The 72,089-nt window shown below is 38.6% G+C and overlaps 2 protein-coding genes across 3 annotated transcripts in view; both read left to right on the top strand.

Moving 5' to 3' along the window:
• The window catches only part of RGS12 (regulator of G protein signaling 12), a 110,601-nt gene extending 110,494 nt beyond the window's left edge, over nucleotides 1–107 (top strand). For both annotated transcript variants that reach the window (XM_072406510.1, XM_072406511.1), the window contains one exon: nucleotides 1–107. This exon is cut by the window's left edge and continues 2,011 nt beyond it. The gene's annotated coding sequence lies outside the window, so the exon portion shown is untranslated.
• A 25,577-nt stretch (nucleotides 108–25,684) lies between these two features.
• On the top strand, nucleotides 25,685–69,396 carry HGFAC (HGF activator). The gene is made up of 14 exons (XM_072406509.1): nucleotides 25,685–25,841; nucleotides 30,382–30,466; nucleotides 35,857–35,953; nucleotides 37,126–37,199; nucleotides 46,370–46,492; nucleotides 47,965–48,099; nucleotides 49,074–49,184; nucleotides 51,232–51,409; nucleotides 53,571–53,656; nucleotides 54,918–55,164; nucleotides 61,759–61,898; nucleotides 62,534–62,674; nucleotides 67,830–67,978; nucleotides 68,830–69,396. Exons 1-14 carry the CDS (start codon nucleotides 25,770–25,772, stop codon nucleotides 69,007–69,009), a joined length of 1,818 nt encoding a protein of 605 aa, XP_072262610.1. The 5' UTR covers nucleotides 25,685–25,769; the 3' UTR covers nucleotides 69,010–69,396.
• Nucleotides 69,397–72,089: the final 2,693 nt, after the last annotated feature.

Genomic DNA, 72,089 nt, shown 5'->3' with positions numbered 1-72,089 from the left:
TGTAAATAAATATTGTGTACGTGAAATTGACGCTTCGTATTGACAATGACTGGGCCATTGTATCACACCAGAGTGGCTGGAATGAATTAAATTATTTTCAACTGAAACCTTGCTGCTATTTTTTTCACTACTAAGATATTTTTATTTCAAAATTCTAAGAGTTCTCTTTATAAAGTATTGATTCTGACATTCCCTCAAACATTCCCTGGTGGGGAATCTTCCATATCTATGTGTTTCAATAGCAGTAATTTGTTCTCCACCCGTTAATATCAGATTCCCTGCTTTATAATTAAATATATTTTTTTCTATTACACATTTGCCAAAGTTATATTGCTTACTTTTCTCTTTATTCAGAAGGAATTGATTGGCCATGGGAAAGGATGGCAAAGATAACAGTGTTAGAATTACAATAAGATCTGCTACTTTCACGCCATATAAAGATCTTTTAGAGCAGTGGTCGCCAACCTTTTCGGACCCACGGACCACTAAATTTACCAGGTGTGGAGCGCGCATGCGCGGGGAGCTGGGTGTCACTCAGAAGAAGAAACTTCCCCCATAGTGATGTCATGATGCTAGAACCTGCCCACTCTCCCATCGCAGATCTGAGTCTGCGATGGGAGAGTGGGTAAGTTGTGTCCAGGGACAACCTACCCACTTCCCTGAGCCTGCGATCCGTACAGGGGACATGGTGGGAGGCTCTGGTCCTTCTCCTGACCCCGCTCGGGGACACACCGGCCAGAGCCACGGACCACCGAAATTTTCTTGCAGACCACCGGTTGGTGATCGAGAATGGAGACCACCATTTGTATCTCTTTGAGAGAATGCTTTCATTATATTCCCATCAAGCCAGAAGCACCCAAAGTGTATTTAAGCCCATAAACAACAATGAGAGATATTGCAGCTTATTGGTCTCTATATGTAGTTGCTGGACCTTTTTCAGGGCTTTTTGACCCATATAATGCCTCTTAAGGGAAGTTGCTACATTCATTCCTCCACTGTATCTTTGAAAGGAGCCACGGTCATCACTCATGCTCAAATATGTCTTCCATTGTTCCTCTCTATTACACGGAGAATGGGAAAATACGTAGTATAAGTAGGGTAAAATTCTCTTCCCTTTACTTGCTGAAACTTGGCCTTTAAAAAAGAAAACTAATACAGCCACCACGTCTAGGGACTGGTACATAGACTGGCCATTGTGTTGTTGGTGGTCCAGAAAGAAAATAACATTTGACGTTCAGGTCAGTACACAGGAAGTGACGAAGAGGCTATATAATGAACAGATATTTGCCGTAGTATTTTTATTAAAGTGTCTCTTTTATAGTCAATAAATATTACCCAGCAGCGAAGAGGTGGTGGTTTAAAGGCCAAAGCAATAAATAGAGATACAACAAAGTATTTTGCTCAGAAAGTGTAAAGCAAACTTTTTTTTTATATAGGATACTGCAGATCAAGGCTGATAAAATTAGACTTAAATAATGTTGCCGGCGTTCCCACAGCAACCGAGTATTTATAGGCCTTAGAATTTTTTACATTTCAAACCGTCTGTAATAATCTCTATTATAGAGGAAGAAGTTAGAAACATGTTTAATATAACTCGGTGAGATTGTTAGATGAATTGCTTATTCTCCTTCTGCACATGTAATGTTTGTAGAATTATTTGTATTATTATTAATATAGGACCCTCGGCACCAATTAATTATTTAAATGCCACTGGCTTCCTTTGTATTATTGCTGACCATGTCCATCCCTTTATAACTGCAGTGTACCCATCTTCTGATTGATACTTTCAGCAAGATAATGACACAAATCACCTCAAACTGGTTTCTTGTATATAACAATGAGTTCACTGTACTCAAACGCCCTGAAAAGTCACCAGATCTCCATCTAATAGAAAACCTCAGGGATGTGGGGGAATGGGAGATTCACTTCATGGCTGTGCAGCCAACAAATTACAGCAATTGTAAGATGCTATCATGTCCATACGCACCAAAATCCCTTGTAAACGTTTACAGCACCTTGTTTAATCTATGCCAGGGGTGCCCACACTTTCTTGGCTAGCGAGCAACTTTTAAAATTACCAAGTCAAAATGATCCACCAACAATAAAAACTTGGACTTAATAACTCCTGTGCGCGGTAGAGTTTATTTTGAAAGACAGGGCTCCGCGATCTACTTGCGTTGCCTTTGCAATCTACCGGTAGATTGTGATCCACCTGTTGGGCACCCCTGATTTATGCAATAAAGAATTACATGATGAAGGCAAAGGGGGGTCCAACCCTATTTAACCTCCCTAGCGGTAATACCAAATGTGACTCGTGGTGGATTTTACTTGCAAAGAGCGGTAATCCCGAGTCACACTCGAGGTCGCTTTAAGCTAAGAAAACCCCCACTTACCTTGCTTCATTGTCGTCTCCCGTTGTCCTTCTGGTCACCTGCATTTTCTCCCTCCGATCTCCAGGAGCAAAGTGAAGAGCCGGGATCTACGAGGTTTCCTGTGACGTCGGTGCAGGCCCCGGTTCGTGCTGGCAGAGCGGTGGGAAATTCAAATTATTTTGTATTTGATTCAATACAAAATAGCTGTATTGGAGTCCAATACAAAAAAATCTTCATATAATATATATATAATTATTTATGCTACTGTACAGGTATATTACATTTTTACCTAATTTTTTTTTAAAGTTTATCATTAAATAATTAAATTTATTAACTATTTGACATATTTTGGGGAGTTATGCCTTCAATGTAAAATAAATTTCCATGCAAAAAAATTGTAACGCTTTTTGCAATTAATTTAGACAGAATTAATTTAGACAGGAAATTTAGACAGAATTAGACCGATGTGGGGGAATGGGAGATTCACTTCATGGCTGTGCAGCCAACAAATTACAGCAATTGTAAGATGCTATCATGTCCATACGCACCAAAATCCCTTATAAACGTTTCCAGCACCTTGTTTAATCTATGCCAAGGGTGCCCACACTTTCTTGGCTAGCGAGCAACTTTTAAAATGACCAAGTCAAAATGATCCACCAACAATAAAAACTTGGACTTAATAACTCCTGTGCGCAGTAGAGTTTATTTTGAAAGGCAGGGCGATCTACTTGCGTTGCCTTTGCAATCTACCGGTAGATCGTGATCCACCTGTTGGGCACCCCTGATTTATGCAATAAAGAATTACATGATAAAGGCAAAGGGGGGTCCAACCCTATTTAACCCTCCTAGCGGTAATATCAAATGTGACTTTTACTCCATACCAAAGGTGGATTTTACTTGCAAAGAGCGGTAATCCCGAGTCACACTCGAGGTCGCTTTCCTTGCTTCATTGTCGTCTCCCGTTGTCCTTCTGGTCACCTGCATTTTCTCCATCCGATCTCCAGGAGCAAAGTGAAGAGCCGGGATCTACGAGGTTTCCTGTGTCGTCGGTGCAGGCCCCGGTTCGTGCTGGCAGAGCGGTGGGAAATTCAAATTATTTTGTATTTGATTCAATACAAAATAGCTGTATTGACTCCAATACAAAAAAATCTTCATATAATATATATATAATTATATAAGCTACTGTACAGGTATATTACATTTGTACCTAATTTTTTTTTACAGATTTTTTTTTTTAGTTTATCATTAAATAATTAAATTTATTAACTATTTGACATATTTTGGGGAATTATGCCTTCAATGTAAAATAAATTTCCATGCAAAAAAATTGTAACGCTTTTTGCATGGAAATTCAGACAGGATTAGATCGCTAATTGGGGTTAATGTACAGTGCTTCATAATTTGTTGGTGCTATATAAATCCTGTTTATTAATAATAATAATAATAATAATAATAATAAAAATAATATTAATAACCCAATACCAGCAACGCAAACCCAATAAAATCAATGTAGAGTGCATTATTGTATATAATGAAGGGCACAATAAATTCCTGGCCCATAGTCCAAAATAGTTGTCACATCAACTCTTTAGGTTGTACACTTTCACTATTAACGCACACCAATGTATTCTTCACTTTTAAAAAGAATAAATAAATATGGCAGAACTTAAGAGATCTAGCTGTTTATTTAGTGGTCCTCAGATTCATTGGTAGACACTCTGCTACCCCTTCAGCTAATCTCTACAATCCTGCTCTTTTAGGTAAATATGGGGAACATTCCTAGGGTGATTGTAGAATACAATATCTACAATAGGTGTGTGCATTAAATAATGTGAAATACAATTTATCATTTAAATAATTGTTTATTCTAAATGCTGTGAAACAACTGCCCACCCATAAATTGATCATCATTACCCCCAATAAACCATGGGAAGGTGGGAAGCTCACAAATGGCAGACAAGAATGCAGATGGTCATGGTGACAGCTGTGTACGATGGTAAAAGTACTTTGTTATTGGGTGTTTTTTACTACCAAAATGTTAGCAACCATAAGGTGATCATCTGTGCTTCTCTGAACCCTGCAGCCACATCCATTCCAGCTTAACCCTAAAGAATAAAAGAAGAACAATTCACATCCTTTGAGTACTATAAAATAAATTTATATAATTTTGTAATTTTAGTAAAAAAAATCTTCATAAGAAAACTAATACATTATGCGCATTTCGCACATCACTGTTTTTTTTATATTCCAGGAAACTTTATCTTGTTGGGGCACATATACACCATCCTGCATCCTCCTTGGATATGTGACGTATGTATCCCAGGACACTGCAGGTTTCCCCTGCACCTTTTTTGGGGGGACTTCCTCAAAAAATTAAAATAAAATACTCATGATATAAAATAGATAGCTACCCTTTATATAATGTTAAAAATGTGGTGACCACTTTAAATGTTATTGAATCTGCAAAAAAATATGCTGCAGACCCCAGAGTCATGTGTTGTCTGTCTTCTTTTCTGAGGGCTCTCTACTTCTGTGTTTTGGAGGTCTATGGTGCGCCTGTATGCACACTCCTGACCAGATGTAGTACAGAGAATATGGCAGGCTTTTTTTTCCATAGCTGGTCTTTAAAGTTCATGGCATGCATGGGCTGTGTTCTGGCTCTAAGAATGCTGGGATAAAAGCAACGATAGTTGTGCGACTTTATTTTGCAGCACTTAATGCTCACTCCACCGCTGGAAATTTGGAGGAGCAATGCTAAGAGACCAGCAGCCAAAAGCATACATGAGTTTATTGTCTTGGCTGAGGATTAAAAATAATAAAAATACTTTAGGAATGTGTTAGTTCTGATTTTGACTTCTACTTTAAAGAAGGAGGGGGGTGTGTGTGTGTGTGTGTGTGTGTGTGTGTGTGTACATTTCATAGGAGTCACTTTTTTTGTGTGGCCCCAACAGTAGTAATAGTTTGCTGGGTAGAACCAGAGGGGGATCTAGGCATTTAAGCATTAGATGTATTACACCACAGTGGTCGCCAACCTTTTCGGAGCTATGGACCACTAACTGCACAAACTCCAGACTGCGCATGCGTGGGGAGCCGTGTGTCACTTAAAAGGGAAGAAACTTCCCCCAGAGTGATGTCATGATGCCAGAACCTACCCAATCTCCCATCACAGGTCTGAGCATTCAGAGACACAACCCGCCCACTGCCCTGAACCTGCCATACGTACCGGAGACATGGTCCATGGCTCTGACTGGTGTGCCCCCCAGCGTGGTCATTCTTCTGACCCTATTGGTTGGGGCACACCGGGCAGAGCGGCAGACCACCAAAAATCTTCAGTTGGTGACCTCTGTTATAACACATAATATGACAAAAATAACATGCCTTGTATGCAGACCAATAATAATAAAAAGGTTCAACTTTTATAACAAACTGCAGAAAATTGAGTTTTTTACTTTTGTCCACAGCATTTATTTTATTTTCATAATTTTAGATGGCAAAGAAAAAGAAAAGTGTAAACCCAAATATTTGACATACGAGGCAACTTCCAAACAATTTCCACCCCCTTGCTATTGTTTGGGACTACAACATACAAGCGAAAGTACTTGCCTGAAATAAGGCAAATTACCAATAATGAATCATCTGGACTTTGAATTGAGCTTCAATATAGGCAAAAGTGCAAGTGATCAGATTTTTTTTCTGCAAGTTCAAAATTCAAATTTTAATTCCATTTTCTATTAAATAATTTCTGCATTCCATAGATTTAAATTCTGGTTCTAGTTCTATGCAAAGTGTTTAAAAATGCCGGTCAGTTGCCATGTTTAAGGCCAATTTCAGCCCACCATGTGCAAAAGAAATAGTTATATTCATTTACAACTACAACAGTTCACATTAAAAAGCAAAAGGAATTCCTGTAATCACTGCAATCCTCTTACTCTGGTGCTTCGCTATAATAAATAGTAGACGTCCACATTTCTGGGGTAGGAAAATGAACACAGACATTTGGCAGTCAGTCCAGGCAATGCCACTAAGTTTTCTTTATTTTACTGTTTGAAAATAAGCTGCACAATATTTTACAAGCTGAACTCTAACATAAAGTTCAGAGCAATATAAACACTTCCAGAAGTCAGAGAAATTTACACATTGTTGTTGTCAAACAATACAAAAGTGCCAAAACTCCACCACTGTACAGTGTAAATATTGTCTACACAAATGAAATTGTAGGGAGGTCCATGAGGGGTTATACATCAGGGACATAGCTGTTGTATTTGCATGCCAGTGCCTATATTATGGTATTATGGTAAATTAAATTATGGTATGAAATACTTTATATAACTTTTTACACAATGAGATGTTTTGTTAGTTAGAGCCACCTAGCCTACAATATACAGCAAAATGTTAGGTGATGGAAGACAGCAAACTTACTCAGACTGATAGCATGAAATATTGTAATCTGGAATAACATGGAAGCATTTTTTTTTATTATTATGAGGTTTATATAGGGACTGGAAAGAAAAAGTATTTACACATGGACAGCATCAATAGGCATGGTTATTAGGTAGTTTTTCTTACAATGATAATGATCAATTTCAGACGAGCCCCCTTTTTTGGGGTAAAAAGGGTAAAGAACACAAGTAATTCAAACAAAAATGAAATAATGGCTAATGAACTAAGTGCAGTAATACTTCAACTGAGTAAATGGGCTGGTGATGCATTATTGTGGCAGCACAGCAATGCATGGACAGTTCACAGGTAGTTTGATCTGTATGTTGCGGTGAAATGCCTATCAGAATGAACAGCAATGCCACACACCATGGTTAGTTTAATTAGTCAGCATATGGAATTCTGCAATGCACAGGTATGAATTGCCAATTTTGTACAAATAGAACTTGTAGAACTTGAAAATGTAGGGAATTATAGCAACAATTGCTACTTAAGTCTCCTTAACCTAGAGAAAGAGGCCATAAAACCATTTCTGAAAAAGAATAATGGTGTAGTATGGTCCTTAGTTCAGCCAGCTGAGGACTATAAGGAAAAAGCAAAGGGACCACAAGATGCCCAGTAAACACCAAATTACCATATCTGGGGTAATGCCTCCGACAGTTTAATGCAGAACGCTAGAAAAACAAAAATGACCTTTGCAATTGTTACAGTCTTTTTATGTGCAAAGAAATAGGCAGAAATACATTGCTTATTCCTTGGTTTCCAATGTGCTGGGATGTGGGTGCAGCTCTTCAACATCCCCCAATACAGTGCAAGACCACACAGGTCCTACATCTACACAATACGATTGGAGATGCTGCTGATTAAAAAGGAAATAAAACATTTTTAACAAAATGGGAGCTAAACTTTTACTATGTATATGGGGATGGAGGAGACGGATGGATGTTGGTCTTCACCTGCAGCACTGATTCCTGCCTAGACCAATACCAACCTAGGTGAACATTGCTTTGTTTTGTTTAAAGTTTTCTACATAATATATTTTCATACAAAGATCTAAAAATCAAATTTAACAGAAAGACAGTGGCTGGGAAAAGGGGAATCAGTGCCTGAATAAAGGACAGCTGGAGTTATATATTTAATGATGGTGCTCATTCATAGGCCCTGGTTATTGATGCAGAATTCAGAATACAGAGGGTATACAGTGCATAGCTGAATGCTGCTCAGAGCACAATGATTAATAATCACTTCTGACAACGGGTTCAGTGGAGCTGGAGTGTTTGCCTGACAAAGATCCTTGGAAATAAGTACTTTGCTGTTTGAAGTTCACCTGCAAACTGCTCCTAGTCTGTAATTATCTCCGGCAAAGTTTATTTAAATAATGGAAAATATGAGGCAGCTGCGAGCTGTTTTGTATGAACATGATGACAGTAATGTGGCTGATGACGCTATTGTCCATGATAATGAATATAAAACTATTTGGGAGGAGGAACATGGTCTATCTCCCTGTGTATTCTTTCCAGATTCCCCACCATACTGACATTTTCATCTGTTTGCATCATTCCAGCACGTTCCTCCAAATTCATATAAAGTTAGGTCACAACAATATTATATCTGGGTCAGTATCTCACAGAGTGTTAAGTCAGAAAAGTGTTCATGAAGACTATTATGAGCTAACTGGAACTTTCACTAAATTGTCCCTGATGTAAATTTTCTGCAGGTAGGTGAGCCTAGCAAGGAACCAGGAAAGCCCAATGGGCGGCCATATTTAGAGATAAAAACTTTCTCATGAATTTGCAATTGATCTACGGAATATGTCCTTGTGATCCGCTTCACGTACAAGAATATTGTAGTAAGAAATCAGGTTTTGGCTCACCATGGGTTTGGTTGGTTTACAATGAATCTCCAGGGCGAGTTGAGTTTGCAAATTGGAAGCATTTGACTAGGTTTTATACCAGAAATACAGAACAACCTGTTATATAGTGATGGGTTTTGCCCCTGGATAGCTGAGCCAAAAAGCCAATAATTGTAAGTGATAGGCTAGACCCTCTCTATAAAAGGGTGGTCTCAGAGCAGCTATATTGTAGGTGTGTGTTGCAGTTGGGGAGTTATATAGGGGAGCGGTCACCAACCGGTCGTCTGCGAGAAAATTTTGGTTAAGAAGGACCCCGCTGGGGTGGGGGGCACCAGCCAGAGCCATGGACCATGTCTCCCGTATGAATGGCAGGCTCAGGGCAGTGGGCGGATTATGTCTTTGGACACAACCCAGCCACCTTCCCATCGCAGGCTCAGACCAGTGATGGGCGAGTGGGTGGGTTCTGACATCATTACGCCACTCTGGGGGAAGTTTCTTCCCCTTTAGGTGACACACAGCTCCCCGCACATGCACGGTGTGGAGACCATAAATTTAATGGTCCGTGATGTCCAAAAGGTTGCCGACCACTGATATAGGGGATAAAGCAAATATACCCTGTGGCAGTACCTGACTTCCCATTCCTTTTTTATGGTAGCTTCCTTCTTAGCCCTAATAAAGCGCCATAATTAACTAAAAAGAGCCATCCCCTCCTCCCTTAAGACTTCAAACAAAATTCACAACTACTTATGAACCAAATTCAGGCACATTTGCTCATCACTGTAACCCCCACCACAATGGAGTTTATGCATTGGATGTCAGATAGCCACTGCAAATTTGCCCAATCCGTGCTTTTTAGAAAAAAAGTCTGCGTAATACTAATTACAATAGGATGACTGGGAAAACTATCTTTCCGTTAACCCCTCATAGAAGTATTCCTGTAGAACTACATTGAACCTGGAACCTCATCCCAGTCCATCTGTTGTAGCAGTTTGTACATGCATTCCAATTTCAATATATTAGTATCTGAAAGCATTACAGAAGCCATCCTTAAAGTCAACTAATATTAACTAATATAAACTAAATTATAAGTATTATCTTTTCATTTATTTTTTTTTCATCCATTGTTTGATTTCCTGTAAACAGGCTGATATCCTACAATTACATCCAAGTCCTGCCTCCACCTAAAAAGAAACATTGTTTCAGTAGTGCAAGGATGCTGGGAAATGTAGTCTGGCATTTATTGTACATTGGGTGTCACATGATCACATATGATTGACCAACCCACCAGCTGAATTTACAGATGAGAGGAAATAAACTGTACTGCAGTGCACAAGCACATTTGGACATAAAAAAAATAAATTCTGTCCATGATTTTCCTTTTTATACATTGTTAGCAATCACTTTTGCTATTAGAATTGGCCTTGTTCAATTATAGGATTAAAAAAGGATACAGAGCTGCATGCTTCCCATAATTTCTTTTCTTCCTATTGACAAGCGTCCTGTTTAAGATAATGGAAAGTAGGGCCAAGTATTTAAATGGGTGATAAAATAAAAAAATAATAAATGAAGAAGAGGTTTTTTTCACTTAGCAGCTGAAAGTTGAAAACCAGCTAGCAGGAAGTTGGTGGATGGAGTAAAATGGTCTGGTTTGGGGGGGGTTGTATTTTTAGGGTAAGTTAATAAAACATATGGGAGATAGATTAAAATAAATGTGTACAGGTAGTCCCCGAGTACAGGACATCGGACATATGAACGACTCCTTGATCGAACAGGGATCTCTGCTCGTTTCGTGCAAGATGAGGCTTGATAGGGGGGAGGGGGCGGTCCCCATGACTTGCAAAATAAATCTTTTGCTAAACACAACTCAGACGGAGCTCTTCTGCAACCACTTGTAACTCTTTAATGACCAAGGCAAACTATATAGTTGTTTCTTTTTGCATATCAAAGCACAGCTTGCTCTAGAAGTTAATGAATGTCTAGGCTCCATAAAGTTTATGCTTTTTTTTTGCTTTATTTGTGATTAACTCATAGTGAAGATTTTATACAGTAACCATGCTAAAAATGTGTTGGGACCAACATCTGTCCTAATTGCATTTATTAAAATAATGTACCTGTTCTGACTTACATACAAACTCAACTTAAGAACGAGGCTACAATCCCTATCTCGTATGTAACCCGGGGACTACCTGTAGTAGCACAGTGTCTGTGCATGTTCTGATACAGGTGGGCAATCTCCTAAATTATGTAGTCACATAGCACAGCATTGGTGGATGACTGTAACATTGATGACATTGGGGGATGACTGTGTTGTGTTGGTATTTAGGAGCATAAATATGAAAAATGCTCCATTGCCTCTTGGTTATTAAGTTAACCCCCCCCATACACATAAACAAACACATGTACATTCCTCTAACTGCATATAATAACTTGCTTTTGCAGACACTACAAATTCTTTATCTCAAAAAGGAAACTTTTCTCCGCTTCGAAGGGAAATACTTTATCGGGAGAGCTTAGGAGGACATTGTTATGCAACAAGTAACAAAAACACTATTTCTGGAAGAGCGGGCCAGCAAATTTCCTACGTCTGTGATCTGTTCTTCTCTAACAATGTCTGAAAAACACCCACATAGAGAATCGTCATCGCAGCAGCTGCAGCTTGTTTGAGATGATGAATGGCGAGGAAAAATTAAAAGTAGGACTCTGCTTTCCTGGAACATCTTTCCAATCAACTGGGTATAGGCTCCAATTATGGTCCTTCTGAAGGGTAAATAATAATAAGTCGAGATGTGGCATCTACAAAGTAAAACAACTAAGAAGTGCAACTTTTCTTTGCTTAAAGTAGAACTTTTACTAAAATAGAGGGTCGGCTTACATTCCCTTATTACCCCCATTTTTTGCATTATTGGAAGTGATAGCAGTGTTCTGCAGAAAGATTCCTGCACAATGCTAAAATCTTACTCCAGTCCATTGCAAGAGCGTCTTCCTGCTGGATTTCATCTGCTCTGCGTTCCATGGGAATCTTCTTGGAAGAATGGTGACTTTATAACTATATGGCCAATAGGGAGGTAGGAAAAAGGTTTTTATTATATGTGATTCCATACTGTAATGGTTACAATACAATGGTTCACAGACTTGCACTAAAAGGGGTGAGATTAGTGGGGCGGTGTGGCCCCTGGCATGGTTCTGTGGGTCTAGCAATGTCAATGGAGAACATTGGTTGCTAAAGGACTGAATTAAGGTAAGGTTCTATCATCCCTAAAAAATAAAGTATTAGTGGGTGGAGAAAAATTTGAATTAATACCAGGGGATAGTCCCACTACAAGCAGTAAAGTGGAACTATGGCATGGTAGCTCAGTGGTTAGCACTTTGGCCTTTGCAGCACTGGGTTCCAGGTTTTAATCTCAGCCAGGACACTATCTGAAAAGAGTTTGTTTGCTCTCCCCGTGTTTGAGTGGGTTTTATCTGGGCACTCCAGGTCTTCCCACATCCCAAAAACATGCAGTTTAGTTAACGTAGCACTTTGACCGTGATAATGACATATGAGTATGGTAGGGACCCTTTGAGGGACATGGCTGGGGACTTTGTACAGCGATGCATATTATGTTGGTGCTTTATAAATACCAGTTAATAATAATAAAAACATAGTTACACTTTGAAACTTTGTAATGTACATTGTTCTTTGTATGGTTCTCTTTCCACTGTTTTGTATCTTTTATGCATGCAGAAAACCCAATAAACTACTTAAAAGAATGTTCTACAAAAATGTGAAATAAAAAATAGCGGCTCCCCATTGTAAACTTCAGCTTCTGTTTTCTCTGACTCTGCCAAAGTTCTAGTAGTTATGTTTCTTTTACCGCTTGGCAGCGTAAGTCGGACCTGTCAGAAACTTTCAGATGACTGATATAAAATGTCATTGCTGGACTCTGGATTTTCAGACACAGACTGGAATGCTGGTCCTTTATTAGAAATGATGGACGTCATACCCTGCACTGTATATAGTGTGAAAGCCAAAAGTAAGACAATGAATTACACTACTGTATAACTTTCCTGGTGTTTTTTTATTTTTTTTTTACATCTGTTTTGTCATTTATGGTTACTGAGTTATATCTCTCTTTTGTGTTTGGAAACGTCTTAATATAGACAAGAAGGACAAGACCAGCTTCCCAAACATGGCCAGAAATTAATCAAAATACGTGCATACAGAAATAACACAATACACCTCTAACATAACCTGATCACTAGAACAATCATGGTACAATTCTACCTCAATCTCAGGGATGTGCCTGGACGACCAGGACCTGTACATATTTTTAGTATTTCTATAACGGAAAACAGTAAATTTAGTGGGGTTGTAAGGTTATGGTTGCTGTTTAGTAAGGATATGGTTTACAAAATGTAAAAAAATTATTGTGTAGAGTGATTGATTCTCCACCAGGGAATGTCAGATTCACTGCTTTATAAATGGACCAGCTATATTTATATACCCCCCAACATTTCCCAACCACTAGACATAAATAAACTACAGCCCCAGGAACATTAATGTGGGAAATCTAAAATATTTGATACCTATAGAAAAATCAAGATCAAAATAACTTTCAGTAGAAGAAAAATAAGAATTATTGTAATAATATTAAAAAATGAATCAATGAATGTTGATGTCAAGGGGGGGGCACAATTTTTTATTGATGTTAGAATCTAGTCGGAAGACCCTGTTTTTAATCAATTTAGATTTTTGGAGACAATCTCAAGGTCCCTAAATTTAATTTTGTCTTCAAAATTGCTATAGGGTCAGGACCTGTGGAAACGAAAAAATAAATCAAAGGTTAAATAGAAATGTGGAGGACAGCAGAGTATTGCTTATTTGAGGGGGCCCAGTAGAATGAACACAGGGGTAAATATAATAGTACATAGTAAATATAAAAATCCTACAAATAATTGACTAGAGATAATACGTTTCATGCTCCTATATTTGACAAAGAGGGATGCAGGGTTTCTTGTAAAAAAGTAGAAAAGTCATATTAGGATCAATAGCCAGTAAAGTATGGGCCAAGTGTTATACTTTACCATGGGGTTAACCTCAGCAAGATGAACACTTCCTGCAGACGTTGGTTTATGTGGGGATACAACACCAATTCGTCTTGATGGTTCTCTCAAGCAAGACTTGCTGCACCCCTCAACATGAATTACTTGTCATACTGAAAACTAGTGTTGGTGTTCCAATTCGGAACAATGTCCAATGTCCCTCTTTTTGACCCAAATAAGGCTGTTTAAATTCGGATAGACCTGACCCGAAAAACACGGGATCCGACTTTGCAAATTCGTGTGTAAAAAATGTGTTAAAAAAAGTGAATGTTAAAGTAATTTATTGAATATGTGTGATTTGTGTAACTAACTTTAATTTTTTTACAGGTTACCCCACAATGACAGGATGTTTCCCACGGTTGCACAGCCGTGGGAATCCTCCTATCAGTGTAGGATCCCCAGGCACTAGAGGCTAAATGGCGACATTCATTACCTCTAGTGCACTGTGATTGGCTGAGGAAAGGTAAACCCTGATGACAACTCAAGCATCATCAGGATTTTCCTTTCCCCAGCCAATCACAGAGCACTACAGGTGAATGAATGGGGAGACTTGTCCCCATTTAGCCTCCAGTGCCCGGGAATACCGTCAGACTCCTGTGTTCTTGGATAGAGAATCTCAATCCAAGAACACATACTATAGTTGCGCTAGGGCTGCAAGAGCAATTAGGGAAGCTGTCAGCTCTGCTCCCCTGATTGCTCTTGCAGTCCCAAAAAAATTACCAGAATTTTCCCCCCATTGTCTTTAATGGTGTTCGAATTCAACTTCGATCACCCGAACAATATCCCCTTATTCGTTCAAATAACACTACTGAAAACGTATGATATTAAAGTTTAATGGGGCCCCATAGCAAATTCATTAGGGGACCCTTTGTCTCTTTATTATCCATCTTTTAGTGATACAGAATATTAATTTTATCAAATTTGCATCCATTTTATACTAATAGTGAAATCATAGACCGGTCTGTTGGCTGGTCTGCTATGGCTCTAGTTATTTCTTTGTATGGCTCTGTATTTCAAGAATATTACAAAAAATTATAGATCTGTGCATATTCCAACTTGATTACTAAGAATAATTAAGTTATTTATTTCATTCTGCATATCGATATAGAACATTAAAGAACCTGACATGAATGTCCCCCCATCTATAACACACTGATGTCTATGCCCCCCATATGTTATGATTTGTCCCAGGACACAGAAATAGTACAATTCTATGAGATTTAACACAGAATTTGGAATGATTTATTCTACTAATTTATATTTATAATCTACTGAACATTAGCATGATCTGTACATCTGTGTACTATGGGAAACATCACACACAATATATTGAATTATATTCCTGCAGACAGGACAAATATGAATGAATATATATTAGAGAATAAAAATGCTTGTGATGTATCCGTCAGCCTTGTTGTAAAGCTGAATACTTATCATACAACATTCCTGACTGCTTGATGTGATCCGTTTTATTATATTCTATATTTACATGGATTACTGAACCCAAGACTTGGCCATAGAAGATTCTATTATATTCTGTATTACCATTGTTCCTATTAAGAATGTGGTCATAATACAATTCTTTTATTATTTCTCTACCATGCTTAGACTCTATAACTCAGCTCAGCATATTTTGTATTCAATGTGATTTCTCTTATATCCTGGAATGACAAATCATCATAACCCAACATTTCCTTTACTGCTGTACGGATCATCATGGCTTAGTAATTGTCTGTGAAATATAAATAACATTTGTGCGGTCATCTTTAGGATAAACACAGCTGGCCTCTTTCAGATCTACCATCCCCATAAAGCTTGATTCACACATTGCAATTCTGAATAAATTTACACAAACAATACCCAATTATATGAAAATCCGGGCACTGCATCTAAGGTCAGAGATTGACTTGTTTGGGCAAAGAAAGCTTTTTCTATATGTATAATAAACAGAGATAAGGATCGCCCTAGCTTTCAATAGATTTTTATTGAATCTATGGTCTATCCATATCTAATTAAATATATATAGGCCTGATTTCTTAAAGCTTTCCAAGGCTGGGGAGGATACACTTTCATCAATGTAGCTGGGTGATCCAGCAAACCTGGAATGGATCTGGTCCAGGATTCAAAACATTTGCTAGCAAATAGCAAATGACTTTGAAGAAATCCATTCCAGGTTTGCTGGATCACCTAGCTTCACTGATGAAAGTGTATCCTCTCCAACCTTGGAGAGCTTTAATAAATCAGGCTCATTGCATCATGTAAGGCCATTTTTTTTAAGGTACTGTGTAGATGCAGCAAATATGTCGGAGTGCTTTTGGCTGCACTCAGCTTGTATGTGAAATGTGTTTAATATGCTTCTGATATTCTGACCTCAAACTTCTCTCTGACTTGCATTCATTGAATTACATTTCCATTGCATTGCACATTGACTTGAATGGGCAGTTCTGACATAGTGAATGCCAATGGACACATCCTCACCTGTAAAGTATTACTTTACTAAAAAGTAATTAAAGGCCAAGGAAGAACTATTCTGTACCCTATATAGTAATAACAATTGTATGTTTCAAATGTACCAGCCAAGTTTCAGAGGAAACAATTGGTCCAAATAACTACTATAGGACCTAAAAAAAAATTATTTTTTTGCTTATATATTTAAAGTACAGGCATATTTTAGCAGGTTTTATCCTTTTCAACAAACTGCAAGTATAGAAAATTAACTGTTAATGTGCTAGATGTATATGGTGTTCTATCCTTTCTGTATGAGATGACAACACAGCTCTGAATTTCTAAGCTTGTGGTGTCAGCCTTGTCTTTTTTATTTCTTTATTTCTAGCAAAGAGACACCTTCTTCCTAACCTTCATAACCCCTCCATGTGCACAGGGAGTAAAAGTAAATTTAAAATTTAGCTTTTTGCTTTTTTGTTCCACAGTCATACTGTGCCCAGCAGCTTGTGCACATGGACCAAGGATAATTAACCTAACTGCGTGTTTTTAAAGCTGTGGTTGAAATTGAAGAGCCCAGAAGAAACCCTCACATACATAGGGAGAATATATGCAAACTCTGCAAATTATGTCCTAGCCAGGATTTGAACCCAGGACCCAGCTCTGCAGAGACGAAAGCTAGACCATCTGCACTGCCCATGGCAAACATTTTTGCATTTATTAAACAGATATAATAAAAAAACATTAATTTGCACATTTAGAAAATCAAGAAAGATTCACTTTCCCCACTATTTCTAAAACAAAAACTTTTTAATTTTAGTGACACACTCAGGGCAGGGAATTCTGCAATCCCATAGAGGAGTCTGCATCATCACCAAAGTGCTGCCATCTACTGGATAAATGATTCGGTGCATTTGTAAATGATTGCAAAATATAAAGTTAATCTGGTCAAACTAGTATATGTGATTTTTGTTTATTAACATTTTGCCAATATTACAGTTTATATTTACATTTAGATGTATGTGATCAATTATGTCATCAATGAATGTTAATGTTTATGTTATATATCATTTTTACTTATCTGTATACTGAAGTCAGCCGTATTATATCTGCATGCTCCCTGTATAATAATTCTACGTGTTGATTGTGGTTTGTTGTGTATTAAGTCTTAAATATGTGGCCGAGCAATTACATTAATACTAAAATCCATTTGAAAAATAATACTATTATAATAATAAATAAGTGCAATTTACAAGTATACCTCCACAGTGTGTCCCTAATAAACTTCCTCCAGAGTGACGTCATGATGCCAGAACCCAATCTCTCTCCCATCTAAGGTCTGAGCCCCCGACACAACCTGCCCACCACCCTGAACCCGCGGCGCATACGGGAGACATGGTCTGCGGCTCTGGCCGGTGCTCCCCTCCCCTACAAGCGGGGTCCTTCTCCTTACCCCACCAGCGGTGTGCACCGGTCAGAGCCGCGGCCCACCTGTCAGACCCCTGATCCACCCACCTGGGGACCCCTGGTCTATAGACTCAGATGATCTGAGATGTAAGGGTAGCTGACCAGAGACCCAAGAAATTATAAAAGTGGTTCCCTGAAGACCAGAGCATTTTCCCAAGAGCTCCCTGTGTTAAAAAAGGCTGAGAAAAGCTGTCTTATCTCTTCAGATCCCCTGCTCTATTGTATAACTGTGAACAATCTGTACACTCTATATTCTTCTACTTCCTCATATAGCCCCGAGATGAACTGTACTGTTCTCTATGTGTATAAAGGTGAGTATTATCTCCCTTTTCTCTGCAAACAGCTACAGTCTCTGTTATTCATGAAATGTAGAGCACATTATGAAGCCTCCGATATCCTGTGGTGTGTATTCTGCAGGACTCAATAGAGAATATTTGTTTAAATTGTGATTTCCAGATTGTTCTAAGGTATAATGGAATAATAATAGTCTGCCTTGTGCATCGCAGCTGCCATGCATTTTACTGGCTGGCACAATTGTAGTTCAATCCTCCTCTCCTGCGCCAGAACTGAAGAGTGCCAGGCTCGGTGGTATGAATAGACAGTAAATAGTTTGCAATATTCCCCGCGAATGTAAAAGTGACCACTTGGCTCAGGCCTCATAACAAATGCTATGGTAGTCCCTATTGTTCGAAATTTTACTTGACACATTTTTATCGGTCAAAATGGCTAGCTTAACCAGGTATGCAGAGAGCTTAACCAGCTTCCGGCTACCGGCCATAGGAGCAGAATTTTATACAGAATACAGGGTGAGATAGAGCAACATACTAACTCAGCAGTTGCCACCGGCGGTCCACGGTGCACCTCCTCCAGCAAGGTCACGAGAGGGACCGGCTGGGGGCCACACTGGCCGGAGCTGCGGACCACGTCTCATGTACGGATTGTAGGCTCAGGGCGGTGGGCAGGTTGTGTCTCAGACCTGCAATGGGGGAATGAGTGGGTTCTGGCATCATGGTGTTACTCAGGGGGAAGTTTCTTCTTCCGCACACGCGGTCCAGAGTCCATGCATTTAGTGGTCCGTAGGTCTGAAAAGGTTGGTGACCACTGTACTGGCTAAACTAGGAAGCTCAAATGAGGCACAACATAAATCATTGGCATCGATTTATGAAAGGAGTTCAAGTTGTTTACTTAGCAAATTATCTTTCTGTAGAGGATATTTTCCTTAGCTTGTGAATGTGGTGAAATTCACTGTGCAAAGAAGAATTAACTACCTGCAATAAAATGTAAAAATATCAAATTGGATGGCTGAATTCAGCACAGCACTAAACTGAATGACTAACCCTTACCAAGAGAACAACCCAAACTTCTTTAGCCCTTATCCTTTCTTCTTGGTACAATGTTTTCCCATTCATTAGAATGAATAGAGTGTCACTTGCTTGAATCAAATGTGTGGTATATGAATACGTCGCCTTCTATCCTCTTTAACTAACTGCTGGCAAAACTATAGTCAGGTGATGCTCCAGTCCATCTTTTATCTGATGGGGTCAGTCCTTTAGTTTGAATGTCAGAAAGTCAGCTTTATGATTGTAGTTAGGCCATACTGCTTCTTTATAAATGGGCTCCTAAATGTAAAATGTCTTATATACCTTCCTACCTGCAGCTCTGAGATTCTTTTAGCTGCTAGTAACTGATCACAGCCATATGTGGACATCACTGAAGCAAAGTCAGTCTTTGGATTTGCTTAAACACCATGGCTGGTTTTAGGGTAGAGCAATTGCCCATGGCTCCCATAGACATGCAGGTAGTTAAAAAAAAGTTTGCATTTGAGCCCCTTCAACCCTTTATATTTGCATTGAGCTCTCAAAATGTCTACAATTGTCCTTGTTATCACCCTGTCCTTAACGGTAGAGTCTGGACCTGGAGGCACCATAGGTGAGAGCTAGGCGGTAAAAAAGCAATGGGATTTTATATGCCAAACCTCCAAAAGTAATTTTATTATTTAGGACAAAGAACTCTTTTTAATTTTTTCTTCATTTTAGGATCATTCTTTGATCTGTTGGAAACCTAAAGGCTCCATATATTGAAAAAAAATCCTTATTGCCGTCTGACCTTTTACTATTTGTTTGTTCATATGCTTGATTCTTCCTAGCCATGCAATAAAAAGCAATGTATGGCGGCCCTACAGTTCCTTGTATACTCACAATGACCATGCTGGGAATAATTGGTCGACATTTACTGCGGCTTCAGAAAATGAAAAGTTTCCTCGGCCCACTGTGAAAACCGAATCAATACAGCTCAGTCATTATTTGCTGCTACAGTCTAACAATACCACACTTTTCTATGAATCCTAATGATGTGACCTTGTCCAGGTCATTGACTTTTTATGCTATCTGATGGTGTGTTAAAATATCTTTGTGCTGTTAAGGGTCACTCTGATACCCATTGTGTGTGGGAGTAAGAGTTCCAAAATTCTGGTATTAATGTCATTATTGATTACTGCTGTAATTATATATATGCAATTTAATGGTATACTTTACATACAGAGTACAACCTTGAAAAAAAACACAAAATTTGCTTTATTTATGAACTGTAGATAAGCTCTATGAAATTCGTTAAGGCCCCGTGCACCCAGCGGCTGCAGATTTATAGCAGGGGCATAGGCTAAAAAAAGAGCAAGCTGTCCAACCTGCACAGAGTTTTTTCATGCTTGTTAGCGTTCATCAGAGCAGGAACCGTGGCTGCTGAGATGTAAGGCTTGAAGAAAAAGTACAGAAGTTACTAGTAAGGTGAGGTAAAAAAGGAAATCGTTTAACAAAAATTGTTAAGTACAATACTATCATCTGAAAAGAAAAAAAAAAAGAAATAATTTTTGAGAGGTTTATTCTTCACTGTCTTCAGTGTACGTCGGACATGGTCATAGAAAGATTGATTGCATAAAAAAACCAAAAACAATGTAAAATTGTCTGTAAATCGTTCTAACTATAAATTTCTTACACTAAGCGGCGATAAAGCATGTTCATGTTATTCCTGATTTGCATAACTGCTCTGGGGCAGTGACTTATTCAGTAGTCAGAGGAGCAGGACATCAACCCATCAACTAATATTTTCTTAAAAAAATACTGGAACTGTTAACCTCCGACAACTTCACATTAGGACTTCACATACAGAAGAACAAAGTGTATGTCCAACTAAAATGTTTTTCATAGTATTAGATGTAGCGGTAAAGAATTTGAATATCTAGTAAATGCTAATCTGGGTTTTTACCTTTTTCACACGCAGTCACCTCATTGGACTGCGTGTGAATTATGCTCATTGAATTATGCTTCGTACCGTCCAATGGTTCTCGCCCGATAATTGGCTCAGGGCCGATATCGGACGAGTATCCGGCGTGTGTACAGCGCCCGTCACCCATCGTCTGAACGACTGTCCTGGCGGATCCATGGACGATGGACGACGAACAATCCTAATGCAAGGGAAGGGGGAGAGTGCACAGCAGGGTGCCGCTCCATCAATCTCCCCTCTCCATAGAGCAGAATGGTGCTGTATGTACAGAGCTCATTCATGCATCGTGCAGTCCTTAGTCGTTGAAAAGGATCGTGAAAGATCCTTTCCAATGACAATAATTGCACGTGTGTATGCAGCTTAATGCTACACAACCTAATTGTGTTACCAAAATTGCTATTGCAATTTTTTCTTTTTGTTCAGGAACCAAAATGGGGTTGAGGGTTTGATTATGGTGGGTCATTATTTAACTGTGTAGTTTTCCCAACAAAGATATCAGGCTTCCTCCTTTCTGAATGGCCGGTACCCCAAACCTGCTTCCCATAGGTGGTCAATCCATTGAAGACCTCTGGCATCATTATGTACAATACAGGATCCGCTGTCCTGCAATATAAGTGAGGACGACAAGGCCCCACCGACAACCCAGGGCATCGGAGGGAAAACCGGTACCAATAGCCTGGGGGGTAAAGGGATACAGAGAGCAAAACTGATTTGTAATGATACCCTAGACGAAAAACAACAGGGGTATTTTTGATATTTTCCTTCAGCTTTAGATAGTTTGTGTATCTGTATGAACATTTTATTGGAAAAAATTCTACAGAATTTATTGTCTGATCTAAATTATAACTGTGGTTTATTAATATTAATATTTTCACTTTTCTTCTTTACAATGGGAAAACAATAAGAACTAAACAAATACATTTATTGTTTGTGTGTTCATTTTAATATTAGACAGTTATTATATTTGTCTCTGTATAACTATTTGGTTATGATTCTTGTGTTGGGTCCCAGTATGATAACAATCTGCTTATTTGTGTCTTTGGATTAAATGATTAAGAAACCTCTTCACTTGGGATTAGTAATTGATGTCTAAATGTTAGAAAAATGACTACCTATGTAATTTCCTGCAGGAGCGTCTTGTAGAAATCAATAGAACATTATTAGAGAATTGTCAATGATGTATGATTGATCACTGCTATGTGTTATTTGTGTAACTTCCTCTACAGGGAGCCATGTGTTACATCAGATTAGTGATCCGCTGCTACGGCTCAAGTTTTAGTAGCCAATCTGAAATCCTAAAGAGCTTGAAATTATTAAAAGTATTCTTTTCAAATCCCCTATGCATTGCTTGTTCTGCAATCTTCTATGTGCACCAATAACGTCATGGAAGGTTCCTCTTTTACCATTAGTTGTGGTGGCCATTCTTCCAGGATTGAATGGTGCTCCGGTACCAATGTTTAAGCACTGCTCAGTCCTGGAATAAGGTGAGCCCAGCTTGCGTGATGATGACATGCTTTTATATAAATGACACCCTGGGCAAGAAAAAAGCAGAATGTCATGGAGAGGGTAAGTATAAATTTGGGATAATTTCTTCTAAACAGGTAGTGACGATGTTTATTGATAATGAAAAGCTAATATTGCTGCATGTTACACATTGGAACCCATCTCATAAAAGTCGGGGCCCTGTAGATGACAAAGCCACATGAACCAAAACTGGGGAATGAAAGCCCAAAGATTGGAGGAGAGCAAGTCTTGTGACTTTGACTAGGCTCCCTTTCCAGCTTTTCAGCAGTGTTGCTTTCAGCATCCTGAAATTGGTGGAACACAGAACACATTTGGAAAATATATAACTGTGCTTTCAGCTATGGGGTGCCAGAGATGCAGCAACACCACGAATTTTCAATAAACTGCCAATAGTACATTTTTGGGAGTACCTCTTGGGGACAAATAGTATTTCTAGATGTTCCCTGTATCATAGCAAATGTTCACATTTTGTGTTCCAGTACAATCAAAAAGAAAACTTGTACTGAGTTACAAAGCTTTCATGGCCGGCCTCCTAATAGAGGGCTACCTGTGGCATTAGTACTTTCAGAGGCCAACCCAGAACAAGCATTTACATCACATCAGGAGATTATCAGAACTCCTAATCTCCTTATTAGTTCTGAGCTAAAAATCTAGGAAATGCTGAAATCTCCCAATCAGCAGCTGGAGAACTAGTAAATTATGGAGGAGATGTTGGAAAATAAAACCTCTGTACTTCTCTTATAAACTTCTCTTTGACTTTGTATGCTGCTCAGCAAAAACCAGCTGTTGTAATGTAATGCCATTAATAGTCTAGTGTGCAGAGATTATAGAGGTAATATACTGCTAGAAAGGGAAAAAACTAGTTCTGCATAGCATCCCATAAAATATATTTTTCAATTGCTCAGTTATGCTTTTTGGAAGAGATTGTGTGAATGATGTTATTCAATTTGTTTCCCCAGCATGTTGCTGTAAGTCATTGTACAGGAAAAGCATGCCATTGCAGAAACTGATGCCGTTGTTTGCAATGAGAGCTGAAACAGGAGATGTGCTGCACACTGTGCTTGGGTGCACACAAGGACACTAATTGGTGGCCACCTCTTAACTCTAACCAGTCTTAATGGAAAGTTTTTTACACCCCTACCTTACCCCAGGGTAAAGAGCTGAACCCAATGAATAAATTGGAACATATTCTCTAACCACTCCTTGTAAACCCAGGCTAAACCTTGCACCTACAAAAATGCAGAAAGAAGGTTGGTATGTAAGTAGGGTCAGCATCACATTTTGTTTTAAAAGACCAATCCATCCAACAGCAAGAATTTAGGTATAGGTGAAGCCTGGTGGGCTGGTACAGCTCCTAGATTCTAATGTGGCGTAGATATTCCGTAAGCATAAGGGAGCCTAGTCCTATGCATGTCAAAGTCACATGACCTATTCTCCTCCGATCTTTGGGCTCTCATTCCTCAGTTTTGGCCCATGGGGCTTTGTCATCTCCAGGGCCCTGTTTTTTATGAGATAGGTTCTAGTGTGTAACATGCAACAATATTAGATTTTCATTATAAATAAACTACTTCACCACCTGTTTAGAAGAAAATATCCTAAAATTTATACTTACCCGCTCCAAAATTGCCTTAATCAATTGGAACAATGCAGAAGCACAACAGGAACCTCCATAGTGGGATCCTCAAGTCCTTTTTTGCCACACTTGTTTGACCTTTATTATTCTACATAAGCCCCATAAAATCTGTTACAACAAGAAAATACACACAAAAATCAATATTTTTTTTTCTTGTACTTTTCTTTATGCCATTATGCAATGATGATGAGAATAGTAATTGGCATATTTGTGAATTGTCTATATTTACTAACCTGGTGCAAACTGAATCAAAATGCAGCAAAGGATTAATAACCAATAAGTTACTAGCCTAAACATCTGTGTTGATCAGACACATGTAAGCTAATTGATCAGTTATTGAAAACAATAGCACACTATATTTCTGTGTTATGACAATAGTAAATGGTAATATATTTATATATATATATATATATATATATATATATATGGTACCTCCGCCCTGAGGCTGATCATAGTATACTCACCTGACCATATCTACATGGAAAAACCTCCCTGGGGGTGCTGTGAATGGCGGCAGAGTTCTTGTAAATCCATATACCAAGGTTGGAAGTTTTATTCTATCCAGGACTGGATGGACCACGGGCGCTGTACACACGCCAGATTGGCCCTGAGCCAATTATTGGATGAGAACCATTGGACAGTATTTAGCCTTACCTTTTGCTCTGAAGCCAAATTTGAGAGGACGCCTTTGGTATGCAATATTATAGGGGGCAGTAAGACAAACAAAATATAGACTTCTAGATCTCCTGATGAAGCTGATTGAATCGCATAGAGAATAACAACATCTATAGAGTTGTGTTTGTATGTCAAGTCATACTGAAGCTGGTTATCCCCCTTTTTATGGTTTTTAAATATGTATAATAAAAGTTCATCTTTTAATAATTCATTTTAATAAAGTGGTTGATGCCTCAAGTACAGTGATTTGCTGCCTGAAAAGTCCCTTACAGGTTTTTTTGTTGACATATCCACATGGAATCTTGTAGTTGGATAATAATGGACAATTACATACTGTAACTCCCAATTTTTGTAGATGGGAAGAGAGACACTTTTTAGCTCACAGTATGTACGAAAATGACACCTCCCTGCTACACTTTCAATTTGCAGACTATAAAAATTAAGCAAAAAACAATTGGTTAAACTGACAACTTTATATTTTATATTAAAAAATAACAAATTATAAAATCAAGAAGCTGGTTAAACACTTAGTGCAATATACCCCTAAATTTAATAGTTAAATAAGTTTTATAGAGATGTATATATCCAACCAAATAGAGTGACCACTGAGGAGGAAAGAAGGATTTGGGTTTAAAAGACATACAGACCCTCCAAATTAGGGACAGTTGGGAGATATGTAATTTTGGCACAAAAAAAGACTTAACAACTATCGTGTGACCTATTTAGATGTTACAGCAGCTTGGTGCGATCTTCCATAAAATGCAGTAATTGCAGACAACTCTCATCTGCCAGCTAAACTCCCAATTTCGCCCACAGGATCATTTTTTGAGAAACAGTTAATAATTAAATGCTCATTCACTGAAGTGTGGAGGGAGGCAGTGACAGCAGCACAGGAAGTCATGGCTGCTTGCAAAACACTAGACTGACCATTTGACCATCAGGGTTTTATTGACATAAGCTGAGCTCTTCAGCAAACCTTGTCACATGTGGGAGGTGAGGACACAGCATGGCCACTGCACAACTTTTTGCTTTTTGCTTTCTTTTGTTTATCAACTGTTTGCAAATCTCAGGAAGATTGGTGAGTTGGCTATAGTTTATTATACTTACTTTGCTATTGTGTGTTGTTTTATTGGATGCTAGCAAGTAAATGTATTGTATGCCTAGTAGAGTCAGACGTAGACTGAAATACATAGGAGACTTGAATCTCTGATTACAGAGATATTCAACCTCTGCATAGCAGGAACTTTATTAGGGTTGAGCTACTGGATAAGATTATATATATATATATATATATATATATATATATATATATAAATAAACACACACATACATATATATATATATATATCAAGAAAATTAAATAACAGGACTATGCAAAAATGTTCTTTCTTTCAATCCTGCAGGCAAGTGTTACATGTTACGGTTAGGTTTCATTGCTTACTCTATATCCCCACTCCAGAGTTTTCCCACCTGGAGACAAAACAGAAAACGAGGGAAAATCTGCACCCACAGTAAGGAGTGATCCCTTCCTTTGCAGTTGTCAACAGAATTTACTTTCCCAATGGGACAGGTCCCCTCCTTTTCAATATTTAACATTTTAACTGTATTAAAGTTTTTTCTAAAGTTTCACTTCAAAGTGACAGTAAATCTAACCCTCTCCCCATGTTATGGAGATGAGAGGGGGGATATTCTGTTGTCATAACGCATTTAATGTCCTTGAGTGACAACACTGTTTCTCCAAAGCGTTGTCATTCATACCCCGTAGTGTATAACTGGTGAGATCACATGTTGTATTTGGGTTTACATACACTTTAGGCAAGTAGCTGAAAAAGTACAGCTCACTTTCAGGTGCATTCTAAATGCATCTGACATCAGCTTAAAAAGCATCTTAGATCATTTAGAGTTTTTTCAGGATTGCCACTGGATGGGTTATATATATATATATATATATATATATATATACACACACTACTATACTACCTTGTGTATTATCACCGTAAAGAAGCTTTCTCACTTTCTATAAAACTTTTTTTTTTAACGTTTGGCTTATTGCTAGTCTTGAACTTCTGGGCAGTTACAATGATGTGCCCTGCTATTTATGATGCTACATCTCCCAAGATCACGTATGCTGGCATTCATATGCGGAGCATGCTGCTACTTCCCACAAATGTCAACCCCAGAGAAACAGAAGAAAATGTGAGCATCAGATTATAGGATGGGTGGTTGGCTCTGCATGGGTGGGACATTTATAAATGGGCCAATGAGAGGATTTTACATGCAGGTGCTGAATGCATTGGCTGGTAGGAATATAATCCATAACTCATAAAGGAAGTGACATTTGCTGAATAATAATAATAATTTTAAATCTGTATATCTCTATCTTTTATTGGTATTAGAGGGTAAAGACATAAGCATTTAAGATAATAAGTCATAATATTTTGCATTTCATTGTTTGGGTTCAACGACAATTGATCTAAATCACTACAATGCTGCAGAGTGAGTTATGGAGTATTTACCCTTTCCATGGGCCATAGCAATACATACCAGCTTTTATTTCTTAGTGCAGCAGTAACAAACCATTACCAGGCCAAATTCTAGAAATATGGTAAATATTTCACAGCATGATAGTGCATTATGGTAAAAGACCCTTTTGTCACAGTGATTAAATTACAACAATTTGGCTACAACAACAATTTGGCTACTTTCTGTTCAGGACAGGTACACTTATATGTAGAGACAACATGTGTCTGCAGAATCTGTAATATCAGTAACAAGGTGCCACAGGGACAACATTTTATTCCAAACTTATGTATGTGTGACGCACTCGTGTTGTGAGGAACAATGCTGCAGCTGTACAGTCCTACATGTCCTTGCTTTATTCTACATCATCCACTCCGCTGTATAGCCGGCCTTTGTGTGTCTCAATAATTATTCCATTACGTAATGTTTATAGGTGAAAATATTTATTGTTCTTCTCTTATAAAAGTAACAAGAATGCTTAACCTAATGAAGGTTGATTTATCTTTGTGCATGTAACAAATCCTTTTAGGTGACAGTCTAAAAAGTTTTTTTTTTTCACTCTTCACCTTGCGGTCCGGTCCAGAGATCTAAATGATTTTCTAGACTTCAGTAGAACCTGAAACAGAACTCTAGTCATAAATAAAAATGAATAGCTTTTAAAAAGATAAAATACCCAATCCAAACCAGGGTTGTAACACTTACGTTCAATCCAGAGATTGCTGCTGCAGTATTTATTTGCTGATGTCAAACATGCCAAACATCAACCCAATTCCTCAGAGTCCCGGTTGTCTTGGTCCAACCCCAGCACAGTGATAAGGAATGTTGATTGTTGGATGGAGTAAGTCATCCTCCAGTCTTTTGTAGTGCAGGGTCATGTCATCCTCTAGACATTGCCATGCTTGAAAATGGCAAGCACTCTAAAGCTACGTACACAGGTCCAATGGTTTTCATCCGATAATCGGCTCAGGGTCGATGTCGGGCGAGACTCTGGGGTGTGTACAGCACCAGTCATCCATCGTCCGAATGGCCGTCCTGGCCGATCTACGGAGGATGGATGACTAACGATCTTAATGGAAGTGAAGGGGGAGAGCGCACAGCAGGGTGCCACTCTGTCGTTCACCCTCTCCATAGAGCAGAACGGTGCTGTATGTACAGAACTCGTTCATGCATCATCCAGTGCTAGTCGTTGGAAAGGATCGTGAAAGATCTATTGCAGTGACTAATAATGCACGTGTGTATGCGGCTTAAGGCCCCTTTCAGTTGTGTTGTCAACAAATGTGTAGTTAACCACTTCTGGGTACAGAGCAAACTGCTGTCCTGTGCCCAAGAGGAATATACTGCACTGCACGCCAACACGCTTGCACATGTTGCCCTTTCAGGTACAGTATGGTTCTTCCTCTAGACCAGGGGTGTCAAACTCAATACACAGAGAGCCAAAGTTAAAAACTTAGACAAAGTCACAGGCCAACATTGAAATTTATTGAAAAAATTGAAGTTTCCCTTCTCATTAGATATAAAACCTTTCATATTGAAACAAAAAAGGTTTGCTTCACATTCAATCTGGAACAAGCCTATAAAAGAGAGAGGCATACGACTTTTGTTTTAATTTTTTTTAGGAAAAATCTTCTGCCACTTTCTATATTTGTAGCCTTCTGAGTTAAATTTCAATGGTAACTTTTTTGCACAGGCTAACAATAATAATAACAATATTCTTCTATGAAAATGCAACCATTCAAGTCCATGGCTTGGAGTAGCAAAGAAAAGTAGCAAAGAGTGCTGGAAATGCTAGAAATAGTGCCACTATGAAAATTCTCAGCATTAGTTGCATCTATAGAACAGTCCAATGCGGGGCCACACTTAGGCAGAGAGTTCCCTGGTCTATAGACGTGAGTGATGCCAGGAATTGTAGTAGCGGCGATATTTCAATGTAGCGGCAGGGCAGCTGCAGTTCATATTTAGGATTCCATTGGGGGCCGAAAAAAAGGACGTTGAGGGCCAGAGATTGACACTCCTGCTCTAGAGGAACCCAGAAGCAAGATTTTGTGTCCGATAACTGCAGCGCAACCCAAAAGAGCCAATAATGCAACCGCATGCTCAGTATGCTTCTCATCCACTGTAGAATGAAAGCGGTTGGGAGTGTTGATGAACATGCTACAAACCACTATGATTTACCACATGTCTAAAAGTATCCTAAAACTCTATATATCCTAAAAAGAAGATTCTGCAACACAATGCTAGAAGCATCCTCGCAATAAGGTCTGAAGAATTGTGCATCTTCCTGGATCAAGATAGCATAAAGTTGACTTCCACCTTGCTTAGGGGTTGCAGGCAGAAGGTGGAGGTAAGGTAAATAATTTATAAAATTCCCTCACAGGTCTTACATAGTTACATAGTAGGTTAGGATGAAAAAAATACAAAAGTCCATCAAGTTCAACCACTAGGGAAATAAACATATCCCAGATATAAAACCCTATAATACATAGTTGGTCCAGAGGAAGGCAAAGAAAAACCCTGCTACAATTTACTCCAACAGGGGAAAAAATTCCTTCCTGATTCCATTAGACAATCGGATGTTCCCTGGATCAACGATCACTGTTATCTTTACTTGAAATCCCTAATACCCAGTTATATTCTGTGCTTCTAGAAATCATCCAGCTTTTTCTTAAAGCAATCTATAGTAGTTGCTGAAACTACTTCCTGAGGGAGCCGATTCCACAATTTCACAGACCTTACAGTGAAGAATCCCTTCCTTATCCAGAGCTTAAACTTCTTTTCCTCCAGATGCAAAGAGCGCCCCCTTGTTCTTTGTAATGATCTCAAAGTGAATATATAAATGGACCATTTATATATTTATACAGGGTGATCATATCCCCCCTTAAACGTCTCTTCTCAAGGGAGAATCATACACATCTATCAGGCTACTTTTTGGATGGAGTTACTTATATTGACAGGAAATGAGCTGGGACTGAAAAATGCTTCTGTATAGTGCTGTCTTTATAACCTGTGGCTATGATTGATTTTCCTTTAAAAAAGAGAAGGATGTTTGTTTACATTGCATTATGTCTAAGAAATATATTTACATTTATGCTTTATTTTAGCACCAACCAGCAAACTATAACCCCAGACACCTTGGGATGATCACTGTTTCTAATGGACTGCAAAGATTTGGAAACCGAAAAATAGGTACAGCAACTTTTATTCTACTGGTAGACTCACATACAGGCCAGTATAAGTAAATAGCAAAAAAAAACGTGCATTTTATTCCAGGTTCCATTTGATCATTTCTATCCATGGGCATATCAATATAGATGTAATATTCACTGTGGTATTGAGCTGATTGCACTCTAGCAAAGCTTAAGTACAAATACTAGTAAACGGAAGACACTTACTTTTCTTATACTGAAAGGTAAGTATTCATTGGTTGCTATTGCATTCGTTGGCTTGTAAAATAGGCCTTTTATATATTTCATGTTCAATAGCTTTTTAAGCCCCAAGGTACCTTTTACCTGAAAAAAAAAATATAAACTAACTGAATCGAGTATAAACCTAGGGCACAAATGCGCCTGATTTATTAAAGCTCCCCGAGACTGGGGAAGATAGACTATCATGGGTCAACTTGGGTGATCCAGCAAACCTTGTCCAGAATTAAAAACATTATTATCATTATTGTTACACAGTATTTATATAGCGCTGACATATTACACAAAGTCCAAAGTCATGTCACTGGTTATACTGGTTACCATAGTCATATGTCATTAGCACAATCTAAGGTCAATTTTAGGGGGAAGCCAATTTACCTAACTGTCTAATTTGGGTGGAAACCGGAGGAAACCCACAAGGAGAACCTGCAAACTCTCGCAGCAAAGGCCAGAGTGGTAACCTCTGAGCCAATGTGCCGCCCGGCAAATAAAAGTAAACGATTTGAAGAAATCTATTCCAGGGTTACTGGATCACCCAGGTTTACGCATATTAGTCTATCTTCTCCAGCTTCGGAAGGCAAAAGATGAAGAAAAATGAAGTCCCAAATATAGTGTTATTTTTAATACATGTATTTAAAATGGGGGAAAAAAATCACATGGGCTCAGTCTGTTTATCGTTATTTTCCCTTTTTTTCAAAGTATTTTAAACTGTTGAGTTAGTTATGATGGGTCACTTATTTCTAAATAATCTTTTGTGCATTATTGTTGGTCACCAGTAGATGATACTGTGCACTCAAGTATAGTGTGTAACAAACTAATAATGATCTCAGACAGAATTAGACAATTTACATTGGGACACATCACTATCTAGTGGCTTGAGATGATCATAAATAGATTATCTAATAGCATTTTCAGGTCAACAAATACATAGAATAGTTTATCCTTTGCACTCCAATGGTGATCCACCAGATTTGACCCCAAGGATCAACAAGGTTTCACTTTTCCATATTCACTAGTAGTAGATTGAAGATGAAAAATTAATTCATATTTGAGGTAGGGAAGAAGTTGGATCTAAAGTAGAAGATACCCCCAGTGGAGTTCTTGGAAAGGTAAACTAGTTTCTGAGTGGCAAGACTTTCAGAGTCTACCCAAAACTCATTGCAAAATGGTTAGATAAAAATATGGAGTTAACGTTAAAATCAAAAGGAAAACAAGAAAACCTATTATGATGGACAGCTAAGTAAAAGACTTCTGAGACATTTCTGTTTATACAATTGCAGACCACCATGATAAAAAAACTAATACTGGAGACATGGGCCTGGTGCACCGTATGGCTATTAAACAGTGACATGAAACTGATGGAATAGCCACTTGCATGATCTGCCATTTTGCAGATCATTAGCAAGTTATCATATTCTGATTATGATTGACAACACTGATGTGTAGAACATGTGAGGTGGGGAAGGCACAATTATCCAAACAATCCTAACATGAGTTCAGCATGTTGACCACTAAAACAACCGATCCGTGCTCCCGCGAGCAGGGTCAGGTGAAGGACCCCGCTGGGGGGGTTGGGGGCGCACCTGCTAACTATGTACACCGTAGGGATCACAGGCTTAGGGTGGTGGGCGGGTTGTGTCACAGGACACAACTGGCCCACTCTCTCATCATAGGCTCAGACCTTTGGGAGAGTGGGTTGGTTCTGGCATCATGACATCACTATGGGGGAAGTTACTTCCTCTTCAAGTGACACCTGGATACCCGCGTATACACAGCCTGGAGCTAGTAAACTTAGTGGCCCGTGCGTCCGAAACAGTTAGCAATCACTGCACTATAAGACAAAGCAATTTTTTTTCCTTGGCATCTAAAAATAGAAAAAAAATTCTCTGTAACAGGAGCCTTACATTTTTCAAGCTATAAAAACTTTAAAAGGCAACAAAATGTTAAGAGACACATTGAGAACTCCTTGACGAAAAAGCATCAAACTTCAAAAAACAGTGTTTTACTAATGGAAGCGTAAGTCTTTAAGGCAGAATGGGCTTTCAATAGGTAGTAGCTAGCTAGTTCTGCAGTGGTACAAAGCTACATTAGCTATTGTTTTTTTATTATACGGTCATAAAAAGTATGGCAAACAATCCAATTTTGGCTCCTAGTATGAAAAACTTGTGAGGCTAAAATCAACTCAGCCATTAGCTAAAACGTGGGGGGCCCGTGCTCTATACATGGAAGCAATGGCCTTTTTGGAAAGGTCTCACATGCCCCCTACGGAATCAGACCTTTAGTTCTGCAATTAGCTCCCTGTTGACTAGTGCAGTGTTTCTTAACCTTTCTAACATGGGAGTAGCCCTTGAATAAACTTTCATGTCCTCAGGTAACCCCTTCTATAATTGCTAAATGGACAACTCCAAAAACATTAGCATTGGTGATCAGAAAGAAGAATGCTTTATACATTGCTGGCCAATTGGAAGAATGTCACCCTTACAGGGTAATACCAAAAAGACCATTAATATTATTATTAAACAGGATTTATATAGCGCCAACATATTACGCAGCGCTGTACATTAAATAGGGACCATTGGTTTCTGAGAATCACAAATTTCTCATGGAACCGGTAGCAACCACTGGAGGAACCTTGAGGTTCCACATGACCCTGAATGCCAGTCAATACCACAATGTTGTCTCCCTGCCACCTTTTGTCATCTTCCAGTTAGCAAAAACTTTACTATGTCCCAGAGATGAACTCTGTTCAATGTCTTATCTGAAATACCTCTTTTGTTAGTCATATAATATAGTTTGCTAGCAAAAATAAAGCCAACAATGCACACCATGAATTTTTGAACAGTTTGTGTTTATTGTGAGAAAATATTGAATTGCTTTCAGGTTTAAACAAAGACCTGACAGTCTGAGATTGTATCTTTATATTGCAGTTATTTTCTATTCTCTGTTTACACTGTTAGATAAGCCCATTGTGTCTTTCTATTTCCTAAAAACACATCAAAATTTATAAATTGATAACACAGCCTTGTCAACAAATAATGTCTGCTGCATGGAGAATCAGAGGATTGATAGATTCCACCAAGGTGTCCTTGCTTCACATTCATCCCCAATGTCTGGACTTTTCCAGAACTAAAGATTTACTGCACACCTAAAGCTTCTTTAGGTAAACTAATACTTTGTAAATTTGTATATTTGAGAACTTTCACAGTGAAAAATTTGAAGTCAAGCACAAAATGTAGTAATTTCGGTGAATCCATTCTCCTAAACATATCTGGATAAACATGCAATTCGCAATAAAAGGAATCACTGCACCACTGAATTGCAAGCAAGTTTTTCTAATTCTTTATTTATGGAAAATGATATTCCAAAACATGATTTCCACTTACTAGTGGTATAGTGATACCTTTTATTTCACAAAAGTTTAAGAATATTTAAAACATCGTCCCCAGTGAAGTGTATTCTCTCTTGATGTATTTAAAGTTTTTAATCAATGTTTTTCAACCAGGAACCCTAAGTTTTCCTCCAATGGTTGCTAGGGGTTCCTAGAACAATAAGCAATTTGTGCCTCTCAGGTAAGTTACCAACGACGCCAATGATCTATCTGTAAGGTTGGCATTCTTCCCAATGGCCAGTAATGTATCATTCGTTCTACTGATCACCACACTGATGTACTGTGAACTGTGGCTAAATTAATTAATTCAGGGGTTCCCTGAAGACCTGAAAGTTATGTCATGGGCTCCCCCATGTTTAATGTGTGTTTAATGGGTTGAGGTCTCTGGTCCTTGGCTTGGACTAAGACCTATGCAATTACTTTCCAACGTAACAAACATTCCAAACATATCCTATCCATGAAAAAAAATAAATTTAAAAATATGCTTTAACTTTATGGTCAAATCATACTTAACAAAATAGCTGCAAACATACTTCATAAAAGATTCTGATGGAAAGAATAAAAAAGGTGTCATAACAGAGCTGTGTAGAGGAAAGTAAAATAAATTACCCAACACTACAGAGGGAAATCCATGGAATACTGATGTGTTGTAATGGTAAGAGACACCTCGGTAATGGAACAGGAGTACGCTGTAATAGAGGCCACATTTTACAAGATAAAAAGTTACCATTTGAGGAATTCGGAGAATAGTCCGCTAAGCTTTGATTCACAATGGCCTCAGACTCTTTTAAGTCCTGAATGACATCCACAAAGAGGAGAAAGTTCTCTTGGCAGACTGTATTTTCACCTAGCTGCCATAAACTACATGTAATAGTGAATAAATATGATACTCTGCTGAGAAACTGCTTGTGTATGCTTAAAGTGGACCCCTAAAAAACATCTAAATGAAGAAAGTCCTGACATATAGCAATGCATAATGCCTTTCTTAATGTACTTTTTATCATTGAAGAACATTTTTTTTCGGTTTGGCTCATTGACTCCTAAGATAGCTCCCAACTATCTCAATGTTCAGCCAATGAGAGGTATGGATCAAAGTAATGCGGAGGTGATGGGAATTCTCTCTGCTTGACGTCCAAGAAGCATGGAAGATTCAGTAAAGCCTTGAACCCTGCTTCTAGTATTGATCCTAAAAAATACAGTTGTTATGGGGAAGAGCCAATGACCTATTAAATATGAAGATCAGGAGCTCTAACATTACTATGACTGACTGAATTGTTGTTCTGGCTGAGCCATTCAAAGTATGGGAGCCAAAGGCATTTTCAGAAGGGGATCAACAATGAAGGAGCCTCGTATAATACTATGAAATGTCTTTCCTAAGTTAGGTGTACACTAAAAACACAAAAGAATTGCAGTAGGCCGATATAGGCTGCTCCATTGGCATTGTCTACACTAGCATGGTCTGTCCTTGAACCAAGGTTTTTGCCAAGATTGTGTTAGGGATGATCCAGCTATCCGTCTATCGACACCTCTTAATGGTTCATCCATTTTAAACAAAATATAGGATCCTCCTGTGGGTAGCTGTAATATAATACAACACCGGCAAATGTAAAATGTAGCTTGGTTATGGAAACAAATATAGGGAACACAGAAACATTAGTTTATTGTTTTTTATTTGTTGGATAGGTCTTTTGTATGGATTTAAACTTTTTATGAAATCTGCAGTCTATCTATCCAGTATTTTATTTTATTGTATTCTTTCTTTCTAGTCTTCACAGAAGAAGGAAAATCATGCAAGTTTCCTTTTAGGCTTGGAGGACGTCTGCATTTTTCTTGCATTTCAGGAATTATCTTCAAGAGAACGTGGTGAGTAAAACTCAGGATTTGGAGTTAAATATAAGTCAGGTTCAATTGTTATGTACTCCACTGTGACAGCCAAGTTCATTTTTTAGCTGAATAAATGAAGTGTTAGCATGCACACAGAGAGCACTGTCAATCTCATCTAGGCTTCCAGTGATCTGCGATTACCTTTTTGTTAAGAGATGTTATCATGTTGCTCATTCAAGGTAAAAACATAACCCAGTCTTCTTATAATCTCATTACCTGCACTTGATATGTAGCTCCTTGCTCCTCAGTGGCTGTAGCCAAATGGAGGATCATAACTCCTTGTGATCATGTAATAAAGATCAGGCCCAGCAATGGCTTTCTAGGTCCTGGCACCATCCCATGGAAGTAGGTTGCATGCTTCTTCATACCTGAAATTGCTGTCGGCTGTGGAAGTAAGGTGGGAAGGGTGGGGGGCATGGCCAATAAAAAGCCATGGAGATCCATGGGCATATTGAAAGGTACACTGTTCAACTATTCAAATACCAGTACTCTGCAAGAGAAACTGTTATACTCCACTCTTTGGCAGATCATTCATGGAATGGACCCATGAATGATATTGGGCGACCTCTGTACACATGTCAGATTCACATCCAAGAGGAGCCTGACCATTTGTATCGGGCGAAAATGATCTGACGTGTGTACATACAATACCAAGGTCTAAAGAGATGACCCTTTCATTGTGAGTAATGTGTTAAGGACCGGCAATGAGAAATGGTTAAAATATAAAAACCCAGATGTTATCTTCCACTTCCAAAAAGAAAAAAGCAAAGTCCAAGAGCTATATACACATAATAGGCAAACTTGTCTGTTTGCTAATGTAAATGTAATTTTTAAAAGACCCAAAAGGTACCTAATGCTTGCGTTCAGCTTTAGTTTTGTTTAGGTATTAGTGTCTATTTAGACGTACCCTTGCCAAACAGAAAAAAAAAAACTCCAGTATTTGGACTTTATATGGGCTCATTGTTATCTTATATGATAACAGAACATGCTCTTTTTTAACATGTGGAGTGCAGATTAGGGCAAAATAAAGCATTGCTTTTGCAGCGCATGCTCTTATGAACTCTTTATAAATTACATGATACACAAGTGTGTACAAACAAAAGTCAAATTCCACTAAGATATATTTATAATGTGTATAAACTGTATTTCAGGTGTGCTACAACACATAACTATGACCGGGACAAAGAGTGGGGATTTTGTGTTACAAACACAAGTCTGGATCCAGGTAAGGAAATTCCAAGTTGGAAATTGACAGTAGAAGAACACATGTAAAATGGGATTAAAGTATCTATTGGCAAGTGTAAATGGTTTCTGGACTGCTCAGTATCACTATTCTGATTTGCAGAATATACTGTATATTGTGCTATCAATGCAACATACAGGACACAGCTTTACATTTCAAAAGCTTGCTTAAACAAAGTCCCAACCTGGCAAGAAGGCACTTACATTAACAATCCCCAATTTGGGGTTTGTTGCCCTTTGTTACAGGGGTGCTTTCTACTGTGCCCTCTGAGTCATGACTCCAAAACCCTTCACTGGCATCACTGAGTACTTACATTCACGCATCTCCCGGAGCCACACATTGCTTCAGGCTCAAACTCCATTCCCCAGTCTTCATTGGCAATTGTCTTTTATTTGGACTTGGCAGATGTCAAGTTAGGGGGATCAGTTCATTGCAAGACACTGTAATTCTTTCGAAAAGTCCATTTATTTACACTAAGGCACAAATTAGGTAGCTTCCGATGCAGCATAACAAAACAGAAAATGTCAAAAATAGCTTACATCAATCCCACAGGTAAGTAAAGCCCTGCTGTCCACGCGGCTACTCCATGATTCAGCCTGGTACTCACTGGTAACATGTGTTGCAATTTCAAAGTCTGTAGTCCCACAACATGGGCTGCCCAGTCCTGCTCCCACCAGCATGACACCTAGCACTCTTTGGGAGACCTCATAACCTTTCCCAGCACACAGCCTCACCAACTGGCCTGAGGCGACCACTTCCCCCTGACACCAAGACAGGTGCATTTTTACTTATGGCCAGGTGCACCAGAGCCATCCCTAATTTCTGGTTTAGAAAAAGGGAGGAGTGTCTGGCCCACCTATTCCTTCCAGGACACCTTGGGCCTGGATCCCCAAAAAAAAAAAATTCAACTCTGCAGCAATACAAATTTTAATTGTCTTTTTCAGGTGTCCAGGACATTTAATCCCTTTTCCAATAGACATCGGGATAGATGATTGCAAATATCCTTCAAATTTGGCAACATATATTTCATCCTGTTACAATCAATTCAATCAATTCATCCTGTCCGTCAATCAATTTCCAATCAGCTGGTTGGGTAAAGGTGCGTACACACTTCCAATTTTTATCGTTCCAATCGAACGACGAACGATCGATTGGGCAAAAAATTGTTCGTAAAAAAGTAACCAACGACGCCGACGAACGAGGAAAGTCGCTGGAAACGAACGACCGGACCGACGGATCGGATTGGACGACGATCGTTGAACATCGTTCGTGTGTACGGTCGTTCGTTGATCGTCCATGTTCAGAGCATGCGTGATGAACGAACGTCCGTTCACTTTCCTGTCGTGCACATAGTTCCTCTATCGTTCAAACGATCGTATCTATTGTGTGTACAATATCTACGAACGATCGTGTCGTTAACTCTATGTGCAGGATCGGTGCTATACGATCGTTCATATATATCGTGCATGAACGTTCGTCGTTCGTTTTCCAACGATAATAATTGGAAGTGTGTATGTAGCTTTAGAGTGTGGTTACCAAGCTGTGTTGATTTAAGATTATTACATCTCCCTTGTCTAGGAATATGTGTCCATGTGCCATCATTGTTTTTCAATGGTGTATTTTGCTACCTTCCTCACTAATAGGTGCTGTCAGCACCAATTAAGAATTTTGAGCTCTGCGGGAGGGAAAATGTAACTTTGTGTATTGTTAGTGATTAGAGGAATAGTTGTACTCATGATACTTTGCTACGTCTTCTTTTACAAAATCTGCTCTGTGTGGTTTATATCCCATGGCTGCTTTTCCATGAAGTCTAATGTAGGAGCCAAGTTCATTTAATCACATGAATAAATATTAACTGTATTTCCTAGAAGTCAAAGAATCCTTGTAATTGATGAATCTCACCTCCCGTATACAGAAACATCTAATTTTATTACAGAAAGCCAATTATGTTATTAAAACTGTGGATTCCATCCAACTCAGGTGACGTGAAGTGTTAAACTGCTTCTTGTGTGTGTTTAGAGCTGGATGTGAATGAGGGTCATTACACTCCAATAGGGCAACCATATACCTGGGATCCCACTGGCTGCATTGGGCATGCTGGCATTATTGGCTGACTGTTTTGGAGCTTGCACACAGTAGTGGTAAAGCCCAGACAGGAATTTCCTCAATTAACCAAAACTGAGGTGTAAATCCAGAATTCCACAGCCTGGGCATTGGCAAAGAATGTGTGTCTGGGGTCTTTCTGTGGAGGAAAGCTTTTTCTTCCACTCGTACTAAACCCAGATCGAGTACTGCACCAAAGTAATGAGAAATTACTTTTACTATAGTTCCGCAATAAAAAATTGCAAGCACACAGGTGATGTCTCTTCTGTAATAAAACATACTTACCTGCCTGTTTCCATTTTTTTTAAAGTTTACCAAGCTGCACAATTATAGATCAGTGTAGTATGCCAGGCACCACGGCATCCCCTGCCACCGCATGAACTCCTGCACACATGCCAAGCAAGATGACTATAGATCTTGCACATTGAAGAAGAGTGGAGGAAAATGGCCCACAATATATATATATATATATATATATATATATATAGGGACATTGCCTGTTCCTCTGGAAATAAGGAGCCGTCTGGTTGCCTTAATTTTGTTTTTAATAGTGTAATTCCACCATTGTACACAGTGCATGGCATTATATATAGATTTTTATGAATAAAATTAAATAACTAAAGGTCAGTCAATTTCAGCACATGCTCACGAATATTGATCGTTTCCAGCAATAGCAATGATTGAGCACTGTTCTGCTCCTATTGATTTGAGTGGAGCTGCAATCCTCCCTAATAGCAAACAAAGGTAGTTGTTGGTGGCTGGTTGTTTAGTGATTGGCACAGTGAATCGCAAACAGTGGTTGGGACAGGTGTACCAAAATCTAGATTTATACCTGAGCTACCATTTAGGTAATCAGACCAAAAATCCTAGAGGCTGTGATTTCATCATGTCACCATGCTGTGCTCCGTGATGTTACCTGTTCTTATATAAGTTGAAGCTCTACTGCTTGGTATTGATAACCAATGAACGTTCCATTAACCCACTTCACAGCTGGGAATCCTACACATAGAAATATCATGATCTGCTCCTTTGGCACAGCCAAAGTGGACAACAAACTAATAGAAAAAATTGCAAAATAATAAATACAATCACAGCCTATTGAAAATTCTTTTAGCTGTAGGGTAAAAATGACCGACTAACATGGATGAGTTCTATTAGACCTAGGTACTGACCAAAATATAAGAAAGTCCCCACGGTGAGAAAAGTCCTTTGAACATCCTCAATATACTTTCGTAAAGCAGCATGTAATTTCCTGTTTTAGAGGTAACTGAATGCCAGTAAACCTCTTTGCCATACTCATCACTTCTTGTAGTTGTCATGCAGCCCTGTCTGGCTCTTGCTGGTCTCTCTAATGTTTTACAATATTCACAGCTATTGACCATCCCATTTATGCTGGCCATATGTGACAATAAATGATTGATCACAGATCTGACTGTTTCAAGCAACCTTTACTTTAACCTTCTTTGAAATTGATTAGGTTTACCACTATGTCCGATCACTCTTTTTAATTGAGAATGACCAATTTTTAATCAAATTGCCAATTTAGAGCAGTTGATTTTTGAGTAATACAATCTTCTCATGGAAATATTAGTTTAAATAATTGTATTCTTATATGCATAGGATAACAGTCAGCAATGGCCCTTATTCATGGGTTAGATAGATGGAGGTAAAGAGATGCCATGTTGTGCTCATTGGCCAACAAAAAATCTTGGATAATTCTGATCAGTAAAACAGTTTGGGCTTATTTAGGAACGTCTCCTGGTTCTTCTTTGCCAGGTCTATGTGAAAGTGTGAGGTTGTGCCAGGTTTCAGAAATATTCTTCATCTACTACAATTACCTAATGGGCCATAAGGAATAGACAAGGTCACTATCATTTGGTCCAGGTTATAAAATGTCCTTCCCTCCCCAACTTCACCAATGCTATCACATCCGCACCACAATGTCCTAAAAAGACTGACATTTGTACAATAGATGTAGCCCATTGCCACCTGATTTGCTAGTCCCTAGATCATTCTGCTATCTTATAGTTGAACAGACCCTGGGATCTTCTGGATGCATTGGAAAGCTGCAGCAAATTAAAGCCTGCCTAGTTTTCTGACTGATGCATCCAGCATCATCTAGAACAGAGGCCGCCAACCGGTGGTCTGTGTAGGAGCAGGACCCCGCTGGGTGGTGCACGGACCAGAGCCGCGGACCATGTCCCTTGTTTGGACACAACCCGTCCACTTTGCTATCGCAGGTCTGAGTTGGTGGGTTCTGGCATCATGACGTCACTCTGGGGGAAGTTTCCGAAGTCCATAAATTAAGTGGTCTGTGAGGTCCAAAAAGTTGATGACAACTGATCTAGCACTTTTCTCCCCAGCCTGGCTATCCATGTCCTGTCTCGTTTATTCATTGGATTTCTGTTCTTTCAATCATGGAGACTCGGCATTAGAGTATTGTGGGTGTTCTCTAGTGTGGTCAGCAAGCAAATGCCATATGATAAGGAACATTCACACCTCGAGACAGACATCCACCCTCCAAAGCATTTCGATACTTGGAAATCTTCTCCCAAAAGCCATCCCACATGAGAGATCCAGATAGGGTTTAGGGTAATGTTGGGTTGCTGTAATGTTACCTGAAAGCTGGGTATAGCACCCCAATGCCCCCTCTTACCAGCCATGGTCTGCCAGAGAAGCACAGAGACAGAGATGGCATCACAGGGTCTATCATAAGTTATGTAATGAAAAGAGTTATGAACTTAAATTAATATAAACAGTAAGTACATACAGTATATACAGTATTCATAATACATTTCCTAAATATTAAAGCTGAAACAAACCTAAAAGTAAAAAAAAATATGAGCAGACAGGTTCTTTATTTTAGAAGGGACCAACAATGTCCTTTCTCTAGTAACACAAACTCATCTGCGTTTTTGCAATGATTTAACTACTCGCCTCTCCCTGTTGGGTCACCCCATATTTCTTCTATACGTTGAAATATACTCTAGATTTCTTTTAATCACACTAATAGTATTACACATCGATATGTTCTATATGAGGCAGTGTTTCCATTTCCCCTGGGGGAATGCTCTGCAGTCCTTTATATCAATCACACGTCACAAGCTATGATAAATCTGCTCTGTCTATATCACAGAGAACTCCATTACACCGCCTTGTGACTTGTATCACTAGAAGAATCGCTCCACAATCACCTTTTAATGAAGTCATTTGTCATTATCGAAGTTGCAGTGCTCTGCACTTAGGTCGCTATAATTGCACTTTTTGGCTGGTGTACCACCACAATGTGACATAAACATTTTACCGGAACTGTATTTGTAAAACTGAAGTCTCTACGGAGAAATTACAAGGAGGGGTACCATATGAACCAGGGGTATGAAAATACACTGGGGGAGCAGAAACTTCTTGTACAACAGCAATGTTGTTTCCTTTACAGAGAAAATCACTTAAACAAGTGATAATGGTAATAAATTAGGCTAGTATATGGTTCAGATATTTGGGGTGTAAGGTTATGTGTGGTAATGGGTAATAGGTAAAGCAGAACTCCAGAATAAGCAAATACCATCATGCATACTAGTTGTATGTATGTTCTCACTTGATAGTAGAAGTGAATCAGGAATCTTTTCCTTTGTGCTGGGGCTTCCTGTAAATAAGACCGCACTCCACCACCCTCTCTCCTTGTGCAGAGTGATTGGTCTTGTATCTGCCCTTCCTCTAATTTTCTGCAGGCCTCTTGTACTGGGTGGACCCTTTGGGTTCCTCTTACACCTCTGTTCTCTGCACAGGGTATGTGCAGCACAATGAAAATGTCGCTGTCTTTTTACAAAGTAATATCTGATATTGCAAAATCATTTGGTGCAGACAACGTGGACTTTTCTGGCATTTGGAATTTGGAATCATGCACTTGATGCATCACACATGATGGCAATCTCCCTGTTTTTTGAATTACATGCACTGGTCTAGAACAACGATTTTCTATGGTCAAATAGATTCTTGAATGGCAATTTTTTGAAAACTTCAAGGAACAGGCACTACAAATTGAATATTATGTTGGATTAATTATTTGGGATACCGCAGTCTCTATTGTTGTGGTGCCTCCACACCAGGTGACAAAGTGCACTTGTAGTTGAATAGCCTTTTGTGCTGATACATCTATTGTCTGTACTAATTACATCCCTGAGGAAGCGGACCTAGTCTGCGAAACGTGTTGGATGATCCCTACATATATAATGTGTACAATGTATTCAGTCCATGTGTGTTATGATGTTATTTAACTTCCTCTGAATCATTATATGGGGAGAGACATGTACAAACTTCTTATAAAATGATGTAAATAACATATGACAATTTTATATTATTTAACTGCCGTTAAAGTCCCATACTTTGATATTTTTGGATACCATAATTGAATTCTTTTAGGGATGGTGGCAGTATTAAATAGAAATGAAATTGGGCAAAACAATATATAGATGGCATTTGGAATTTATTTAAAAGAAAGGTATTGTGTACAGAGTTTAGTTTTAAATGCCAGCTCCTTGGATGGCATAGGAATGGGTTAAACTGTCAGTCCATATGAAAATTTTGTCCTAATTTGGGAGATTTTTCTTGTTGTATCTTTATTGAAGGATTTTCCTTCATTTCCTTTATCTGTCAAACCTGTCACCCTGACCAGAAAAGAAGGATAGTTAAACTTCTCTTATGGGAACTTCCTGTTCTATCTCTCCTGTCAAATGGATGGAAAGTGTAATGGTACCATGACATCGGCACAATTCTTGTCCATATGGGTTAGGACAGCCTATTAAATGTTCTGCGTGAATTCTTCTGAAGTGTTCTGATAGGGATTACTTAGTAAGGTTTAGGTGTCAAATAAATAGGTTGCCTTATTCCATGGAGCAAGAACATTAAAATGTGCATGAATCCACAGGTCTTCTGTTCTAAGTCAGGGGTGTCAAATCTGGCCCCCAACGTCCTTTTTTGTGGCCCCCAAAGGAATCCTAAGTATGAACTGCAGCTGGCCCGCTGTTGCATTGAATTAGCGCCGCTACTACAATTCCTGGCATCACTTGCGTCTATAGACCAGCAGGCCCTCTGTCTATGTGTGGCCCTGCATTGGACTGTTTTATAGACACAAATCAAGCCGGGAATTGTAGTAGTGGCATCACTCGTGTCTATAGACCAGCGGGCTCTCTGCCTATGTGGCCTTGCATTGGACAGTTGTAGTTGGAATTGTAGTAGCAGTTCCAGCATCGGGCCACTCAAAAGATTTAGCCCGCTCTAATTTTTTCAAAAAAGTTCAAGGTTGGCCCGTGACTTTGTCCAAGTTTTTAATTTTGACCCTCTGAGTATTGGAGTTTGACACTCCTGCTCTAAGTGAATGGTGCAATGTTGATGGACACCAATGTTTTATAAAAAAAAACATCTTAGTCTGGTGACATCAACAACTTGCCTGCCGAGTAAGAAACAATAGTGATGTTGTTGCTCATTAAAAGAGACCCTGTAACCAACATAAAAATAAAGGTAAAAACATATACAATCAAGTATCTAAAATGCTGGGGGACAACTATAAAATGTTATATTACATCTAAAATGACAGCTTCAGTCTCAATGCTTTTGGATGTCTACACAAGGGAGGTGTTTGCAGAAAGTGCATCATAGCACAAATAACATCATAGGAAGTTTCTTTCTGTATCAGAAACAAAAATGACAACCCCCTCTTCCCATTCAGATCATATTCTGTATCAAAACTACAGCAACAAACCTTTTTTTTCTATATGTTATTCACAGAAACAAACATTGTGTCTCCATGCCTTTGTGTCTATATCAGGCACCATTAATAATGAGCAGAGCTGGATTTTGGACACATTCTCCATGGGAATTGGCCCTTGATTCATTTCACAGAGGATTCAGAGTTTGCAAAACTCATTCAGACTGCCTTTAATATTATATTTATGTATGTTTATGTATAGCTGTGTAAACACCAAATCTTCCAGGATCCCAGTGCATGGCAGCCCCTAAGGGGTTAAACTTTTCATCATGCGGCAGAACAATTTTGTGGTTTTGAAGCATTGATTCACTATGAAATGATTTTTTATTTATGTTTTAATAGATGCTGGGGAGATAAACCAACTGACAACTCCCAGGGACTTAGGAAGAGATCTGTCCTTAAAACAGGAATAAAACCCTAAATAACAGTCAAAAAGCCAAAAAGTCACTAGGACTTACAGGACTTACCTATGCTAAGTTTTTTTTGCCAGAAAAACTTTCCCTCTGAACCTGGTGGCCTTTTTTTTTTTTTTTGCATGCACTGTGCGGTGTCCTGGTAGGTTTTATATGTGGCAGACCAGTGGCCGGAGGACAACAATCAGTCATTAGCAGGGGCCATCTTATGGCTGAAAAAGATTGCTTGAACTGCTGTGGAGTGATAGAGACTTCGAGGGATGCAGCAATGGATCACTGCAAAGTTCATACAAAAGGTAAGTGTGTGCCATAATTGGTAAGTATTCTGTACATATAATAATGGAAAAAGCTCACTGATATCACTGCGCTGGAAGGGATCACCTTGCAAGGTAAGTGTACCATGTGTACAGTGTGTTAAAATACGCTGTGCAAACTTGCACACTATGGCAAACGCTTCTTTGTGACCTATAACTTCTGGCAGTACAGGTAGTCCCTGAGTTAAGGACAATCGACATACGTACGACTCCTAGATACCAATGGGGCTTCCCTGCTCCCTCATGTGCAGGACAGAGGCTTGATAGGGGGAGGGGGCAGTTTGCATGACTTGCAGAAGTCTTTTGCTAAACACAGCTGAGGAAGAACTCGTTAATGACCAAGACAAACTCTGCAGTTGTTTTTTTTTGCATATCAAAGCACAGTTTGCTCCAGAAGTTTATAAATGCTTAAGAAATTCAATTCTGACCCCACCAGGTTTTACTTGCATCCAACAATCTAAAATATCTTCTAACTAATTGTTTTCTGTTAACCTGAATAATGCAAATCTATAACAAAAATGCAATATATTTGACATATTTTCTTCTTGTTTCCTACAGTTTTTGAGCATCATTGTGCCAGTAATCCTTGCCAAAACGGAGGCACCTGTACCAATATGCCATTTCTGAACTCGTACTACTGTGTGTGCCCAGAAGAGTTTTCAGGACACAGCTGTGAAATTGGTTAGTCACCTAATGTGTCACCTTATGTATAATACATGGGGTAACAGAACTGTGCTTGAGATGTGTGTGTGGTATATATAGTGAGATGGACTCTTCTGCTCCTTCACTGTTTAGTAGGAGGCAGAGGTGGGTCTTTGACCATGCTTTATTATTTAAATGTAGTTGGGAAAGGGGGGGTTTACAAACTTGGCCATGCTATGCATTATGGGGAAACTTACAAATCTGTGATTGGCAAAAAAAAAATTACAAATTAAATAATGTTTATAATTAGAGGATTAAAGGGTAGAGGAAAAGACTGTCTGCTTTACAGTGTCTTTGTGTGATTGAAACCTTGGACTGGCAACCTCATATGAGGTAAGTCACTAAACAGGTATACAGCTGGACCCCGAGTTAAGGACTTCCGACATTCGAACGACTCCTAGATAAGAAGAGGGCTTCCCTGCTCGTTGGTGTGTAGGACAGTGGCTTGATGGTGGCGGTTTGCATGACCTGCAGAAGAAATCTTTTGCTAAACACAGTTGAGACTGAGCTCTTCTGCAACATCTTGTAACTAATGACCAAGAAAAACTCTGCAGTTGTTTCTTTTTGCATATCACAGCTTGCTCCAAAAGTTATTGAATCTCTAAAAAGTTTTTTCTTTGTTTTTTTGCTTTGTGTGTGATGACCTCACAGTAAGGATTTTATACAGTAACTGACACCTCGCTGCCTAATAATATGTTAAGACAAACTTCTGTCCTAATTGCTTTTTTTTTAAAGAATGTACATGTTCCAACTTACTTAAGAACAAACCAACAGTCTCTATCTCATATGTAACCCAATTTAAACAAATTTATGAGTCACACCGGTGACCTATTACAGGTACTTCCCTGTAATAGGTCACTGGTGTGACTCATATATTTGTTTAAATTGCAGCTTGAACTATGGAGCCTGTAAACCAATTTTTTTTAAAGAATGCGAATGGATAAAAGTAAAAAGCCCTAAAACATGTCTCCTGCTCTCTTACATTAAATATTCACAGTGGGGTGCTGCACACTTTCTTACATTCTGCCAGTTAAGCACACACAGCAGATGATTGTCCCCAAGAGGAATTGTCATACTTGTCTCAGGCAAAAATGTCCCTTACATTGTAAATGTAGTGTTGCTCCCTCTAGTGGCCAGTGTAGAAACCTCTATATTTAATGCAATACTAAAAATATGGAAGTCCCAAAAACAAATTGCAGTAATACCTCAATATATGCATTGACTATATTTTCTATTTAGGAAACTAAACGAAGAGCAGGCAGACTTCAGATGTGTTGGATAGCAGTGAAAGACGGTCTCATGATTTAGAGTAAAATAAGCATAGTGAGTAAATTAGGCAAGGACTGGTAAAGGATAGATTTTTGTAAGCAGGTAGGTAACCTTATAGAAATGATCTTTGAAATGCGTGGGTCATTACATTTTCTTCAACTGCTTTCCTTCTCCTTTTTTAGCCAAGTGCTTTGATGAAGCCCACTACCAGTATTATGATAATGGAGACAGCTGGGCCAGGATTTACAATGGAAGAGTGGAGAGATGTACCTGTCAGAACAGCCAGATTGAGTGCCACACTGGGGAGAGATACACAGGTAATACTGATCCTTACCAAGGTTCTGCTAAGTGGGTTTTGTGCAATTCATATGGACAACTGCACTTTAATGTTAAAGTGAACCAGAGCTTTGTCTATGAAGGGCAAGTTTGCATAGTTGTGCCCCTTCTCCCTGCTTGTTCACTTCCATGCTGTTCTATTCACTCTTCTGGAACAAAGTGAAGGGAAAATAAACATAACTGGTTAGCTCCAAGTTTGTTGGGTTGGAGCCTTCATAAGACTAAGGTAATCTTACTATGTGCAGTGAGACAAGGCCATAGTAAGAGGAGGCAAAAGAGTATAGGAAGGGTAAAAGTTGTACCTTAAAAATATATTTATAGGTATCATGATCACCTTAGACCCCATTTTTTGGAGGCCTTCCCTTGGCTGTCATCATTGCATTCTGTACTTTTACCTAGTTATTCATAATACAGTAAAATGTCCTGTTCTTTTATATTCCTGGTTCCTATGCTGGTTCTGGTTCAGCTGGGTCAGCAATCTTATTTGCTAAATCACTACTCAGGTATACTATGTGGGCCATTTGTCTATCCTTCTGTATACCGGGTGGTAGTAGTTTCTAAGTCAGAAGAATGGGCAGTGACAGCAATTGTTAGAATGGACCTAGAATTGTTAGACCTAATGAAAATTGTTCATTAGGGAAATTAGGGAAAACAACAAGGAAACGTAAACCTGCTATTTTTAAAGTCGTAAATCAAAATATCTCTTTTTTTTGTTTTATTTTTTGCCAAGTTAAATAAAGAGAACACTGTTCACTGTCCTTGATATTTTACTGCCTTTCCTTACTGCTTTATGATCCAAAATCTATTTGGCCTTTTCATATGTATTCTCTTTTTTAATGGTACACCTATGTAGAAGTTGAAATTAAAATGAGATCTCAGAGTTATGTCATAAAATTTGTGGAAATCTGTAAAAGACAAATTATTTAAACTAATAGTAAACTTTCTACCCTCCTAGCTTGCCTAATAAACCCGTGCCAGAATGGAGGGGCCTGTCGTTTGATGATCTCGACTGGTAGACCAGTGTGTGGATGCAGAGGAAAATATGTAGGAAAACACTGCAATATTGGTAAGTCTTAGCATCTGATTCAATACAGATCTGTTCAAATCCTGAATAGAGGGTAAGTGGGCACTGGAAGGAAGAAAAATGATGAAGAATGGACCACTGTTACCTTAAACATGTTGAGAGTTGTGCAACTTCCCTTTTCTTTGTAGGGTAACGTGTCTGGAATAAGGTTCTGCGGAACATCTCTGATCAGAACATCTCATCTGATCGAACTGATGCAAGTGAAAATATTACAATTAGAGAGGGGTGTACTGTCCTTAATATCCTGTGGTGGAGGAGCCTTGTCTAGAATTGACTTCCCCCTTCATATCTTTCCATTGAAGCTTTAAGAAGTCCACTAGGTTGGGTTAACCATCATCCAACACCTGTTTAATTCTGCAGAATGCAGGGATGTGCAGGTCTATTCGATTGATGGGTGTCTGATTAAAAATATAAAGAAAAGAAATTCCCTCTTTTGGGACACAGATAACCTATAACATATGATGTATTCTCTGTCCCCAGAGGGGAGACTCCATAGGGACAGAGAAGACATCATTTAAGGTGCAACTGAACTAAAAAAGTGAAGGCTTGCTATGTTTTAGGAAACATTTAGAATCTATAAGTGTGCCAAAGAGTACCAAAAAAAAACTTGTCTTAAATGCCTACATAGATTGGCAGTGCACTTCTTGACTTTGGAAGGTGCCTAGGCACTCCTCTAGCTACATCCTCATAGCTGTATGTCTCTGGAGATTTGGAGAGCAATTTGTCAGAGAGCAAGTCACTACTGGGCTGTTCACGGTTCTCATTGCTCTGACTCAGACATGAGAAAGCAAAGTCCTGCCTCTACCACTATGGCCACCTCCATACGGAGACACAGTGCAAATTTAGGCATAGAGGGGCAGAAGGGTGGGAAAGATCAGCTGCGTTGAGACCATAGACAAGAGTGGTGGCAAGTCTTTTGTCCTCTGACTGCCTTTTCGGCCAACGTTTTCAGAGTTCAGTCTATAAATCCTAAGGGGTAAACTGCTAAAAATTTGAGCTATCATCTGGAAGTATGCAGAACATATCTGGACATTTGGCAGAATTACCTACTAAAAAGAACCTGTCTAGCACTGCAATTTCCACTTTCAATTTTTACTTTCCAAGTCTTTGGCCATGGGCAGCACGGTGGCTCAAAGGTTAGCATTCTGGCCTTGGCAGCCTCAGGTCCCAGGTTGGAATCCCGGCCAGGACACTATCTATCTGAGTTTGCAGGTTCTCCCTGTGTCTGCGTGGGTTTCCTCCAGGTACTCCGGTTTCCTCCCACATTTCAAAAACATGCAGTTAGATTAATTGACTTCCCCCCAAAAAATGGCCTTGGACTGTATTAAAAACATATGACTGAGGTCAGGGCATTAGATTGTGAGCCCCTTTGAGGGACACCTAGTGACATGACTATGGACTTTGTAAGGCACTACGCAACTAAAACTTAGTTACTTTGCTTTGGCACAGAATGGAACCGACACTTTATATTGTGGTGCAGATGGTTTTGCACAGACACCACAATTCTGCTTCAACTGTTAATCTATCAAAGGCTGTTCTTTTTTTGACTATTTGAGAATTCTATGAGATGCAAGAAAAATGGCACATCATTCCCTAAATGTCTTCCTTTAGTACTGACTGCTAAGTATATTGTCAGGTAAGATTCAGAAAAAAAAAATGTTTTGACATTGGTCCTCTCCATGGTCACTTTTTATCTACTACTTAAAGCCAGGTTCAGAAATGGGTGTCCCAAAAACCTGAAGGGACTGATTTTCAGCTCTTGTTTGGAATCTTCTCATGAGATGCCAGCTTTTGCCCGAATCACATGTCTTTGTCATTTTAAAAGCATCCTCTGGCACATAAATTCCATAATAGGCACACCTCTGAGCTCCTGGCGAATAACTTCAGCAGAAATCTGAGTTTTAATAAGCAGTGGAGAGCTGACACATACAGTATTTCCTATTTAATTAAATATAACTCAATTTTATGCAGCCATGGGACTATAAAAAAAGGACAATAATTTGTGACTGTTGCTTGGTTTTGCCTTTAGATATCAAACAGAATTGCTATAATTATGATAACGCCACTGAATATCGAGGAGTTGTGAAGAAAAGCCTTTCGGGCCACAGCTGCCTGCGGTGGAACTCAGACTTGCTTCATCATGAAATTCACATCGGCATGTTGGTTGATTATATCCACAAAGGTTTAGGATCGCATCCATACTGCAGGCTAGTGCTCTAATTACTTGTTAATTGACCTCCATAAAAAATTGTGCATCTATTATTCTCATATAATCTGCTGATTGTAAATATGATCATATACATAGCTTTGCAAACCTGCTGATTATATTTAGAGAAACAGATTTAGGTTGTTTGAGATTTATATGTAGATAAAATATCATCAGCATGGCCAGAAGATGGCATTATTAATCAACGCAAATGTCTTGTGAGCATGCCGTATGCTCATCATGTATATTAACTGCGTGGGCCAGAGGGGCCCTATAATTATTTGCAAGTATTAATTCAGATCAGTGTTTTAAAATGCTAATTTAGGCACCACAACCAAACCCTACAGTGTTAACCTATGACCCAGCCAGAGTGGTGTGCATTTAACACTGAGTTGTGTATTGACGCAAGTTAATAATACACTGAAATTTCAATTGGCTTTTTGTTGGTAATTTTACATTTCAACAATGTTTTTTTCATTTATATTATTTATCAATGTCTTTATGGAGTTTTATTGTTAGACAGGACAGTGATTAGGCTGTGGAGGTTTCCTCTTTCCTTGAGTATTCAAATAAATATAATAGTATTTAACCCCTAAAGCCACATAAATGTATGAAAAAAAGAAAGGATAGCAGCAGGGATTTTGTGTTGCCGAAATGAAAATTGCTATACACTAATACCAATACATGATTAAAACAATCATACAAATATATGGCCCATAGCCCACTTTGTTTGGTGGGGTCTAGGACCTAGTGCTATACACATTACTCCTAGGATGAAGTTAACAGTTGACCCCATAAAGGGGTGAAGCATTTTAGAAAAGGGAGAAGAAAAGTTGATCTCAATCCCTAACGTGTTTTGTTAGGATGAAGTTCATAGTTGGCCATATAAGAGGGTGAAGCATGTTAGAGACAAGGGAAGAAAAGTTTATCTCAGTCCCTGCCAAGTTTCATTAGAATGAAGTTAATAGTTGGCCCTATAAAGGGGGGAAGCATGTTAGAGAAGGAATATGAAAAGCTGATCTCTATCCCTGATACATTTCGTTAGGATGAAGTTGTTAGTTGACCCCATAAGGGGGTGAAGCATGTTAAAGAAGGGGAAGACAGGACAGTCCTTTGGATAAAGGATTTGTAGCTCTTAGCAATGAAAAGCACCAAAACACGGCTTGATCACTAAATTATTATTTTTATTTAAATATATCCATTAGTAGAAAACCCAGTTAAAACTGAGTTTCCTTTATTTTCATCCTGGAATTTTCTGTTAGGGATGTCAGCGGTAATGTTACCGCTAGCCAGGAAGCACTAAAGCTGTGCCAAAATTGAAGTTAATTTTTCTCAATTATATTATTCCAAGCTAAACTCTAGTTGAAAGATATGGATACTGTAGGCCTATGTAGATTAAAGAAATGGTGTAGTATGATGGAGTCGGTGAGTGGCTGGATGAACATCATGGCACTCAACAGATCTGCAAGACTTTTGCTAAAGTACAGGTGGATCTAAAAGAAAAAGAAAAGTGACTTTACAGATAAAAATACATCTTTAGTTTTTTATAATGTGAGCAGTGCAACTACCTGGATTTGATTTTGTATTAGACTTTTGAAGCCTACTGTAAACGAGAGGAAAGTCAAAGGAGTGGGAAGAGATGTATCTGTAAAGTAGGACTGAGCTGTTTATAGATAACTGGATAGAAAACCCTCATATGTAATTTATCTGTGTATTTAGCTGTTTGCCCAGACCTCAGCTTTAAATACAAATCCGTGCTGTGCTTAGCAGAACAAGCAGCACGACATGTAAGAGTATTTAAGCTTTACTGTTCTTCTTACCTTAGGTCAGGCCTGTAGATAAACATCTGCTGTAGCATTAGCTGTAAATGATAATTACCTGCATTGTTCATAATCTTAAACATTGGTGAACACTTTCAGGCCATGTCTGAAGGACTAGGAGGTGACGTCAAGCACCTTCAATGGTCAAAAGAACTTGTTTACACTTAGGGAGATCCTCTCTATTGCAAAGTCAATTCCATCCCTTCCATTCTGTGGTGCAGAGGAAAGGATAGAAGCGCAGTTCATGGCCAGGGTAATCCTCTATGCTTACTAACTGATGACATTTCCATTTAACAATAAGTCTGTGTAATTAGTGTTTCTTTTGATGTCTTCGAAATGTAGGAGTCCTGATGGAGATGGGACCCCATGGTGTTATGTGATGAAGGATAACCATTTGTCCTGGGAGCACTGTGATATCCGTATATGTAGTAAGTATACACATTGTAGTTTTTTCTCCAGGATACAAATCTTAAATAATGTTCATATTATATGTACCGGATATAAAACATACAAACATGTAGAGAGATGAGCAATAACCATCTCTATGTTTTATTCTAATAAAAGGGTTTGTTTAATAAGTAGGGTTTGTTTTACTTTCGTTTCACAAAACAGGCAGATTGTTATCTATCAGTTATTACACAACTGGAAGAAGAGAAGAGCAGCTCCGAAAACTATAGTCCACAGAATTACTAAATTAAATTGCAGAAATACACTAAAAAACATTTGTTAAGGCGAGGCATGAAAGAGCTGTCTGCCCAAATCAATCCCTACCCATTTCTTTTACTTAATTTGGCCAGCAGCTGAAAATCCCACCTTCGTAAAACGTGCCAGTCCTTTTGAGTACGTGCAGCAATGGGGGAATGAACAATCTGGTATCTGTCATCCTAGCTTCACTTAATCTTGTAACAAACTGATAAAAAAACATTTATTCATCATATAATAGACACATATTCAGTGGCACTTTCTAGAAGACAATGCATTCCAGGGCAGAGGAACATATTTTTCTTCATGGGAGTAGGGGAGCCCACTAGGAACTTTCTGTTGGGCCAGTCTATGTCTGACTAGATTTATGAAATGCCCTGATAATAAAGTCCACACAGAGTATGATAAATTGTTTTTTGATACTAACATTTGGAGAGGCACCAACAATTAACTACAACTCATTACAGCCACAGAAAAATATACACTCCTGAAAAAGTCATATAATAGAAGACTTCCCCAAATAGATTCTTACCCTTCTCCAGTCCGGACTGCATAACCCCTACCTTTCCATATGTACTCTTTCTATTGATGCCCAGACCTAACCACCGGTAGTAAGCTGCCTTACAATCGGAAGGCACTGCCCACAAAAAGGAGCATGAAAAGGTGTACAAGAGGTAAAAGTGTAAAGGAGGTACTGACCATGTTTTTTTCTACCCCCCTTTGGGATATAGCAGAAAAGGTTACAACAATTAGATTAATGTTTGTTAACCAATAAGCAGTTTTTATGATTGCTGTATGTACATGAAAAGTTCATTAGGAAATATTGATGAATACAGTAAATGGTTATTGATTAAAGTTTTTCATTGTTGGAAATAAACATTTCATTAATGTTATATTTTTCATCTTATATAGTATATATATATACTTATATACATAGTATGTGCTTTCATATAAACACTCAGATGTTCCCGGTTTGGTATTTTACAGCTGATAAGTCTCGGAGAATTGTCCTGGATGATGAATTTGCAGTGAACACATTTGCTGTAACTAAACCAAAGTGCGGGAAAAGACATGAGAAGCGGGTTATGCTGCGAGGGCGAATCCTGGGCGGTCTTTCAGCACTTCCGGGCGCTCATCCTTGGTTGGCGGCAATATACATTGGCAAAAATTTCTGTTCCGGCAGCCTTTTAATGCCATGCTGGGTGGTCTCAGCTGCTCACTGCTTTGCAGACAGGTACATTAAATATCTAGTAGGGTTATACAAGTTTGAAAGAAACTCTCAGTAAAGTTAGGTATATTACCAAGTCAGGTTTTAACTTGAACCACAAACCAAAATATTTGATTATTGCAACGTGTCCCAATTGGATAGGGTTCACCTCGTTAGCTGTTCTAGGTCATGTGAGAGAAAGTTCAGTTTCCTCTTTCCAAGATGCATTCTTTTAGATACAATGCAGATAAAACAGGAGCCACAATGAAAGATTAGCTGATTCAGTACTCATCTTTAATACTTGAACCAAGACCTTGTAAAGGTGTCAAATATTTTTTATTGTTTGGAAGTATTCCCTTATGATCCTGATAGATTGGAGTTACATGAATATTGATAAAAATTTTATAAAATATGGAAGAGGAAAGTTGCTTCTTTTTCTTGGTTTTACAATGAATGGAGATTATACCGCTGGGATAGGAATTTCTTTAGAGCAGCTATTATCAAGCTATGAATTGCTTTTTCTAGTGCTGCACTCCAAGAGGGTCAGCTGGCACCTCACTTACTGAAAATCCAGCTACTAATTAAAGGTTGGATAGGCTGGTGCCCTCACGGAGCACACAGGCCACCATTGATGGATCAATAAGGGGGGTGCTCACTAGGACATTACTTTTGGGTTCTTATGTGTGTTATGCAAAGATGGTAGATGTGGATAAAAAAAGATATGACCTGTCACTAGGATATGACCTGATTATTAAGTGATCATATTATTAATCAGGAATTACATTTACTGATTGGGATATGGACTAGAGATAACAAATATAAACTATAGGAAGAAGTGGAATCCCACGCTGGAGATTTTAAACAATGGTGACTATAATTAGATGTGGTTAAGGATAAAGATTAATGATTGTTGTATTGATTGCATATTCTGGGGGAATAATGGAAAGGGAAAAGACTTACAAAGTTCCTGCTGAGATAAAGGATTTTAACTATTTCTGCTGCCAGGTTTTACCGAAGGGTGCTGTGCAATAGGTACCCCAAGATCTGAAGAGGTTATTTTTTTGCAGTACATGTTGGTTTCCATCATGATGCACATTAGGATAGCTTTACTTATAGATTTTTCTCATGGTGGAATAATAAAAGCTTACCCGCCTAGTCCGCATGATCTCATCACTTCATCTCTTACTCCCCTCTCAAACTGTACCCAAACTGTACTGCCAGTCTCATTTCCTTTCCAACAATTTAAAGTTTTCCTCCTCCACTTAAGCTACGTACACACTTCCAATTATTATCGTTGGTAAACGAACGACGAACGATCCTGCACGATATCTGCGAACGATCGTATAGCACCGATCCTGTACATACAGATAACGACACGATCGTTCGTAGATATTGTACACACAATAGATGCGATCGTTTGAACGATACAGGAAGTTATGTGCACCACAGGAACGTTCGTTCATCACGCATGCTCAGACCATGGACGATCAATGAACGATCGTACACACGAACGATGGTCAACGATCGTCGTCCAATCCGATCCGCCGGTCCGGTCGTTCATTTCCAACGACTTTCCTCGTTCGTCGGCGTCGTTGGTTACTTTTTTTACGAACGATTTTTGCCCAATCGATCGTTCGTCGTTCGTTCGAAGTGTGTACGCAGCTTTAGTCATGCAGATCCTTTGCCTAACTTCAGTTCTAGGACTTGCTTTACTGGGAAACTTTTGGCATCAGAGTAAACACTGCTTCCAGGACTCAGAATGTTTCCAGATAAGAATGGATAATATTGGTTTCAGATAAGTTTCCAGATAAGAAGTTGGATAAGAGCTAAGACTGGAAATGAACATGTGAAGATAGAAATACCATTGCTGTTACCCTTGATGAACTATGTAATCAATTATTTTTCATGGAATTTTTCAGGAATACAATGGCTGCACGCTTTTTCCAATTCAGTGACTCGCTTAATAGTCAAGAAAGGTTGAGCTTGATAGCCCTAGAGCCCGGATCTTAAAACAATAAGCAATGGCAGTGGATTGGTATTAGATTTTCATTAGCTCACGTTAAATGCTTTTCGACTCATCACCGCTGGCTCGAGAGCAAAGTTTATACCCTTCACTAACAATCACCTTAATGTAAAGCTGGCCCCTCACTCCTGTTGTAGAAGCTCTGGCTAACCCGCAGAGCCTTTCATTGTTCAATAGGTTGTGGGGACATTTGCCAGCAGATTAAACACAGCCAGTGATGTTCTTTTTGCTGTAACACATGGCCGAATCATAGCTCTGATAATTGAAAGTAACTCCACAAGACCAACTGTGTAAAGAAGAAAAGGTAAAATGAGTGTAGCTGGAAACTCTGATGTCTTTATCTGCCTTGATTCAGGCACAAACACAGCTTTCCCCGTAAACCTTCAGATAATTAGCTATATTTGCATTTATCCTTTGCTTCTTGTGGCTCTAAGTGGCTTACTTTTTTGTAAGGCAAATCCATTGGAAAATAGGTTACAAAGCACAAGCAAAACTACATTCATTTCACTCTGCACTGCTTTATTCATCAGAGCTTTTCAGATTTGGGGCTGATTTAGAGATACTATAATGAAAGAAAATAGCAAGATAGTTCATTACAATCAAAGGTTCGCTTTCATGCTGTAATCTGGCTGATTGCCAATGGAGACCGGGTGTCAGCATCTATACCAGGGGTACCCACACTTTTTTGGCTTGCGAGCCAGCATCTATACCATATAGACATCTTGCGTGTCAGCATCTATACCAGGGGTACCCACACTTTTTTGGCTTGCGAGCTACTTTTAAAATGACCAAAGTCAAAATGATCTGCCAACAATAAAAAGTTGGACTTAATAACTCCTGTGCGTGGTAGAGTTTATTTTGAAAGGAAGGGCTCCCCGATCTACTTGCGTTGCCTTTGTTTTCTACTGGTAGACCTGATCCACCTGTTGGGCACCCCTGATCTACACTAACATGCTGGAAAAGTCAAAATGATCTGCCAACAATAAAAAGTTGGACTTAATAACTCCTGTGCGTGGTAGAGTTTATTTTGAAAGGAAGGGCTCCCCGATCTACTTGCGTTGCCTTTGTTTTCTACTGGTAGACCTGATCCACCTGTTGGGCACCCCTGATCTACACTAACATGCTGGAAAAGAAAGGTAACTAATAAGTTATTATACTTTACTTTTATATTAGTATAAAAAGGTCTCTGTAAGGTATAAGGGATTCATTTTAGTATGTGTTGGACAGTTCTAGAATCTGTTTTCCCTAGGGAGTGCTGCTAACGTCTGTTGCACGGGAGGAACCTGGCCTTAGCAAGGTAGGAACCAATAACTAACCTGATGAATTACACGTTGGGCCTGTTGTGCCCTTTTGTGCTTTTTTGATGGGCTCTAAAACAGAATAAATTGGTAGGGAACTGAGTTCTGGGGGCCTCTCACCATAGATGATTAGAAGACACTAGGGTGGACAGGGCTAGGCCTGAGTCTAAAGGCTGAACCACTGAGGGGATAAGCCTGGTTACCACTGGTAAACAAGAAGGCACCTAGAAGAGATTTACTTTAGCACAAGATCTCATTGGTGCTAGGCATGGGGCTGTTTCTTCAATCGAGCGATCTACTTCAGAGAAGATATGTTACTCTTACTGCTTGTTATATTCAGAGTTCCTTGGGGACTCTAGAGGTCAGCTGTCAGTGTTGACTGTCAATAATTGCTACTGGATGTGACATGCCACTGTATGACATTCTGCCACCCTGGCCCTCTCTGTTATTTGTATTGGGTTGGAATTCTCCTTAAACTAGGATCTATGAACCCTTACAGGGTGAGTTTTATGGTTTGCTTCTTTTGAGACTTTGCACCCTGCCCCCTCATCAAAATATACAACCTCCTATATGTCTGAACTGAACCCCCCATTTCCCTAATCTTGTACCTGTCATGGGGAGCAGCACCATGTTCTTACCTCATAATGAAAGCTCTCCCTTCACTGGGGAAGAAGACCTCCAGAACAATAACCACTGCAGGTTAAATTATGTCGCTAGACAGAAAGGGAGGTCCAAAAGAGTTGTTAGTAGAGTTGTTTTCAGTACTAGAGGTACTAGACAGATTTCAATGGGAAAGCAGAGAATTCTCTAACATCTTTAGATATTACCTGCCACTTAGACCAAATATTGCCCTGGGTTATTGAAGAGCACAAACTATTCTTCACTTTGTGTCCTAAGGTGAGCTTAATAATGAAAATTCACTTACTATTGTTCTTAATAATCTATGGACATCACAACCTGAAATAATGGGTTATATTGGGCAGGGGTTGCAAAGAGGGCCAGATTTCGTGAAGCGAAAATGTGTGGAGGCTGACCACTAACCGGGGTTGGTGTGGGCGTAATCTGTATGGGTCCCGCACAGCACGCGCCTACCAGGGTGACGTGAGGGATTCCCTGTGCACGGAGTCTGCTGTCAGTGCAGGCTCCGTACAGACCACATTTTGGAATCAGAGTGGGTGTGGTTTGTGCCGGTTCTGCACAGCACACACCCACTATAATGATGTAGGGGATTCCCTGTGAACACATGGGGACTCCTGTCTTGCTGATTATGCCGCCGAGTAGCGGGCCGATAATTGCAAGGCGGTTGATCAACTAATGAAATATAAAATAGCTTTTTTATACGCGTGTATTTTATACTGTGGTCAACAGTGCTAGCGGGCTGCATTTTATTGATTTTATGACAGAGGCTACGGGCCGGTGCAAATCTGAACACCGGCCCCAGGCCGAACATTGAACGTGTCTAATATAGAGTATGTGAAATGGTGTTTTGCTTTGTGCCATCTTACTCTTAGTCAAATAATAGTGAATCTGAAGGCTGCCTTGTTGTCAATCCTTTCTCCAGCTTTAGGAGTTTTGGTGAAGACCAAACAAGTCATTAGATGTTAGATCAATGAAAGTATTTTGTAAGTCACTGGTGATGCAAAAGATCTACCTATATCTTATCTATCTATATATATATATATATATATATATATATATCTATATCTATCCTATATCTATACAACACTTTTTATATACTTTATATAGATCTATATTACAACCTCTGTTCCTGGGTATTACTTGAGCCCCGGTTGGCTGCTGAACTGAAAGTCACTGTAGCCTTTGCTTCTGTGTGAAAATAATTCATCTAAAACAAAGGTGTGGCTTTTTCGAAGTGCCCTTCATATTTATCTAGCCTTGCTTGCAGCAATAATTACTGAAAAGACAACAGAATGTTACAGTCTCCATCAGAAATACACTAAATATTTGCAAGGGAAAAATAAAATCTTCATTTATGTTGTAAGAGCTCTGGGTTTTATAAAACCTACAGACCTAAGTATATCAGATCATTTATGCCCACAGTGTTGTGAGATTCCTGGGGATTGGCACTGAAAGCGATTTAGAGCTTGGTAATTGGGACACCAAACACAACAGAATACATACATATTTTCTTCAACTGGTATTAGATCTGTTGAAAGTCTCAAAACACTGCACACACAATATTTTGCTGTTTTTTCTCATCGAGAAAGTGATTGAAGTTTAATCCAAATTGATCAATGATTTCTACACGAGACTCATTGGGTCTAATTTAATAAAGCTTTCTAAGCCTGGAGAGGATAGACTATGGGAGAACCAGGGGGATCCAGCTGGAACCTGGAATGGATTTCCTAAAAATCATATTCTATTAATTGGCAAATGTTTTCAATCCCAGCGGTTCTCCCATGATAGTCTATCTTCTCCAGTCTTGGAGACCCTTAATAAATCTGCCCCATTGTGTACTTTCAGTTGCTATTAAGCAACATATCCAATTGCTCAACATCTGATTGAGGATTAAGTGATTGCTTATGCTTGGTTGACTGATTTTGTATCACAACCAATAGTAAAGGGATCCATGACCCCTGCGCAACCCACCTATTCAGATATGGATGGCTGAGATGCCATAAATCCTCATTATTTTTCTACTCTAGGTTCTTCATGCATAAACCCAACTTTGTTTCCAAGGTTCAGAAAGCCATGCTGCCTTGAGACACATAATAGGGACAGATAAAACACATGGCATATCTGCTTTTTGGAGACAGAAAGGGATCTTTGACAAGAAAATGCTGCATTTGAGCTGCTTTGACTGCAGTTTGAATGAAACCTATTTAAATGCAACGTCTACACAAAGCATTTAAACGCAGCATCTGAAATGCAATGTGTACTATTCAATGCACCTTGTGTGTTCCAAACCCTGGTCAAATGTAGAAAAACAGCCATCGTATAAACCCTACAGAATAGTTTTACTTTTTACTCCAGTGGGCCCAATTTATTAAAGTGTATAATATTTACAGACTTGTCCATAGCAAACAAATTTGTCTTCTGCATGTTTGAACTTGCACTGAAAGGTGAAATTAGGAATTGATTGCAACAATAAAAGTCATATTATTTATTGTAATTGAATTTGATGGATGTATCTTTTTTTCAACCTAGCTAACTGTCCAATGCATTATCTTCATTCCTGCAAATAGCAATTAGGACAAAATGAGAATGTTGAGAAAGATGATCCCCTGCCCTGAGTAATAACATTGACTGTTTTCTTTCAAATATTTATTCTTCCTACAGCCCGAGAAAAACAACGGTGAGAGTGGTCTTGGGGCAACACTTCTACAATGTAACCACAGACGTCACACAGACCTTTGAAATAGATAGATATATATTTTATGACAAGTACTCTGTGTTTAAGCCCAACGAACATGATATTGGTGAGTAATGTTGGGAAGAAGAAACATAGTGGATAAATTAGTTATTTTGTGGCAGTTGATTAGGGAGATTATATGATCCATACAAATTGGCAGTTAAAGAGAGATTGCAAAACCCATTACTGGGGTGATACACATTTATATATGATCTTTAGGCAACGGCAGTTGATTAGACTGACTGCCTACATGGTAAGAAATCACATGACTCAATACAACTGACTGTGTCTGTGAATGGGATACAACAATAACATATAAAACCAGTTTATTCTGCTTGTATTTTGCCTTCTCCTGGTCCTCTTGACCTTCATTACTAATAATAAATAAAGCCTTTGTTTCCATTCCATACCACATTGTATACCCAGTGATATCATCTTTATGTGCTTTAGGATTTGTATGAATTTCAATTAGACATTTAATGGCTAAAGTCCTCTTTTCTGTTCCCTATCTTTCTGCATTACATATTGCCCTAGGCTTTAGTTAACCAAATACGGTATTTGAAATATCTGTTTATTGTCCAATATCAACCAGTCTGACTTAATATTCTTTTCTTTTAAAAACATTTTTACAGTGCATTATATTGGTGTTCATATTTAAATTTTCTACAGGCATTTCAAAAAAGTTTTGTTCTTTCATTTTAGTGTTAATCAGATTGAAAAAAAAGGATGGCCAGTGTGCGAAGAAGACTCAGTTTGTGCAGACAATCTGCCTGCCAGATGGTGGCATCACCTTTGAAGATGGTCATGAGTGCCAAGTGTCTGGATGGGGACGGACCAGAGAAGGTTTGAGTCTTAGTTATTACCATAAAAACTTTTACTTCTGCTTTATATTTATACGCAATCAGTTAGTATTTGGTATGAAGATGAATTAAAGAAACTGATGCACATATTCTACAGGCAGACATTAATCATGGACTGGGCATCTTGGTATGAACTAGTTATCTAGGTTATAAATAAATGTAGGCAGGTGCCAGTGACACTACATTAAATGGGGGTACCTGGGTCTTTTTAGAGTACTTCTGAACTATAACTTGCACATAAAGCTCTCGTCTCAGCATGTTGGTGGTCTTTAGTCATCTCTTGCAGCATTGCAGTGGTCTATAAATTAAACATACAGCTCTTGTCCCAGCCAGGTTGACATTGTTAATGTAGCTCCAAGTACATTGCAGGATATAGATCCAATGACAATGGTGATCAAAACCCAGCAGAGGACCTACAAACCATAACATAGCAGATGTAGAGATAGAACAATAGAAATAGGGTTTTATAGTGAGAAATACATTTTTAATTTTTTTTTAAAGGCATAGGCTTTTTTATTAATAAATTATAAAACCAAAGTTGAATCCCAGAGTTGAGTTCTATCACCCCAGAAGCTTGCAAAAGGTCATAACGTCTACAAATTCCTAGTTTTCAAATAGAACTTCAATGGCAACCAAAGCAGATCATATAATCACCATGAGACTCAATACACAGAAAAGATCTAAAAGAGACCAAAAATAATACATACATTTATTGTGGAAAAATAGGGAAAGGTAAATTCAGTTTCTTGTGGGTGTCATTTATGTAACAGGTTTTCCTTGTACTGTATGACTACAGACCTTGACGTTCACCACTCTTGGTACACATGTCAAATAATACATCGTAACAAGCATTGAAAGCTTTCACAATGGTTGAAATAGGCAGTGACAAAAGGTTAAAATCTTAATGTGTTTCCATGAAAACTCTGCTTCATCAGTTAGATCAAAGAATATAATCCTAGAGCAATAATACCTTAAATTATATGCATATAAACACAATATAGTGTATACAAAATATACAAATAAATCAATATTAGTACAGTGTTATCTGTTATTACTATAATTAATACATGGGTTAGGCACAATGAGCCCTCAACTTTCTCCAGGGGGGCCACAGGCACAAGAGCTTGCAACTTCCTCCATTGGGCCAAAGACACAATGCACCCACATTTACCATAGAGGGCCACAGGCACAATCCACCCACATTTACACTAGGGGCCACAGACACAATGCACCCACATTTACCCTAGGGGGGCCCAGGCATAATGCACCCACATTTACCCCAGGGGTCACAGACACAATGTACGCACAATTACCTTAAGGGGCCACAGACACAATGCACCCACATTTACCCTAGAGGGCCACAGTCACATTCATCCACATTTACCCTAGGGGGCCACAGACACAATGCACCCACATTTACCCCAGAGGGCCACAGACACAATGCACTCACAATTACTCCAAAGGACACAGGTAAAGTTTAAAAATTTCTGAAGCCGCAATCTCCCCATATGGATTAGAGCTATTGACTTCTCATGATTTGATTTTCAGCTTCCCTATCCTGCAACTTTCTACAGAATACTACATTTATTCCTGACCAAAAGGGATGCACGGTTTCTCTTGGCCACTACTATGCATGCTGGGTATAGCCAACATCAATCTAACAGCTCCTTATCTTGGCTCATTGCCTAACAAACTATGACCATTATAATGGTATATACTCTCGGTTACCCCTCTACCCTGGATATTGATGATAAATTGCTAAATTTTGTCACTGTATCTTTACCCTACAAGAAACTGATATACTGCCACACAGATTACCTGGCAAAAATTGGTAGGAGATATTTGGGTTAGGTTGAATAAAGTCGGTTGTACCAGGAATCAGTTTGCTGAATACCTCCTTATAACACACTGGGTACACCTATTTAGTTGAGTATCCTTCTTTTCTACATAATAACATGAAATAACTGGTGTTAACCAGATAGCCAGTGTAAATCCTAACTTATGAGTGCTATTACACTTCTGGCCCCATGTTTATTATGTTGAAACAATCATATGATAAACTGATTTGAATATAACTATGTGCATATTGATGCTCTGGCACAACTCAAATGTGTTTAAAGCTTCATAACCATATAAACAAATTTTAAAAATAAAATAAATTCTTAACGTTAGCTATACCTTTGCTGTAAAATTATCAGGTCCAAGCGGATTTAAAAACAAAAAACACCAACGCTTTGTCACCTATAAATCCTGATGTAGTGCAGTCTAGCATGTAATACAGTTTAGTGCAATGTATTACCCATTTAAGACTTTAGCTATAGTCAGGTAATCATAATAAATCCATTATTCTTCCCCCCCTGCTACATTCACATGTTGAATGTACTTTACACTGCGCTAAAAATACAGATTATAGTCACTCAGAGGAAATCAGTGGCAATAATCAAGGCTCTGTTACATAAAGGACCTTCAGCACTGTTTGTTCTATTCTGGTTCTTTCATTTGTTACTTAAAAATACCCCGAGAACTGTTAACGTGCTCTGCAGCAAAGACCTATGACCATTATTATTAGATGTGTTCAAGAATCCTTCATCATTTATGATTGAACAAAACCTTATATTCAGGTGCTTGCTCATGTGTAATATTACCTTGGGAGAAGAATAAGATATGTATATTTTAGGAAAATGGTACTTACTATCCAACACCATCATGCCCGGGATAAGAAATGATAGTTGACACCAAAGACCTCCAGAATTCTGAAAAACAGGATATTGAAAGGCAAGGTGGCAAAATAATAACCTTTGTAAATACTGCTGGACAGTTCTCGTGTTTCATTACATTTTGTACTTTCTTTGTATTTATCTATTATATTCAGAGCAAAATGTCCAGATTTAACTGGTTGCCAATGCAGAGTTGCAGCGCACGCATTGCAATAGCTTATCTAAAAAAAATCTATACTTCCTGTCTCCTGCAATACTTGGTCTTATCCTGACATTTTAGTGTTAGTTCCCGGGGGATACGGGTCAAGTGAAGTCTGATGTTTACTTCTGGTCAATTACTTAATATCAATTTTCAGATGTTAGGTGACCTTTGCAATGGCAGCGCGCATATTTCTATCCAGACAGGTCTATGCATAAATATGATACACTCAATGTGCATTGATATATGTGTTAGTAGAGCAAATAATTGCATGTTCCTATTTCTTCAACAAACTGCTTACAGTATTTGTTTATTGCTTAAAATAAACCTAGAGCTAAATAAAACCTTTTTCAATCTTTATGCCTAATTATAAATGATAAAAAACTAATTCCTGCACTATTCTGCCCTAAAGCAGAAGCTGTACCAGGATCTCACCATGACATATCTTTTTGACCTTTGGCATTACAGTGGAACTAAATGTAAAAAATAAAAAAAATTACCAAGCTGGTCCTTTAATCCAGAGGGGATAGGTGATTTTTCTGCAATAAAATAAACTCACCTGCCTGATGCATAGGACACTCCCCTGTCCTAACTCCTTGCCATCTTTTTCTGCAGCACATTCGGCTGTTGGATCTTTATTGGTCAGGCCAAGATGACATTACCTTTTTCTTGTGCAAAAAAATACTGCCAGACCATGTTTTGTAATGCTGAACTATTATTATTACACAGTAATTATATAGTGCCATCATATTACACAGCACTGTACAAAGTCCTCAGTCATGTCACTGTCCCTCAAAGGAGCTCACAATCTAATGTGCCTACTATAGTTATATGTCATTATTGTAGTCTAAGGTCAATTTTTGGGGGGAAGCCAATTAACCTAACTGCATGTTTATGAGATGTGGGAGGAAACCAAAGTACCCAGAGGTAACCCAGGCAGACACGGGGAGAACCTGTAAACTCTGGCCTGGCTGGGATTCGAACCTGGCGCTGCAAAGGCTGGAGTGCTAACCATTGAGCCACCATACTGCCTATCTATCTAAGACTATCCGTTTTAAGTCATGTGATGTCAGCAAGGGTCCAAATGGCTTAATAATTAGGCAGTCAGACTATATTCTTGCTCATCATCTGTATGAGGATATTCCTTTATTGAATAAAGTGCATAGGCAGCCTGGAAGAGCATGTGTAATACTATAACTGGAATCTCCTCTCCTATTGTGTGATACTTCCCCCACCTCCTAGATTGTAAGCTCTCCGGGGCAGGGTCCTCTCCTCCTCTTGTGTCACTGTCTGTGTTCATTAGCACCCCCTATTTAATTTCCAGCACTGCATAAAATTTTGGGGCTATAAAAATTCTGTTCAATAATAATAATAATAATAATAATAATATTAATAAAAATATTAATAACAATATGCAGTTTTTATCGCATTGACTAATACAGCCAACGAGCCTCAGCATCATTCTTGTTTTGGATTAGGCAAAACCGAACAAACAATAGTTCTGCCTGAACTCTGATCTTTTACTAGACATATGGTCATTTGCCTTTGAATTGGGGTAGTGTCTTTCACCAGACAACTAGGCATCACAAGGCTACCATTTGCTATATAGAAAGAAGTCCTTGAACAAGAAGAATCAAGCATTCAAGAAGAAATCAATAATGAAAAGTGTGCACAAAAAAGGACTAGTCACTAATATTGCTTGTGGTCCTCTTGATATCAATTGAACACATATCAATAAATATCAATATCATAAATCATTTCTATACATTGAAATGTAATCTAAAATAGTGGTTAGACAATAATGGTCAAAGTGGTTTTGTTATATCAACCTGGAACATAACAACTGTAATGCTGGATTTTAAGTGTGAAACAAATCGTTGAATACATGTTTGCAATAAAATAACAATATTTGAATAATAAAAATTTTAATTCAATTTGTTTTTGATGCCTTGAAAGGCCCTTATTATATTGTGGTAAAATATAGTTTAATTTTTAGGCTGTTACATTAGAAGTTATGGCTACATGATAACTATGTGCTCATGTTTGCCATAATGTGGTTATTATCACAATTATTATTAGGATATTATAAATATATATATATTTATTGCCCATATATATAATATATATTTTATATATTTATATATATAAAATATATATATTTTATTGCCCTCTCGCACTAAAAATCATTGTGTTTAATAGTTGCTTTATATTCTTCTTTACAGATGCCATAGATTATTCATATGTTCTGCAGGAAATCAAGGTGCCGCTAGTCCCCGACAGTAAATGCAGCAGCCCTGAAGTCTATGGATCTGAATTGAGTGAAAATATGATTTGTGCCGGATATTTTGATTGCAGCAAAGACGCCTGTCAGGTACATTGTTATTCAGACACCCGCCATTGTTCTTGTCTGTTAAACAGCCTTGAGGTTGAAATAACATAACAATAAAGAATGAAGACAGATTACTTTAAAGTCAATTGTGATTGGCTGATAATATTAGTTGCTGTGCTAGCTGTTCGCCATTTTGAACAAAAGAAATATATATTTATCTTTTTCACATCTATGATAGAGTACTATAACATGGAACCTAAACCTGATATTGTTTATGAAAATTATGCTTTAGCTCATATTTATACCCATATTAAAGTGTACCTAAACTCACATTTTTCACTTTACATAAAAGGGTAGAAAACAGCACTGCCCCCTAATTCGTGATCCCATTCTCGTGAATGAATGGGAGCGCAGAGCCTCCCGGTATACCTACATCTTGCATCCCGGGAGGCTCTTGGGTGCTCCTTCTGCCTATGCCTGAGCATCTCGGGCAATGGCAGAAGGAGCCTTTTCATGAAAAGGGAAAAAAATGACCAATCTCACACATGCACTGTAAAATCTGCAAGTTTTTTTGACCATCTACGTCACTCGATCTCGCGCCTGGGTTGGGTGACGTAGGAAGAAGAACCCGAAAGAAGAGGCGAAGATGGCGGTGCCTGGAGCATGAAGATGAGAGGGACGACGCGGGACCCGATGCAAAACACCTCCGGACCGATCGACTGCTCTGCGGGATTGAAAGTAAGTGAATTTTATTTTGTTTTGGGGGATTTTTGAGTTTAGTTCCTCTTTAAAGAAAAGAGCACCAAGAGTTGGCTTTAATGTTCCATGGCACACAGCTGATGCGTTCAAAACTCAGTAAAATGTTATTAATGTTATTAATTTTTCAATTTCAGGGAGACTCTGGAGGGCCCCTGGCTTGTGAGCAGAATGGGATCACCTACCTTTATGGAATTGTTAGTTGGGGAGACGGATGTGGCCAAATGAACAAACCTGGAGTCTACACTAAAGTATCAAATTATGTGCAGTGGATAAACAGCAAGATCATGCCAAAAAAGACTGATAAAAAGAGATAATAGCTGTATTTTGTATTTCTTTTAAGATTTAAGAAAAGTGAATAATTGAGTGTGATGTGGTACTGAAGATCCTCTAGAAATATCATCAAAGACTGATATCTGCAATTGGCTCTATTTTACGAACTGCTTTTAATCTATGGACAATTGATATGTAGCAACATGGGAGTTACTAAAATATAAATTCTAAGAAATACTTATGACAGTGAGCTCTGTTCTATCACAAAAGTAATTTGGTTGTCAACAAGCTGTTTATTACTTTTAGAAGAGTATTTTAGGTATAATACATTTTTTGCATTTAAAATTGACCACATATAACTAAAATGTCCGTATACCTTGTTGACCATTGTCTTAATTTCTATTACTGAAATAAAATAGAGGTTACCAATATTTGAATGATATTTAGTATTTGAATGATATTTAGTATTTTTCCCCATAAAAGTCTTCCGTAGCATAGAAAAACACAATAGTATAATGTATCCTATAAAGCTGATTCATTCAGTCCCCTAAATAAATAAATAATTGGTGGTCTCCTGCAACATAGAAGCTACTAATTAAATTGATCTATAAACCTATTTTTGAGAGTATGATATGCCTGTATCCCTATCTTCTCTGCTATATCATGTAGTGATATAAAGGTTGGAGGATAAATCCACAGTGAGCAACAGGGACACATGAATCTGACACTCCCAGAAGTGTCAAATGCTGAAGAATCTGATGCTACAGTATAGGAACTCTGACTTTTTGTAGCCCACTAACAGGGTCCCTTTAATGTTGGTTTAACAATTATGATGTGTAATAAGGTGTGGTACAATGCAGGGCTGTTTTTCCAAATGGCACCCCAACTTTCATAACAGTATACTAGGGGCCCACAGACCTACATTGTAGCACACCACAATGTATCGTAAGTTATGTTAACTACCGACGACTCCTAAATATGAACAGGGCTTCCCTGCTCATTTGTGTGCAGGACGGGGGCTTACAGGGGAGGGGGCGGTTTGCTGATTTGCAGAAAAAATCTTTTGCTAAACACAGCTAAGACTGAGCTCTTTTGCAAGCTCTTGTAACTCTTTAATGACCAAGACAAACTCTGCAGTTGTTTCTTTTTGCATATCAAAGCACAGCTTGCTCCAGAAGTTAATAAATGTCTAGGCTCCATAAAGTGAATAGCTCACAGTGAGCATGTTATACAGTAACTGACACATGCTGCCTAATAATATGTTGAGACAAACATCTGTCCTAATTGCATTTTCTAAAATAATGTACCTGTTCCAACTTACATACAAGTTCAACTAATGAACAAACCTAGAGTGCCTATCTCGTATGTAACCCGGGGACTACCTGTAATGGTACAGAATGCGGTCATACCTTGGGCATGCCATTGGAAGAAGTCAGACATGAGTGCAGCCATGCTACAGGTGGGGTTACAATTATACTGCAAGAGATGGTCAAAGACTGCAAGCATTACATGAGACTGCTAGAGATCCCTGCCATGACAGTCCTGCCATGACAAATTATTCTGCCAGCATTTTTACATTCTACATCGCTGAAAAATGACTGGCACCTCCCAACAAGACTCATTATATAAATAAAAAAAAACAGGGAAGTGGGAATGAGTAGCCCAGAAAAAGTAAAAAAAAAAACTAATGAAATTTACTCAAACCTGTCATTTCACTTTAAAACAATGTGCAAACTTCTGGGAAAAGATGTGAACCGGTGTGGGAAAGAGAATGAGAACTGTTGTAATTGTGAGAATATTGAGACTCAAACCCCTCAGCCATCTTCTTCTCCCCATGTTAATTTGCAATTTTTATTAAAAAGAAAAAAATACAATTTCCAGCATTCTTCTTCCCAACATAGTTACATAATAGGTAAGATTGAAAAAGAACATCAAGTTCAACCACTGGAAATAAACATATTCCAGATTTGAAACCCTATAGGCATAGAGCAAGGCAAAAAAGATCTCTGGTACAATTCAACAGGAAACAATTCCTTCCTGATTCCATGAATGACATGGATGACTTGGCGGCAATGACATAATATGGGGTGGCCTCTGCTTGGTCTTGGTAAGTGTGTGCCCAGCCTGAGAGATGATGCCCATAGAATATAGGTGGAATTTGTACCTGTGGTTCTTTCTGAAGCAAACCACAAGCACCAGAATTCCTCCAGTGTTTTCTGCATTGCATTATCTGTTCACTAAGTGATCTTGGTTAACTTGGCCATGTGCTAAGCAATATTCCTGACATGATCGATACTTTAATTAGAGATGTTGATGAAAAGTATTGTAATAACGATCAAAATATGGAACAAGTTAATGGTACATTGAACTTATGTAGTTAATGAGAAGGATTGATTTAATAGATGCAATCACGATCATAATATTAATAAAAAACTACGAGTATATGGCTAACATTATCCTCAAGTTAACATAGATGACCAGTGAGTTCTATTAGCATTGTGTGCACTTCCTACTATACTAAACACTTATTTCACAGTAATATATATGTCCATAAAAGCTGTAATTACTAACATTAGCTTTCTTTATATAACTGTTTTATGTATAGAAAGAGATCTCATTTCATACAGGCACATTTTGTGGGCTCCATTGATGTACAAAGGCGTTTCTCCTTTCTCAAAGCCTCAGCAAGGCTGGGTTGGGTTTCAGTCACTTTGGGCTTAATGGACCTACAACCCTTCACTGTATGTATAGTATGGAAAATGTACCACATACCATCATTAAACAGGGCATTTTGTGACTCAATTGCACATTGTAAATGCAGAATATATCTATTCTATATATATTCTACAGTCCTAAAATACATTGTGAAAAGACATGTATAAACCACTACAATCTCAGAATTGCAGCTAACCCTGAATTAAATTCGTTTTATGTCAGTACCGATCATTTGCTAACTTATTATTTCTCTGATCTAGATTATGAATTACCAACTTTGTGACATTCCAAGTTTTGTATATACAGCACATCAATTTTTCCCACCTAACTTTTTTGTGTTACTAATCATCGCTCATAAAACAAAAAAGTAAGTTTCAGATTTCTTTATTAATCATGTAAGCATATTTAC

The sequence above is a fragment of the Pyxicephalus adspersus genome, chromosome 3, assembly GCF_032062135.1.
Source record: "Pyxicephalus adspersus chromosome 3, UCB_Pads_2.0, whole genome shotgun sequence".
Classification (NCBI taxonomy): domain Eukaryota; kingdom Metazoa; phylum Chordata; class Amphibia; order Anura; family Pyxicephalidae; genus Pyxicephalus; species Pyxicephalus adspersus.
The sequence above is the reverse complement of the archived record's forward strand: the minus strand, read 5'-3'. Positions and strand labels throughout refer to the sequence as shown.

Excerpts from the sequence above, each read along its gene's own strand:
- HGFAC (XM_072406509.1), top strand. The coding sequence starts at position 25,770 with ATGGCCACTGCACAACTTTTTGCTTTTTGCTTTCTTTTGTTTATCAAC. Across the intron at positions 25,842-30,381 it reads TGCAAATCTCAGGAAGATTG|CACCAACCAGCAAACTATAA; the intron begins GTGAGTTGGCTA and ends GCTTTATTTTAG. Across the intron at positions 55,165-61,758 it reads GCTCACTGCTTTGCAGACAG|CCCGAGAAAAACAACGGTGA; the intron begins GTACATTAAATA and ends TTCTTCCTACAG.